Source organism: Prunus persica, chromosome G1 (assembly GCF_000346465.2).
Source record: "Prunus persica cultivar Lovell chromosome G1, Prunus_persica_NCBIv2, whole genome shotgun sequence".
Taxonomy (NCBI): domain Eukaryota; kingdom Viridiplantae; phylum Streptophyta; class Magnoliopsida; order Rosales; family Rosaceae; genus Prunus; species Prunus persica.
In genome coordinates, this window is record NC_034009.1 from 20,013,393 (window position 1) to 20,083,960 (window position 70,568).

Genomic DNA, 70,568 nt, shown 5'->3' on the forward strand with positions numbered 1-70,568 from the left:
TCCCTGTTCCTGTGGATGCTCCTGTCAAGGTGTGTGAGTTAATTGATTGAAATCATGGAGTTTGGAATTTGTTACCCATTGCTCATCTTATCTCCCAACATGAGCTTAATGCTATTACGCCTATCCGATCGGGGGGTCTGTTTGTGGTGACCGGCTGGTTTGGCTATGGGTCAAGTCCGGTAACTTTACTGTGAAGTCGGGCTATAATTGGATTGTGAATCAAAATATCAGGTGTCCCTTGGCTAATGCTCAATCTTCACATACCATTTCTCTTGATACTTGGAAGATCATTTGGGAGTCCAAAACCCTTCCGAAAGTAAAACAGTTTCTTTGGCGAGCGGTCTCTAATATTCTCCCTTCCTTCTTAAATCTCTATAAGCGTAGGTTGTCCTCTTTGCATTTATGTCCTATTTGTTTGGAGAGTCCTGAATCAATTGAACATATGCTGGTCCTTTGTCCTTGGACAGCGTGTGTTTGGTTTGGAATTGCAATTGGCTATCGCGTGGATTTGCAAAATTTTACTTCTTTGGATAGATGGTTGGGCAGTCTCTTGAGAGGGGAGAGTATGTTTTCACTGAATTCTAGGTGGATTTTGTCGGTTGTTGCTTTCACTTGTTGGCATATTTGGGAGGCTCGATGTAAATTTGTTTACAATGATATCCCAATTGTGCCTGCAGCTACTAGATCTCGTGCTTGTTTGGCTGTGTCGGAATTTTGGAATGTTACCAAGAAGCCAGTTCTTGGGTCAGTGGGTATGCCTATTCAGATTTCTTCTCCTCATCCTTCTCATTGGCTACCCCCCATTTCTTCTTATGTTAAGATTAATACTGATGGTTCTTGGAAGTCTGGTTCTGCTATGGTTGGAGTTGGAGTTATTATTCGGAAGATTGCTGGTTCTTGTATTGGGGGTCTTGCTGCTCAGGTGCCTGCCCAATCTCCACTTATGGCTGAAGTTTTGGCCCTGAAACATGGTCTTTTGAGAGCTAAAGAGTTGAATTTGGTTAATGTTGTGGTGGAATCTGATTCTCAAGTGGCTATTAATTCTGTTTTGAGGGATGTTTCTTCCTCTAATTGGGAGTTGTATCCTATCCTTAAGGATATTAGGTTTCTTAAAGCCTCTTTCACAAATCTGAATTGGGCATGGGTGCCCCATGAAGCGAACCGGTCTGCGGATGCCGTTGCCTCGCTTGCCAGGAAGGGGATGTGCTTGGAGTCGTGGCTTGTGCGACCTCCATCCTCTCTAGTAAGGGTGGGCACGGTTCGGTTTGGACCGGTTTTGCTTCAAATTAGAACCGATCCGATACTATTCATCCGGTTTGGTTCGGTTCGGTTTTAATTAAAAAAAATTCAAAAACTGTCCGGTTCGGTTTGTTCCGGTTTCGGTTCGGTTTTGAACCGGATTATAAAAATTATTTTTTAAATTATTTTTTAATACAATTCTCAACTGAAATATTATTTTTTTACTTGAAAATTAACAAATTATTCAATTTCATATAAAAAATAAATATTAAAGTGAGAAAAGAGAGATATTTTGACATTGAACTTGGATAAATATTAGGTTTTTTTTTAGTGAAATTAAAAATATAGCATGAAATATAAATATATATTGAAATGATATATTTTTTTAGTTTCACCGGTTCGGTTCGGCCCGGTTCGGTTTTTGAAGACATGGAACCGGATCCGAAACCAGTCCAAACCGGTCCGATTCGGTTTTTGACTTTTTGGTCAATTCGGTTTTTTTCGAGTTTGGTTCGGTGTGGTTCGGTTTGGATTTCCGGTTTGCCGGTTTGAGTGCCCACCCCTACTCTCTAGTTCATATTTTATCTCAGGATGGTCATCCTTGCCCTCCGCCTGGTGCTTAATCTTTTGTTGTGTGGTTTTTCGTTTGTTTTGTTCTTTTGGCTTGTTTTTAGTTCTTTAGTTTGGTGTGCTTGTTCTGTTTGTTTGGTTGGGTTTGGCTCCCCTTTGGGCCTTTGCCGGTTGGCTTTTATGATATCTTTGTTGACCAAAAAAAAAAACGTATATTATTGATGGTGCTCTCCTGCACACCATTTTAAGAAGTTAAGGTGTGTTCAAATATACTAAAGTTTATTTACGAACACAGTGATGTTATTTGTACTACATTTATTCACTTTGTTGACTACTTTAATAGGGTGGGCCTTATCAATGTATTTGGAGCCTATTTGCATTAGAGAGGTGGTCAACAATGTGTTCAGTAATTGTAATAAACATAGCACCACTTTTACGACAAAGATGATTTAAATGGAGAGAAACATTTGCAATGTTTAATTTTAAAATTTACCTCATTTGGTAAGTAGGAAGAAGATAGGAAATTATAAATAGTTATCTCATCGGTCATCAACTAAACAAAGCTTAATTAAATACCTCTGGAACTTGGTGGCCTACTTTCTCTGCCTTCTGGGCATATTATTTTTAGTCTTTCTGAAAGTTTTTCATATGAAGGAATTAGAACTTAAATTATAACATCACATATCTTGTATTTAGAAAGAGAAAAAGTACTAAAAATACATGTGGTTTAGTCAGTCAGATATATGGAAGAAGATGAACAAAGTAAAAAAAAAAACTCACCTATGACTCTGTGGTTCACTGCTTGATGTTTGGGGCTCATCTTTTAGACTGAGTGAAGATAATGGTTTTGAAAGAACCTGCACAGGATCAGCCTCAGCCTCATGGGAGCTGCTCAAATCCACCGGCATTCTAATTGGGACAACTGCGTCTCTGTCGCAATTGAGAAACAATGGATGATTTAAGCCATGCTAGCACAAATGTACTGTTATATTAAACTTGAACATTTGTCAAATCCCTATATACATACCCATCAACACATCTGAGCAGGCAAAGGTTCATCTGAGCGGTTGTATAGCTACGAAACATGTTCTCAAGCCGCTTATCAAGTTCGGGAGTATCAGAAACTGGAAGAACATCCCAAATCTTCAAAACCTGGACATAATCTGAATTCTCCTGGAGAACATCTACAGACCAAATGAGATTCAGCAGCCCTTTAACTTTGTACTTCTGTAACACTTGAGCACAAGTCCCATGGCCTATAGTTCTTTTATTCTTGCGAGATTGGCGCCAACCATTGGCGAGCTTTGTTAATAAGGAAACCACTTCCCGATGGATCTCAGTGTCCTTAATCTTTTGTATGGAATTCTGAAATTCATTGGTGAAGCAAACCTATACAGGAAGAAGATTGATTTAATGCTACAAAACATAAAATCTGAACTCAAATATCCTAAGCACCAAGCCACTAAAAGTTTAATGTGGACTAAAAGAACGAATTCGCCTTTAAAGAGGCATGTTGTCCCATTCAAAGGAAATTTGTGCACTCTATAAGCTTTGATTGATAATGTTAGGTGCAACAGAACACTATATATTGGAGGCATGCAGAACAGCAGTCCAATGTAATTCGAACGAAAAGGAAACGTAGCAGCGCACCTTCCATTTGGCATTTTTGAACAGCAGAGAGTCAGAATTAAGTGGAATATGAACTTGGCCAAGCTCCATGAGGGCAACTGCAATGGCCTGAGCCAAGTTCTTTTCCTCATCAGCATTATAAAAACATTTGCGTTTCTTTGCGTCAAGAATTAGCTTCTTCCAAATAGAGTTACTTCTAATCAAAGTTGCTTCGTTCCCCAAAATCCAAAGACAGTGCCTACAGACACAAAGAAACAAATCAACTTCCTCAGAAGCACCAAAAATTCAGACAGTATAAGCTACTACATGTACAACCGCAATGTGACAGAAGCACCTTGCACGCGTTAGCATCACGTTTGCTCTTTGAAGATTGGAAATGAAACCAACATATCCTTCCTCGTTACATCTGACTGTGGAGATAATTATCACATCATCTTCACCACCTTGGAATCCATCAACAGATTGCACACTTACAGAGAATCCATCAGTGCCAGAAACTTCACTGTATTCTGTGACTCTCTCTTGAATTGCATTAACTTGAGCTTTGTAAGGTGATATTACCCCAACACTAACCTTCTTTTTTGTTCGAATAAATTCTGCGGTGCATAAAAAAAGTTACAGAAAAAACCTTCCAAGCATCACAATCATAAATGAAGCAGTTAAGAACCTCTACAGTAGATTACAGTAAAAATTACCTCTGTATAGGCTTGCAACAATCTCACAGACCACAGCAACCTCAACCATATTTTTCCGACTATGGCCGCGATCAAATTCTTCTTGTCCATTGGCTACATCTATAAAGGAATAGCATCCGTACATTTTTCCCGAAAGAAAGCACTTCTCATAGCTTCCTTGCTTGACATTTGGACCGTCTAATATCTGGTTGTTGTAAAACTCCCTTTTTGGGAATAAGCTGATTGATGGATGCATTCTATACTGGACATTGAGAAGGTGCCTCTCATGTCCCAACAGTAGAAGTCTTCCGAACAAACTTCTTCCAAAACCAGCCTTCTCGGAGATCTGAAAGTGCATTGTTCAAAATTCACATAAAACATAAAAGCTTTACAAACTTTTTAAACTATACGACACAAAGGACAAAATGAAACCTTGCTTATAACCACAGCAGGGAGTTGCCTCTCATCTCCTATGAGAACAGCATGGCGAAGACCCGGTAGTTGCAAAGGAATTGCTGATTCACATTCTTTAAGCTGAGCAGCTTCCTCAATCACTAACAAATCCAGGGGTGCCTTTTCCTCTGTCTGCAATTTAGCAGAGCTTGACACGGTGCAAAATATTAAGGAAGCATTTGCCAAGCAGAATTTCCTTATTTTCTCCAAATTTTTCAAATTAGGAACACAAAATTTACGAAGCCACCTCAGTTTACGAAGAAAATCTTTTAGAACTAATTGTGACCTCTCATTAGCAAAACCAACCTCACGCAGTAAAGATTTAAGAGAATTGAGCAAATCCAGAGCTCCAATCATGTCAGTCACAACCTCTAGTGAAATGCAAGAAGTTGGTAAGTGAGTGTACAAATTTACCATGCAAAACTCCACATGCTCACCGACTGAATTAAGTTTTTCCTTCACAAACTCCTCAAAGGTCTGAAAATCATTCTCATCATCCCTTGTTGAGTACTTTTGCTGTGGATCCTCAAGCAAACCTATCATTGACTCCAACCAATGTTTCCATCCAGTCCCAGGGTTAAAACACTGGGCCAGAATTTCAATACGATAATCAAGAAATACCTCAACAAGGTCATCATAATTATCGATCTTCATTCGCTCCCCATTCCCAAATAGAATTATATCTCCAAGTCCATACTTTCCATAATCAAGAGACTGATTAATCAATCCCAGGAGTCTCGCTGTCACTTCTAACAAGGCGACATTCGTTGGAGCACATGTTAGTGTTCTGCACTTCAACTTCGAGAGGGCAAGGAGTGACATAGCAACTGTCTTGGTTTTTCCAGTCCCAGGAGGACCCCATATTAGTTTGATGGTATTTTGGTGAGTACATTTACTCAAATTGATACAGTTCAAAACTGTAGCTTCTTGGGAATCATTTAGATCAGAGCCCATTGAGGGCCATCTATTTGAAACGGCAGCAGAGCATTTTTCCTTAGAAAAGCAAATTGAACAAGAATTCCCACCCTGTAAGAAAGAAACATAAATGCATTGTTCGAAGCTTTGCGAATCAATTAGCAACTAAACATATCAAACCATGCACTAAGAGTAGATCATCCTTATTCTGAAAACATAGAACAAGGCCTAATTAATGTGCGGGCATGATGTTAAAGAAAAGAAAAAAAAAAATTACCTGTGATGAATTGGGTTGCACTTGCAGCACATTCTTAATTATATTTGTGTTTGCCTTTTCTGAGATCAAAGCTTTCCATATGCGAACATTTGTTGTCATGTTGATCAGAAAGACAGCAAAAAGTTTTCGTCCTCCTCCTCTACTTATAGGCTTTGATGAGCGTATAAAGAGCCTATTATCTCTGCCTGGACGAACATACGCAATGAGATATGAATCTCTCAGCCTGTTCAAATGATCACTGCATGTTGGTCTAATATCAGTCAAGGCAATAAGATCTCCAGTCTGCGGCTCATAATTTTCGGCTTCTCCACTGCCCCTTATTATAATAACATAAGAAAAGTCCTTGGCATTTTTATGACGCTTAGGTGTAACAGCCAGAATTTCACGAGTAGGTGCCTGTGGCAGAGTCTCCATGCTTGAGAGTAAATCAGCATGTGTTTCCTCAACAAGCGAAGGAATGAACGTTTTCATGTAACTCTTCACAGTCGAAAATGTATCAGGAATTTCCGTCACCTGTAGTAATTACAATTTACAAACATCAAAGCAAAATTAACAGGCATGCATAACTCATCACATTGTAATTACTACATGACGAGATACGAAGAAGAGCAGACAAACCTGGTTTTTGTATAGATTTATGTTGAGAACATCCTCCATAGACCAGGAGAAGACCAAATCGATTAAGCCACTGTCAGCAACTCCCTCCTTTTCCACACTAGTCTCTTGATGATCCATAGCTGCTTACTGATTTTCTGATATTCGCAACGAATTCTTTGTAAGTGGAAGCTCAAGTCAATTGCTTAGCACCGAAGCAGAGCAGAGCAGCGAAAGAGAGCTTCCCACCAGCTGCATTTCATGTTTTCTTTTGCTTTGCAATAACAAATTGATACCCAAGCAACGAATAAAGGGCTAAGCTAAGTATAAAGTAACAACTTGTAATAATTAAAATTCATGTTAAAATAGAAAAAATGGAAGGAAAATAAGAGTGGTCTCGGTTCGACCTCATAAAGTTTAGACTATTGTGTGAATTATAAAAAAAAGAAAAAAAGAAATAAACATTATAAACATTTCTTTGAGAGGAAGAAAACAAACGGGTACAAGAACATTGGAAGTGCCTTTTCTTTTTATAAAGTGACAGCTTTTTCTTTTCTTTTTTTTCTTTTTTATTTGGTTAAGGGACGATTCAATAAAAGCACCACGGCAGAGGCCCAAAGGGGAGCCAAAACCCACCAACAAAACAGACAAGCCAACATGGAACCAGAAAAACTAAAACAAGAGGGGGGAAAAAAATTAAAAATTCCCAAGACATAGACAAGCCAAATAAAAAGACCATAATCCAACAAGGACAATGGAGCAAGGAACAGACCAAAGCAAAATTAACTCCAGAAAAGTAATTAGAAGAAAACGAAGATGAAAAATATAAGCCAAAGGATGTTTCCATTCATACACAAGCCAGAGTCCACTGTCCTACCTTTATTCAATACAAATTTGTATCTAATGCGAACAGAATTCAATGGATTGTAATTAATTTATAATTCAAAAGAGTTCGGCGATTTAACAGCTATAACCGTGTTCATATAAATGCAAATTCGTATTTTAAACTATTTATATGTAAGGAAAAATAAGTACATCCTTACTATAGAAAGTCTATATGTACTCATCCCTGTCAATTCCTTCTATTTGTTGGGGGTAATTATAAAGAAGAATGTTTGACTTGGTTCATAAATAAAATGCTGGAATAAGGCTCAAATTCAAGATATTGAATTAGTGTTGTTAATTTTCCATTGTTGCCATAATTGGTCATCCTTCTGATGCCAATTTTTTTTTTCCGGTTCTTCTTATCCACATTGTAGGGGTTTGAAGTTGGAATCTCTTATAACATTCGGAAGAGAATTATGCTGATCGTAATGGTTTTGAAATCAATAGTGATGCATATAGATCTATTTACTCAACAAGTGAATTTAAAAGTGCAAAAAGTGAAGTTTGATGCAATGCAATGGTTCATGCTAAGTATTTTAAATATGAGATAGTTTCGTATGATATCTAATTTCTTGGGATTAACCTGATTCTTGAATCTTTTTTGGTTTTTTTTTCGTGGGTGTTTTGATTGAAATGGTCTTTCAATTATTGCTCGAGTTTTATTTTGGTACACAAACTAAATTTTTCATTTCAGTAGTCTTTCAACTCTCTATTTAGTATCAAAACCGTCCCACCCATGAATTGATGCTGCTACATGGACAGGGACACCTGCGATGTTTCTTCAGAATGCCCCACCCATGAATTTCTTTCCATTTCTGGAAAATTCAAGGAATGTGCCAACAACTCTTAGAGACTTTAAATCCATGGATTTGTTCCCTCAACAAGATGGGTTTGGCTCCTCTGTTCCCATAGAAGAGGTTTCGTAGATCCATTTTCTGTAAATTTAAAGGCATTGTTGCAGCAAATAATTTTGTTCAGTTTATTGCACATGGACAAGTAGGAAGTTATATATAGCTAGGTCTGTTATAACTTGTATGTGAAGTATTTTCTTAGGCTCATTATGGCTTGTTCATCATGTGTCAAGAAATCTTCCCCAGGAGAGCCTCAAAAGGCACAAATGACCATATTCTATGGCGGACAAGTAATAGTGTTCAATATAATAATTGACAGAGAGAGGAATTGGGTGAGTTGCAGGGACGGACAGACTTTTAAGGTAGGACCATTTTGATAGTTGGGAGACCATGTCAATCAAAAACCCTTTTATTTATTTATTTTTTTTCATAGCCTGATTCTTGTTTCTAACGTAATACATGCACCTGAAGTTAAGTGGTTTGATTAGAAGCAGTTATCCATATTCTAATCCTCTCTTCTAATCCTAAACCGTAAACCCCAAACCATAATACATGCCAACGTTATTATTTATTATTTAGGATTCTATTATTATTATGATAATTTTATTTTATGTATTGATTTTTACTTTACTCGAAATGACAAATTTACCCTTATCATAACGGAAAATTGGATGAAATTCGAGAAACGTAAAGGGCAAGGGTTAAATTGGTTGTTTTAATGAGTTTGAGTGCTGAATTGGCTGGTTTTTAAGTTTGTGGGGTTGAGTTCGATTAGCATGATAATTCATGGGATAAAACTTTACTCCCAATTTTATTAGGTCATATTTGGGTTTTCCTGTTTATAATTTAGTTAAATATTATGGATGCTGGATATTTATTGGGCAATATGCTGATATAATCACTTTTCACAAGTGGTATTCTGAAATAATCAGGTTACAAATTGTGTTCTGATATAATCACTTTTGAACGTGAAATGACCAAACTGCCCTCCATATAAAAGCACATGTAGCAACCCGTTGCCACCCCTTTTCTGAAAGGGAACTTGTCTGAACTCAGCTCAACTCTCTCTCCTCTGTGTTGGAAGGTTGGCAAAAATTGGGGGAACTCCAGGTTGCGAGACATGTTCCCACTGAGCAATCCAGTTCGCAACCCATCCATCGTCATAACCCAGATGTCCTCAAATTTGGGACCCTAGTTTGGGCGCAGCGAAGCCGGAAGGCACGGCCTCCATTGTTGACCTCCAGATCGAGCTGACTGCTGCGATTCCACAGAGAAGGGAAAGTGGCGACTTCCGGTGTCGTTGTGAACGGATGTGAGTTGTGATATTGGTTTGGCAGTGTATGTGTATTATGAAATCGTTCAGCCCCTTTTCACCACAGAGGGCATAAAAGCTTAAATTTTCAGTTTGCACTTGTTGTGATATGTTGAAATTCATAGTTTGTGATATTATCTGCAGTGGGAGCTGTCTGGTGAACTTGAATTTTGTTTAAAATTGACCGAATGCGTGTATAATGTAGTGCAATGTGTTTGATAATGGTGAAAATAACAGCACACAGAAAAATCATATGTTAACTTTGTCTGGCCTAAAAATTTGTAAATACGGCTAGTGTTAGGCTCAATTTAGATGCTAATGTGGGGAATTTATTGGCATTCTGGGTTTGTTTTGGTAAGAAGTATAGTTTGTGTGTTTTGGTTTCGAATTTGGTAATTGAGCTTGTACTACATTATACGCTTTCTATCACAACCTGATCCTTTTGTTGAAGGCGTTTACATTTGTGCAAAAGACTTGGAGGGTTAGAGGGTTCATATTTCTGCCATTGTATGTGTATGTTAGTTTGTTAATAACTTGGAACCCACAGATATGTACAAAATCAGAAAAAAAAAACAAAAAGGAATAAAAGTTAATTGTTGAAGCAGCTACAATTTGAGTTTGAAGATTTGAGGATTTAGAAGATGATATGTGTAGTGGAATGATTGTTGTGCATGTTTTTATTCATCTATTTTGTATTTTTTAGTGTTATGAATCGGTGTAGTAATTATTTATGTTTTTTGCAGAAATGGATACAGTTGGAATTTTGGTATGCTACAATGGAAGTTGGGTTAAGAAGGATAACATTTAGAGTTATGAAGGTGGGGAGGCTAAAGGCATAATAGTGTCACGGAACGTAACGTTTTTCGAACTTGTTGAACGCATTTATAAGATCATGGATGCAGAGCCCACGAAATATAGTGTCACATTGAAGTATTCAGTTCCTGTATCCGCATCTGTCAGTAAGCAGATAAGGGTTGAAGACAATGATGATGTTCAATATTTTCTCAAGTACAACACAGATGTTATGGCCTCTAAAGTAACCCCTTTAGTAGCAAGCTCGAAAAATATCGAAGGTCATGGTATTGAAGGGTGCAATGGCATTGTAAGCGTTGAGAGTAGCAATGCTCCTGCTACCTTTGTTGTGGAACGAAGAAATGTGGCAATTGCGCACAATGAAACTGAAAATGGTGGGAATGGTTTTAATTGGAGTGATTGGGTTGAAGAAGTTCATTTTGAAAGCGGTGAAAACATAGTTGCTGATTTGTATCAACCTAGCAATGAAGAGGAACCGTACTCTGCACCAATTGTGCATCCTCATGAGGACAGCAGTGCGGAACCCTCCACTGTGCAGTGTAGACAGGTGCAATCTGAACCTCCCCGGCAATCAAGTTCGAGTGAAATGCATACAATTCGGGTTGATTCGAAGCATGGTGAGAGTGTGGAATATATTGGTTATGGTGGAGGCCTTTCGTGCATAAATTGGGAAGCAAATTTGAAGGTTGGCCGAGTTTATCCAAATAAGATTGCCCTTTTAAAAACCATCAGTTTAGCAGCAATTAGAGGCCACTTTCGGTTCAGAACAGTCCAATCTGGGAAGCGTCGGTTTTGTGTTCGCTGTTGGCAGGTGCCTTGCCCTTGGAAACTTCGGGCATATAAGGTTGGATTACATGAGTTTAAGGTTGTTAAATACGATCCACTTCATGAATGTGATCTGAGGTTTGTAAGTAGTCACCATCCTCAAGCTACGGCCGAATTGGTGTCTGACTGTGTTAAATGGAGATTTCAGGATTCGCGCAGCATTTATACTGCAGCTGATATAAAGACAGATGTGAAAAAAAAATTTGGTGTCAGCATAAGCTACTCTACAGCTTAGAGAAGCCGAGAGTTAGCTTTCAAAACAATGAGAGGGTCTGCAGAAGAGTCGTATTCCCTTCTCCCTTCCTATTGTTATGAGTTGGAGCGTACAAATCCGGGAACTTTGACATACATTCAGACTGATGCAGCCGACCACTTCTTATATTTTTTTATGTCAATTGGTGCATGCATACGAGGATTTAAGTCGTCAATGCGGCCCGTGATTGCTGTTGATGCTACCCATTTGAAGTGCAAGTATAAAGGTGTTTTGTTTGTTGCGACCGCATTTGACGGAAATCTCAACATATATCCTGTTGCCTTTGGGATTGGAGATTTGGAGACCGATGCAGCATGGGAGTGGTTTTTGAGAAAATTACATTGTGCAATTGGTGATTGCTCGAATCTTGTTGTCATATCTGATCGCAATGTTAGCATACAACATGGGTTGCGTAGAGTTTTTCCTGGGGCAAGCCATGGTATTTGCTTTTATCACTTGAAGGGCAATATGAAAGCCTCATTTCACTTGAAGCAACGGGATCCGATATTGGGGTATTTTATAAGGGCAGCGAAGTCTTATCGTCTAGCGGAGTTCAATCGTCACTTCTCGATGATAAACAATGAGCGAGTGCGAACTTATCTACTACGTGCAGGCGTTCAGAAGTGGTCTCGGGCCCACTGTGATGGACGACGCTATAATGTGATGACAACGAATATTGTGGAGTCCATTAATTCAGTTCTTCGTTTTGCAAGGATGCTTCCGGTCCTACACTTGATCGATGAAATCACAACTTTACTTCTCACTTGGTTTAGTTAACGTCGAGATTTAGCAATGAAATGTCATTCTACATTGTGCCCTGATTTGGGTGAACAGAAGTTAAGGAAGAGGTTAGACGCTGCGTCAAGGATGAATGTGGTCAAAATCAATGATGTTGAGTATAATGTTCTGGATGGTGATTTGAACGGTCTGGTGCACTTGGCAAACTGTAGTTGTACGTGCAGGAAGTTTGACTTGGAGCAACTCCCGTGCAAGCATGCTATTGCGGTATGTCGGCACTTGAATTTGAACCCCTACTCCTTTGCCTCTTCTTATTATACACGAGCTACATGGGCAGCGGCATATGCTGAATCTATTTATCCTGTACCACCTAAAGGCACATGGGTTATTCCCGAACATTTGAACAATGTCAACATGCTTCCTCCTGTTTGTAAGGTTATGCCGGGCCGTCGCAAAATGCAAAGAGTACCTTCCAAAGGAGAGGACTCCCGGCAAAAAAAATGCTCAAGGTGTGGTGTCAAGGGCCACTACCGAAATACATGCAAACAATCTGTCCCTCTTAAGAACTGAAGTGTCTAATTGCGCATATTGTACAGTTGTTCAGTTTGTACCTCAGTTGTCATCAACTGTGAAGTTCATGAATAGGTTCGGTGATGCTGCATACATGGAAGTCCGTCAATTAAACGGTCATGTGAAGCATATGGAACAAGGTAACAAGTTCCTTGCAATGAGAGCCTATTATTAGTAGCAATTTGTGAACATACAGTTCCACCTGTTTTATGGAAACCAGCTGTTATTTAACAGTGTTCCACTGGCCAATGTGTCTTACAGATTAGCATTTCTATTAGTTTGTGATGTACCTTTTATTTTCATTTAAATTGTATTCGATTTGCTGTTGTGAAATGTGATTGTAGTCACGTTCGCATCACTTGGTTTCCTTTCCTACACAACGTTATGTCCTGTCTTTATATGCACCGTATTGGTATTGTATTGTACCTTTGTTGCCATCGTATTGGTATTGTATTGTACCTTTGTTGCACGGCTATTGGTAGTGTAATGAAAACGGTTTCTGTCCCAAATGAAAGGGCCTAGAAGGCTAACTAAAATGTAATTATTTGGGAAACTATCCATGCAGCTACACATGGTGAACACATCACTACTATCGTTATATGGACTTTTCAAATAGTTAATTATTCACTTCATGTCACACACACAGAGGAACAAACCCTTCCCCATTGGTGTGTGATTAGTGCCTATGGACTCTGGTACCTGTAACTTTTCCAATCCAACCTGTTTTGCAAAATAACAAAGTCAGTTATTAGTGTTCTATATTGTTGGTCACAGTGTCCGTGGTTTGTATCCAATTGCCTTAAGGTATCAATACATGTCCCATATTTCCATGGATATTCCGCGCGTCATAACCATCGATCTGTCCGAAACCCTCCATATACACGACCATTGCTAGAGTCACTGTTTATAATTACTCAGATGTAGAGGCTATAATATGAGGTGTATATCCATAAAGCAGCAATAAAACCGTACTATAAGCACAATACGATTACAATATGTGTCAATAATTATACAATACAACCACAATATACATCCTTAATGCTTGTAATATGAGGCCAATAAACGTTTAATAAGCACACCTCCACATTACAGTACTTCATATTTATACAAACTAAGTAATTTCCCACTCAACGGTGAGAATAAGAGGAAGGCGTAAACAAGGCACCACATTCAAACAAAAGCCACCAAATACATACAAAATGATTCCACCCGTACTTACCCTGACCCGGCTACAGAAACCCTTCCACAAAATCACCATGTTTACAGGTCCATGAATAGATCCAATTCTTTGGTCTTCTTCCTCGCTGCATGCACAAGGCTATGATCAGCCATTCCCTGGCCACCCTTATTCAGCACCTGCCAGACACCACCAACATCTATTTCGCTCCAATTGTAGTCTGGTGACACGACGGAAGCATAATCCCGGAACATCTCAAACCCATTGTTAAAACATTCAACCAGTTTATGGTTAAATTCTTCAGATTCAGTGAATTTTTGGACAGCATCTTTCTTTGTTTCTTCCAATTGTAACGTCAAGGAGGCTAACTTCGCGCTTCGACTTTGGGCTTTCATTGTTTGCTTAACTTCTCTAGCAAATGCTTTGTTCAGCTTGTTCGTCAAGTTGCCCATCACCTGGCCATGAATATCGCATTTGGTTTCCCACCAATCCGTTGCCGTACACAAATATTGGAGGTGATGCTTCACTTCAGCTATTTTCTTTAGCGGATCAATGTTGTCTGCCTCACTTCCGGATGACGTGGGATCGTTATTTGGAGTCCCAGGTGGAGATGGGAAAGGGACATGCCATGGCTGGTCTCCTGGGTAACTAACAACCTCGTTTGGAGGGATTACGTCTGACATCTTCAACTTCAAATGGGGATAATGCATACATGCACCCTGAAAAACAGTTAACGTTACAAAATCAATCTGGAGCTTCCTTTTCGTTACCAACAATAGGGTGAGCTTTAGTACAGCTTTCGTGTCTGATATATATGGAATTGAATGAGTAGGTTAGACCCTCTTATATAGACGAAGTTGTCTGTTTTATATTGCTTTCAATGACTACATTACAAAATCAGTCTTCAGTTATTACTCCTCTCTGTCACTGACAGCATTGTAATATGCCCATTACAGTCGGACCAAATACGAAAATACACACCTGTCAACGTTGGAATAATCGGCCGTACCAATATACACACCTGAACAACAGTGACTACACAAATTACACACAATCTTCATCACAATTCTATACTATATTAATATTGAAGGTGCTGCCATATGAATAACTCCCTTAGTAGCAAGTTCCCCATTAACTCATTTTACCAACTGTACAGACTTGTTCATAAATTACAAAGTATCCCCTACAAATGACGACAATAGGCAAGTCCATCTAAAAACAAAATAATACCACCAAATCAGTCATATACAGTCCCATCTTCCGAAATTTAAAGGCGAATAAAACGTCTGGTGGGATGAATACACCTACAAATATTTGCACATGGTACAAAATAAGAGTTAGGAATTCACCGTTATATACAAAAATGGAACTCATATCAAGGAAAACATGCACCCTGAAAAAGGAAATTGGAAACACAAATACTTTCATGGTCCATTTTTGTAATTGGCCAATTCATTGTCAAATTACCGTACTCATATATTTGGGACAATTTATAGTTTTGGTACATGAGGGAAATTGGGGAAAGAGGACAAAATGAATAAATTGCAAATTCAACAAGGGTCCCATACAACAACCACCAACCAATGGTAAACAATAGTTATATACAGCTGTTATTATGCACAGCCCAAGTCAAATGTGTTGCCCAACAACTCCCGCCAATAACTCCCGCCTAAAATTGGACCCAACAACTGCCGCCAATAACTCCCGCCTCTTCAGCACAGTCATTTACTCCTGGTCATTAATACCTCCCACTATTTAATTGTAACCCAGCTGCATCCACCCAACATTTCCATCACACTTACTCTGTCAAACCCCCTGCCTGCGCAACTATTTCACCTACATCACAATGAATGGCAGTTTGGTCAAACTAATGGCCACACCAACCCACAGTAAATACCCAACACCCATGGACCCCAACCCCACACCAAACCCAACCATTGCCATTACTAAAGGAGGGGACACTGAAACACCTGGCAAAGCAGCAACAGAAGACACTGAAGACTGGGTCCATGGACTGCAGCAATGTCGAGCCAATACCATGTTCTGGAAAAATCTCCATGCAGACATAGTTAGCAAAATTAAAGAGGGCCAAGCTAGGTGGGGTGTCATAAAAAAGCGCACAATTCGGGCGCGTTATCAAGCCCGGATGCATCTCCTACATATGAAGGCTGTCAGAGCTAGACTTGAAAATGCCCCTGCCAGTGCAGTTATTGCATTCAAAGAATCAGACGAAATGGCTCAGCTGAAGCAACAACAACTGGAATCCGGCTTCGAACTATTTAGGAAGTTTGCACAAATTGTGGATGTAGAAGGAAAGTGGGACATCACTGTGGGAGGGGTCATGAACTTAATGGGTCGCGGTCGCCGCATTTGACGGGTATGCAACTCGAAATTCAGCCACAGCCAGAGGGTTTGCCTTGTAATATTACCATGGCTACTATTGGGGACAAACCCAGTACAGTGGAATTTTTGACGTGCCCTGTTTTTGTAATATATACGTATGAGGTGCCCTTTTTTTTTATTTCGTTTGTTTTCTGTTGGGGAAAGGGGGCCTCGTTGGTACATATGTATAATGTAAGCCGCAGGTGCCGTCTTTGTTAAGATTGTATTCTGTAAGTTTGAGGTCACCTCTTTGTAAATTTTGTCTTGTGTAAGTTTCACCTGGATTGTTATTTTATTTTGTATGCTGCCAGGTTGAGGTGGCCTTCGTATTATATGTACGTTTCAGGTGCCTTTCTTTTGTGTTGTATGCAGGAACTTTGATAACTGCAGTTGATGTAGTTTGGCTGCATTCATTTCATATTCGATATAACGTAATTACCTTCCACATAGTTCAGATTTGTAGACTTGTTCAATGACATTGCAAAACCAATACGCAAGACAGTATAAAAAATGTTATAATAGCTGTACCAATTTCACATAATGCTGAGGTTACATTGGAATGCCAATATAACACCAATATCGGGCATTATAAAACCAATACAAATCAATAGCGATACAATAAAGTTACAATACGATACCAATATAGTGCCACTGTCCTACCAATACGTCATTCATCAACCAATATACAGACAACTAAGAATGGCATGTACTGTATATGCAAGTGTATACCATGCCGTATTTGTCATAAACTAAGGCTATGAATAACATTGGGCCCAATCTATACTTACTGTTGGCAATGGTAAATATTGGAAATTTTTTTTGTTCCTTTTTAAAAACACCCCATTAACTCCAGGTATCATGTTTGTGCACTCACACCATGTTACTGAAACATTGTGCACATGCAAGTGTAACCCTTTGAATTTGGGATGACCCTCTTCAGCACCCTAAATATCGCACAACGTGAACAACAATTCATACCCTCAAAAACAAGAAGATGAGTAGGAGGAGCCTCCGTCCCGGTGAGGGTGAGTCAGTGACGTCTCGGTTGCCCGGTCAAGACGCGACTTCAAGATCTCGCTGGGAAATGGAAGCTGCGAGTTCAGTGTGTTCACGGCTGTGCTACTGTGGGAACGTTGTCAAAACGCATACATCGTGGACGGTTTCTCATCCTGGAAGGAGGTTTCAAGTATGTGCAAGGGTAAGTTTAATAAACGTGTAAGTTTTAGCTGACATTTGGGAATTGTCTGTATTCCAAATCTGATGCTGGCTGTCTTTGTTTGAAAACATTGCTTCCATTTCTGCAGAGGAATGGATGTACATTTTGGGAATGGGCTGACCCAGAGATGTGTGACAGATCGAAGCACATCATTCCAGGCTTACTTAGGAAAATAAACCGCTTGGAAGAAGAACAAAACGCTGGAAAAGGAAAGATGAAAAACCCATGGTTTTGGGTCTCTGTTTTCTTGGTTGGAATGGTCATTTATTTGTTGTTTTCCAAATGTAATAGGACTCCTGGTCATCTACAGTTGGCAGGTTAAAGTTGGTTAGGTTATAGATGTAATGGAACAGGTTTTATTTAATATAAATCAGTGATGGCAGAGATGGTCGTTTTCTATTGGTTTCATCTTGGTTTGAAAAGGCAAACACAAAAGGCATAGCCAATAACCCCAGGCTCAGGTATTTTGGTATCAACTCTTATGCAGCCTCAATCGTCAGACCAATTATTCCACGTAAACATGAGAAATAACTAAATATTTGACGGTGAGGGACCTCCCAAAACTACAACTCAATGACGTGAAACAATAGAATATTTGAGCTTGTAATTGGCCCAGCCGAGCGTTAATGATAATGTTTGTGCTAACGAACCCCGACATTTCCGTCCGGATCGGATTTCAAAAATGCATATACAAAACAAAGTATTCAACCTAACTAAACTAAACTAAACAGTCGACAATGCACTGTCGTCTCATGTTTACAGGTCCATGACATAGCCACCCAATATATACTTTCAACTGTCACGAAAATGAACACCCTAATATATTGCCAAATGAGAGTCGAATATTTCGCTATAGTGGCGATAAAATAATGGAAAAAGCTACAATGTGGGTGGCCCCAAAAAATTGCATTTCGCTGCAACTTGTGCCAAATTATGGATTTACAGGAATTTGTTAAGCACAGAATGTCAACAATTAGTTCTAACAAAGGAAAGTGAATACAGCCCTTCTACCATGGAAGACAAGTAGAGTTGAATTCCGTTACATAAATGAACACCCTGCAACCTACTACAAAATCACCCCACTTTATTGCGTGGTGAGCAAAATGTCAAAAATTGTGCCATGTTACGCAAAAACTGATACTAAGTTTCAAGATTCACAATACGACAAAACATCCTGCAACTTCTTTCACATACATGTACAGAATCTGAGATGTCAATATGGGTATGAAGCTGGAAGGACCACCTGCAGAAGGAGGACATATGTGCCACTTCAGCATTCATATAAAGGGAAAATGAGATGTCATAAGACATGTTCAATTTGAAGAAGTAATTGTTTGAACCTTTCATAAAGAACATGAAACAAGTTTTGGATTACACACAGTCGGAGTTCAGAACATATGACATACGTGAATCAGATGCCAGTTGCGAAACATTGACATTACCATCTATAGTGTTCAAATCCCCAATACCCTAAACTTTGATGAACAAAAGTAGCCATTTTTAGTAATCACAGTTGGACAAGTTCCCAACATAATGTAAGACATTTTTAAATGAACACTGACATCACAGGTGAGTACGTACGACGTAACTACAATGAAGTAAATAACAACGCAATTCCAAAGGCAGTAGTTAACAATAAAGCAGCAATGAGGTCAGATTAGGACTTTTACCTCATACATAGGCCTCCCCCCTGAAAGCCTCGATTGCAAGCTTCAATCGGTAGTAGCCAAACTTGGATGGGTCAATGGTATGTAAAGGAATGCCGGCACTAAGGTACTCGATATATTTGACTGTCATAATGCCACATGAAGTACTGTCCACCCGAGCAGTAGACAAGTTAGAAGTGCACTTATTGATAACATCCGAGTATAGTGATTTAAAAGAACACAGCTTACCCATCACTTTGTTGAGGAACATCGGAAATTCTGCAAATTGTGAATGGGTTAAAGTTTGACATGTCAGTCCCCTTTCTCTTCACCGCTTCAACCTCCGATTTCTCATAAAACCTCATTTCATGCAGCACCTTTGCAAGCGTATGGGTAATAGGCTCCATGAATCGGACAAGCATACTGTTGGAGGTAAAATCAGAATACGAGTCATAGACAGTGACAGTATGTCGCACAAAGTCGACTTCTACTACCACCCAATGGGACTGTCGAACATTATACGGGAGATAGACCTTGCGCACTTTCGTCCATGCTTGCGCATACCCATGTTGCCATGACCCATTGACAAAGTGGTGTACATTTTTGAGGTAGTTAGGGGGAGGGTCAACAGTCCTTGCAGCATATTGTTTCCTCGTGACTCGTTTCCCACTTGGCATTGCAAACGGCTGTAAAAATTGCTGCAACCAAGTGTGAAAGACACGTTACATAAACCCAAACCAAAGCACCAAAAGGAGAGACCTACATGACTCCTACCAATGCAAGAACTGCAGTGACACATAATATAGATACAAAAATACCTGCAGACAAAACTCGGCGGTTGTCCACTCCCTTCCAAATAGTTGCGGATGAGAGAGTTGTCTTTTGCGTATTAGAAACATGGCCATGTCAAGGTGCTGCTATTTCAGAACACAACAACCGCGTCAATATCACAACAAATGACACATAGTCAATGTCATCAAATAAGAGATTGCTCGAAATAAAGCCGGGTTCAAATTGTTACCCTCGAGCTCATCCATGCAGTTTCATCTAACAGTTTGTAAAAAAAATCTGCCCCAACTTCAAATGGTTCGAGCTCCAGCTCCACACTACAAAAACAACACTTGTAAAGGTAAATTGAAATATAATAGACAAGTGGAACACCTTGTATAATATGACAATGACACACACATGTATAGTATAGCTGCGTATAAATTGTTTGCATACATCAAAAAACAAGTATATTGGTTTTGCCAAGATACAAATCCTAACCTGATGTCAGTTTTCCAAGCCCTGCAAAGTTGTATGATAGCCTTCACATCGTCCATGGCCACGGGTTTTGTTGGATCAAAACGGGGCTGAGGTGTCTGTGCATGCAAATCAGTAACCTTCCTCTTTTTCCTGGAGGGATCGGTGAATGGACTCAACAATGGTGTCGCAGCCCGCTTAAGTCTGCACCCTTTGCCTTCAGCATCTGGTTTCCGAACCGTGGCAGTAGCCTCGTTGTCCCCTTCATCACCAACCAGACTTATGTTACATTTCATGGGAGGCCTGACCTTGCATCCCACCCCCTCAATTTCTGTCTTCTTCCAATCCTCTAACAAATGTAACATCGTTTTTACAAATAATTCTATACCCATTCCCATCTTCCGGAGTAGGAAGGAGGGCATCTTCAACACTAGGAAGCTTCACATCTTCAGAGGTAGGAACCTTGTGAGGTTGTTGGTCCACTTGCCTCTCACGAACTGAAGTTTCAATTTCAGTGTCTATGACTTCCATGGCTGGGAAGGGTTCCACTCCATCAGCAGGGACTTCTGCTTCCCTTGCAGCCCCTTCTTGATCTGAGGCTGGAAAGCCTTCCACTCCATCACCACAGACTGCTGCTTCCATTTCACCCCGTTCTGTATGCATGCCTGGGAAGGCTTCTACTCCATCAGCTGGAACTTGAGTGTCCATTTTAGGTGCTGCTGTAGTCGGACTAGTAGGTTCATTTAAGGGTGACAATTCATTCTGCCCTCCTTCATTCATCTGAGCAGTACAGACTTCCTCATGGCCTTCTCCACCATAATTTTTTTTTAACTCCTCCATCTCCAACTTCAAATAATGTTCGACTTCAGCAATTTTTAGGGTCAAATCCCGAATAGCCTTTTTATTTCTGTCACACTTGTTCTCATGCTTCAAACAGTTCTTCTGTACAATAGCTTTCAAGTCACGAACTCTGTTCCTGAGCCCCTGATTTGAACTACGTAGCTTAGCCAACTGATCCTTAGTGCTGCGTAATTGATGCTTCAAAATGCGAACGTCATTAACAGACCCTTTGGCCTGCATACATTCATGAATGCAACAGTTAGAAAGCTTACAAAAAACCAGGAAACTATTTCCACTTCAATCCTATCGTATTCGCTATATTTTCACAACATTGGAAAAAGGTCATGCTCACCTTAGAAGAGGAGGGAAGGGTGGCTGTTTCCTCAACATCCGCGTCTTTTTCTTCACTAGAAGTGCCGGTTTTTTCTTCGGCCTCATCCCCAAATAATTCAACCATTTCTTCTTCGTTGTCATCATCACCCCAACTCCAGTAAGGTTGTTGCTTCTCAATATCTGTTGGCCGGAGAAGTTGCACATCAACCTCCGATTGAAACACATAAAAAAAATCAGTGAACTTTGTAATTTTTCCTAATCATAACATCACTAATACAAACAGATCTAACCTCAAAGTTTTCAAAAACCTGACTCATAACCTCCCGAAAACGGGCCACCGTGTTGCTCCTCCAATGTAATATTCGAGGGATGTGCCTATTGTCTTCATGGACCGTGAAATGCAATGCTTCCAATGCTGGGAACACTTCAAAAGCCCAAATCTGTTCACAACAATGAAACATCAATATCTGTAAATGTATATACATCAAATAGTTAATTGCTGGATATGTGTTCACCTGAAGAGCGAAGCCAAACCCCCTTATGATGTACTCTCTTGGTCTACCACTTCGCATTCTTGTCTGCACTCTCTTTCCACTTTGTTTGGGCATTTTTCTTTTTTGGGGCACTTTGACTCGTTGGTATTCAGCACAAACTGCCCTCAACAGTGAAGCATTTGTCATTGCATATGACACTGCGCCCCATGGATACTTGTCAAACTCCTCTAGGTCTTCAGCCAACTTCAAATAGCGCATGTCAATAAGCACATGCTTTTCAGTACCCAATAGAACAAAATTGGCAAAATAGACCATTCCAAGCTTTAACGCATCCTCATCATCTGTGCACTCGATGAAGGCGGTGTGTAGGTCCGAAAGGGTGGCAGGTTTATTGCTGCTGAAGTATTTTCGCTTCAACGAGCAATTTTCATTTGTCGCCTTCGGCATGAAAGGGAGCTTTCTAAACCTTAGCCCCGTGATGAGGCAAAATTGTTGGGCTGTGAATTGTATCAACTTGTTACCCACAATGAATTTTATCCCGTTCACCTGTGTAACTGTCTTAGGATCAGCCTTCCTCATCAACAGGCCGTGGACAATTTGTGAATTCCACTTCAGGTCCTCTATCAGTAATAGATGACCAAAACAACTTCCCTCGAACCTCTGTAACTGCTGCGTATTGAACTTCGCCTTTATTGTTGTAATGGCGGTCCTTGTGTGTGAAAGGGCAAATGGCTTTCCTTCGTACTTCTCATCCTCAGGAATCATAAGCTTTGCTTTACAAGCCATTCTCAAGTTCCCTGCACAACAACATCATACATATGGATCATTGGTTACCCATATTTCATACGTACATTACTCAAACTAATACTTTCAACCCATTTTGATATATGTATATACATATGACAAAACCATAAATGTTTTTAAGCCTCTTTTCTACTCTCCAACTCTCTCCACACTCTCCTCTTATCTACATTCCCTTCTGCCAAATGTACATCCCATTCCATCAAAAAACCAAATACCACCCAAGTCTGAAAACAATTTCATCAACCACGGATCCACTTCATACAGGGTTTGGGCGAAATGGCTACAAGAATTACTCCAAATGCATCAATGCCTACTAAAATCTACTCATATGCAATACAGTACCACACATGGAACATCAGTATTCACAGTTATGGACTCTGTGTGCAAACTAGACACGTCAAAATGTTACTGCAACTGCAACTGCTAAACCTAGATGGATGAACATGCAATTTCTAAACAGATACTGAAGCCCCATAAAATACCATTTTCAGACATATATCACAAGCTGCAAGCAAGGAATAACAACACAATTTAGCAGGTTTTATACCACAGGGAACAGAAAATTTCCACGCCAACTAACTTTAGTATTTCAAAATCACATAATTAACCATTAACACTGGAAGGGTGCAAAATATGCTACTACGTGCTGAAACACCAATGATACCAACAAATTTACTTGTGCATTATTACTCAACACCTAATTCAGGGCCTACTGAGGTAATGGTGTGTTATAATGGAATAGCCCTTGCCACCAGAATAATTTCCCACACTAAATATGACTCATAAAATGGAAGTGAAAATAAGCATCACAAACAAACCAATCCTATATGACAAATAGCAATTTGAGGCACTGCATCGTCCATAGAGCAAAATCAATACACCAATACAAGTTTCATCCCAGCATGATCTACTTCACAGTTAAATTACATTATTATTGCAATCTCTCTAATTACTAAACTTCACAAATTCAGTCAGAGGTTAGTGAAATTATCCTTCTCAAATGATAACCATACAAAAACACAAACTAGTCAATAACAAATACAAAACCTACCTTAGAATCACTCCTTCTCTGCACAGAACCGAATTCGAAATCCCAGCAACACCTACAGTAAATCGCGACTTTTGTCCTAACCGACTCTCACAGGATTGAGAAGGAGGAGGACGTTTGTGAACAAAGTCCTAACCGAAACCAAAATTTAGGGTTTTTTTAGGCCCTGAAGGAGCAGAGAAGAAGAGAACGACGTCGATTCAAGACTCGAACTTAGAGGGAACTGAGACATCGTTTAAGGGAGAGAGCATTTAACGATTAAACCCTCTCTCTCACCGTCAAGAGCCCCCTCACCAAACCCTAACATTGACTGCAGAGAGAGAACGACAGAGTGCTGCTTAGGTTTTCGTGACAGAGGGAGAAATAGAGTGGTGGTGGTCGATGGACACAGAAACCGCCGAGAGAGGAAGAGAACCGTGACTGACCGCTGAGAAAGGGAGAGAAGCCAGGTGCGTTAGGTCGCCAATCAAAGGCCAATAACTCCCCAATACATGTGCTTTTATATGGAAGGCAGTTTGGTCATTTCACGTTCAAAAGTGATTATATCAGAACACAATTTGTAACCTGATTATTTCAAAATACCACTTGTGAAAAGTGATTATATCAGCATATTTCCCATATTTATTTTGCAGTACGCGAATGGGAATGGGAATGTAAGTAGCAGAAAAGAATGCTCAGTTGGCAGGGCCACTTGTGAATGTGAAGCATGAGGATGGTGATGACTGATGAACAATTGCAAGTAGGCGTTACTTTTCCTTTCTATTATGTTTATATGCTTATATAATTTTATAAATGCTCTCTGCTTAGATGTGTTTGTGGGTGAGAAATACCCATTGTTCTAAATGTTCAGCCACTCAAAAGGAGTGAGGCTTGGGATCTATTTTGCATGAAAGCTCTCTCTAGCTGTTCAAATAGATTTTACCCACCAGAGCTTTGAATTCAAAGCCAGGGATCTTGCTGGAAAACACTAGGCATTGTAGCTTTGGGTGCTCTCATGTCAACCAAAAATTGGCTAAGCTTCAATGATTTACCCAATCATCTTAAGCTCGGTTGCATTTTTCCATAAGATTATTTGATTCAGTGTAAAAACGCTTATTCGACTTTGGATAGCAGAGGGGTTTGTGGAACAAGTTAGAGGGGCTAAGGGAGTGTTTGGAGCTGTCACATGAGCAAGGACTTCCCTCTCCTTTTACATATTGTTCCCCTCATTCAGGAACGGAGAGTTTTAGCTGACGAAAATCGAAACTTTGGCACCTGTTAGATTGAATTAGTTTGAATTGGTCAGTGTTGAGTATCTAACGCAAAATAATTGGCAACGAGTGGTCATCCAAGGTTGTCCAAGGCTCGAAATTCACTATGTGAGATTTTATATTCTCGACAACGGTTGGTGGACATTGTTCTAGCTCTGGTGCCAGTTCTCTTGGGTTTTGAACCAAAATTGATAGAAACTAGAGCCTTAAACACCTTATAACAAGGGGAAGGACCCATGGATGCGTGATATAAAGTAATATAATTGGTTCTTCATTCATATAGTTCAGAAATTGTTTGATCAAGTAATCAAAGATGAACATATTTCAACTTTCTCTATATCAGGTAATGGCTAAAACTTTGATATATATGACATCTCACGGATGTACAACACCTTCTAATTCTTCTGTTGTTGTTGCTGCTGCTGCTATGCTGCACACCGTTTTCAAAAGTTGTGTTAAAATATACCAAAGTTTATTTATGAAAAGATGGCTTAAATGGAGAAGCATTTCTATGTTATCTGGTAAGTAGGAAACTAAGCAAAGCTTGATTACCTCCTCAACCCGGTGTCCTTCTTTCTCCACCTTGTGGACATGTTACTCTTTCTGATAATAATTTATATGAAAGAATCAGTACTTAATTGCAACAATCAATGAGCCCAAATTAGAGAATTGTGTTCATTTACATATCTTGTATTTAGAAAGAGAGTGAAAATCTTGAGCCTAACATACCACCTAGTTTCTAACAAAACATGTAGTCATATGGAAGACGTACAGAGTAAACACTCACCCACTACTTGATGTTTGTGGCTCATCTGTTAGACTGAGTGAAGATAACGGTTTTGAAAGAATCTCCACAGGATCAGCCTCACGGGAAGAACTGCTTGAATCTACCGGGGATCTCATCGGAACAACTTTGTCTCTGTACCAATTGAGAAACAATGGATGGATGATTCAAGCCATGTCTATAGAAACCTTTTAATCAGCACAAATGTACTGTTCTATTCTATACAAGTTTAACTTTTGCTAAATTTCTATATGTACACAATGAATAAATTCACAAGAAAAATTAAAAGTGAGTGCATACGTACCCCTCAACACATCTGAGCAGGCAGAGGTTCATCTTATCAGCTGTATAACTACGAAAAATGATCTGAAGCCGCTCCTCAAATTCGGGAGTATCAGAAACTGGAAGAACATCCCAAATCTTCATAACCTGGACGTAATCTGAGTTCTCCTCGAGAACATCTACAGACCAAATGAGATTCAGCTGCCCTTTCACTTTATACTTCTCTAACAGCTGACCACAAGCCCCCCCATGAACTATAACTCCTTTATCCTTGCAGGATTGGCGCCAACCGTCAGAGAGCTTTGTTAATAAGGAAACCACTTCTCGACAGATGTCAGTGTCTTTAATCTTTTCCATGGAATTCTGAAATTTTTTGGTGAAATAAACCTATACAGGAAGAAGATTGATTAATGCTAATACTAATATACGAAGAATAAATGCTGCAAAACACAGAATCTAAAGGCAGAACGAATTCGCCTTTAAAAAGGCATGTTCCCCTATTCAGCTCTCCCTGGATAATTTATACATGTAACAAAGGAGATTTGTGAAGTCTATAAAGCCTTGATAATTTAGGTGCCATGTCGAACTCGAACGAAAGGGAAATGTAGCAGCATACCTTCCATTTGGCGTTTTTGAACAGCAGAGAATCAGCATTAAGTAGAATATGCAGTTGGCAAAGCTCCATGAGGGCTGCTGCAATGGCCTGAGCCAAGTCCTTGTCCTCATGAGCATTATAGAAACATTTGCGTTTCTTTGCATCAAGAATTAGCTTCTTCCAAATAGAGTTACTGCTAATCAAAGTCGCTTCGTTCCCCAAAATCCAAAGACAGTACCTAACAGACATAAAACAATTGATGAAGTTCATCAAAAACCATAAAAAATTCAGACACTAAATCCAAGCTGCTGCATGTAAAACCCCTAATATGACAGAAGTACCTTGCACGCGTTAGCATCACGTTTGCTCTTTGAACATTGGAGACGAAACCTACATATCCTTTCTCGTTACATCTGACAGTGGAGATAATTATCACATCATCTTCACCACCTTGAAAGCCGTCAACAGTTCGCACACTTACGGAGAAGTCAGTGCCAGAAACTTCACTGTATTCTCCGACTCTCTCTTGAATTGCATTAACTTGAGCTTTGTAAGGTGATATTACTCCAATACTAACCTTCTTCTTTGTTCGAGTAAATTCTGTGGTCCATTAAAAAAAAAAGTTACAAAAAAGCTAAGAACATCTACACTAGCTTACAGCAAAACTTACCTCTGTAAAGGCTTGAAACAATCTCACAGACCACAGCAACCTCAGCCATATTTTTTGGACTATGCCAGCGATCGAATTCTTCTTTTCCATTGACTATATCTATAAAGGAGTAGGATCCATACATTTTTCCTGAAAGAAAAGACCTCTCATAGCTTCTTTGCTTGACATTTGGACCATCTGATATCCGGTTCTTGTAAAACTCCCCTTTTGGGAATAAGCTGATTGATGGATGCATTCTGTACTGGACATTGAGAAGGTGCTTCTTATGTCCCAACTGTACAAGTCTTCCGAACAAACTTCTTCCAAAACCAGCCTTCTCAGAAATCTGAAAGTTGCATTGCTCAAAATTCACATAAACATAAAAGCTTTTCAAAATTTGAAAACTAAACAGCACAAGGGATAAAATGAAACCTTGCTTTTAACCATAGCAGGGAGTTGCTTCTCATCTCCTACGAGAATAGCATGGCGAAGACCAGGTAGTTGCAAAGGAATTGCTGATTCACATTCTTTCAGCTGAGCAGCTTCATCAATCACTAGCAATTCTAGAGGTCTCATTCTCTCTCTGTTCAATTTAGCAGAGCTTGATGCGGTGCAAAATATTAAACAAGCATTTGCCAAGCACAATGTCCTTATTTTCTTCAAATCATTCAAAGCAGGAACAGAAAATTCACGAAGCGACATCAGTGTATGAACACAGTCTTTTAGAACTAATTGTGACCTTTCATTAGCAAAACCAACATCCTGCAGTAAAGCTTTAAGAGAACTGAGCAAATCCGAAGCGCTAATCATGGCCTTCACAACCTCCAGTGAAATGCAAGAAGTTGGTAAGTGGGTGTACAAATTTACCATGCAAATCTTCAGACCCTTACCAATTGAACTAAGTTTTTCCTTCACAAACTCCTCTAAGGTCAGAAAATCATCCTCATCGTCCTTTGTTGAGTTTTTATCATTGATGATTGCGGTCATTACCTCTCTCTTCATCGTTGTCAAAAGATTATTGCTATCTTTGCCATCCTCATCGCATCTTCTTTCCCTTATTTCTTTCAAATACAACAAGTACTTTTCCTGTGGATCCTCAAGCAAATCTATCATTGATTCCAACCAATGTTTCCATCCAGTCCAAGGGTTAAAACATTCGGCCAGAATTTCAATACGATAATCAAGAAATACCTCAACAAGGTCATCATAATTATCAATCTTCATTCGCTCCCCATTCCCAAATAGAATTATATCTCCAAGTCCATACTTTCCACAACCAAGAGACTGATTAACCAATCCCAACAGTCGCGCTGCCACTTCTAACACAGCGATATTCGTTGGAGCACATGTTAGTGTTCTGCACTTCAACTTCAAGAGGGAAAAAAGTGACATAGCAACTGTCTTGGTTTTTCCAGTCCCAGGAGGACCCCATATTAGTTTTATGGTATTTTGGTGAGTACATTTACTCAAACTGATACAGTTCAAAACTGCAGCTTCTTGGGAATCATTTAGATCAGAGCCCATTGAGGGCCATCTATTTGAAAGGGCAGCAGAGAAATTTTCTTTTAAAAGGCAAATTGAACAAGAATTCCCAACCTGTAAGAAAGAAACATAAACCTGTTGTTCGGGGCTTTGGGAATCAATTAGCAACTAAGCATGGCCAGCAATGCAATCAGAGTAGATCATCCTTGTTTCGAAAACATGAAGAAGGCCTAATGAATGTGCATGCATGATGTTAAAGTAAAGATAGAGTCAAGAAGAAAAAAATTACATGTGATGAATTGGGTTGCACTTGCAGCACATTCTTTGTTAAATTTGTGTTGGCCCCTTCTGAGTTCAAAGCTCTCCATAGGCGAACATTTGTCATCATGTTGATTAGATAGACAGCAAGAAGTTTTTTTCCTCCTTCTTTATTGATAGGCTTTGATGAGAGTATTGAGAGGTTATTATCTCTGCCTCGAAGAACATACGCAATGAGATATGAATCTCTGGGCTTGTTCAAATCGTCGGTGCATTTTGGTCTGATATCAGTCAAGGCAACAAGATCTCCAGCCTGCGGCTCATATGATCCTGCGGCTTCTCCCCTGCCCTTCATTATAATATCATAAAACAAGTCCTTGGGAGGTTTATGACCCTTAGAAGTTTTAACAGCCAGAATTTCACAGGTAGGTGCCTGTGACAGAGTCATCATGCTTGAGAGTAAATCAGCATGTGTTTCCTCAACAAGTGAAGGAATGAACGATTTCATGTAACTAGTCACCGTCGAAAATGTCTCAGGAATTTTCATCACCTGTAAGTTGACACAACCAAAGCTTAATCGACATGCATAACTCATCCCATTGTAGCTAGTTTTCTAATTAAGCATTGCTCAGAAAACATGATGACATGACAGAAATTAAGCATTGGTCAGAAAACAAACCTGTTTTTTGTAAAGATTTTTTTTGAGAACATCCTTCATAGACCAAGAGAAGACCGAATCGATTAAGCTTCTACCGGCAACGCCCAACTTTTTCACATTACTCTCTTGATGATCCATAGCTGCTTACTGATCTTTTGATATCCGCAATGACTACTTTGTAAGTTGTGGAATTTCAAGTCAAGTGCAAGTCAATTACTTAGAGTAAGATCATTTTCTTTTAAAGTATATATATAGTAAATTACTTAGCACGGAAGCAGAGCATGGCTTGCCACTTGGTCAAAACAAGTCCACAAGGGTACAGTGAAAGAGAACTTCCCAGCAGCTGCATATTTCCTTTTGCTGTGCATCAACAACTTGGTGGCCAAGTACTTCTGCGATAAGGACTAAACTAAGAGGAAAGTAACAACTTGTAATGATTTATGTTTTACAAAAAAATGGAAGGAAAATAAGGATTAAATATTATGCAAATTTATTTTTATAGGAAGAAAACAAACAGGTACAAGAATTTTGGAATATTGAATATAATATATAGAAGACCAAGAAGGCAACAGCTTCAAGTGCTTTTTCTTTTTTTGACCCAAAAAAAAAGTGCTTTTTTCTTTTATTAAAGTCACAGTTCTGTTACGTGGGAAGTGAGAAATCAAAATTCACTCCAGAAAGGTAAAAAGAAAAAAATGAAGACGGAAAATATAAAAAGCAGTTTAGTTAAGCCTAAAGGCCAACAGAGATTGTTTCAATGCATTACAAATTTGTGTCTAATGAGAACAGAATTCAATAGATTGTTATTAATCTTAATTCGTAGAGTCGGCGATCTAACAGCTACAATCGTGTTAACTCAATTTTGTGGCCATAAATTCCAACATAATTTCAAATAAATTTCATGTTTCCTTTGCCTGCAATAAATTCTTCTGGTCGGCTTAATTTCCATGGAACTGGCAAAATTTAGATTGAAATGGACCATCAACTAAACAAAATTTCTACCACGAAATAAACCCGCTAGTCTCGGATAACTAGTACACGAAGTAATCGATACCAAAATAGCAAACTTAGATAAGGAAAATGGTGATGTTGAGCACTCTTAAAAGATTCTGCGGTCCAAAATCAGAACAAAAAAATATAAGATTAATCTTAAGCCTTGTCAGCCTTGGAGGCAGTGGCAGCAGCTTGTCCTCTAAGTCTTCCTGTTCTCCTTGCAGCAATAAGACCGACCTTCTGGCCAGGAGGAGCATCACGCCTGACTGTACTTGCATGTCCAATGTGCTGGTGGTTACCTCCTCCGTGAGGATGCTCAACTGGGTTCATAGCCACACCACGAACCTTAGGCCAGCAGTTCCTCTTCACTCTGAATTTGTGGTATGCATTACCAGCCTTGAGCATTGGCTTTTCAGTCCTACCGCCGCCAGCAACCTGCCCAATCATTGCCCTGCAACCACTTGGCACAATCTTCTTCGCACCAGAAGGAAGCTTGATCCTGTTAAGAACATGTAAACAGACAGAATGAGTTAGTCCCTCACCGTGTTATTTAAAAGTAACGCAGCAAGCATGTCACACCAATACCATCCATTATTTGTACAAACACAACTAACATAAAACCTTAAGATAATCAATGCATAACATTTCAAGTAAAAGACCTTGACCAAGAAAACAGAGAAGCTAATGACAAGCTAAACTGAAAAGTACATTCAGTAATGGATGTCAAAAATCGAATGATCAAATCGGATTAGTATAAACCAAAGCCTGCACAGGTAGAAAGTGAAGACAAGAATATAAAGCAATCATAATCTCAATATAAGAAAAAGCACATAACACACACTTGCAATAAAATGAAACGTTGGTTGAGACCCAAAACTACTAAAATTCAAATATAATCCAACCCAAGTCAAAACTCTTACTACTAATTATATTGGTTCATAGCCACACCACTAATTCAACAAAATCCAAGAAACAAAACACTAGCTACTTAAGACTGCAAGTCTGTAAATGAACATACCCAAGTGGGAATTTTCAATAAAAATGTCATATTTCATGCTTCATTATTGAAAGCAAACTACATTTCATCAAATACGATGTAATTATTAATTAATGTTCTTAGGATATAATTATCAAACGAAAACAGAAGGATGATAGAGAGAGAGAGAGACCTGGAGGTATCGTTATCAGGGTTGTGGCTGATAACAACAGCGTAATCACCAGAAGCCCTAGCAAGGACTCCACGGTCACCAACATGGTGCTCGACGTTGCAGACGACAGCTCCCTCCGGGATCGATCTGAGAGGCAACACATTGCCCACGACCAGATTGGCCTTCTTCCCACAGTAGATGAACTGGCCAGTGTAGATGCCCTCAGCGGCGACGAAGAGCTCGTTCTGCTTTTTGTATCGGAAAGGATGGCGGAAGCTGACTCGGGCGAGCGGGGCTCCGCGACCCGGGTCGTGGATTATCTCGGTGACGACGCCCTTGAGGTAGCCGTTGCGCTCGCCGAAGTCGAGACTGCGGAACCGGGCTGGACCCTTGCGGTGGTGGGTGTGGGACTTGAAGACCGACCCCGCACCTTTACGCTGAGCTCTGATGACTCTACCCATGGCGGCTTCCCGCTGAAATGTCTCTCTTCTCTGCTAGCTGTAGCGGCCCCCAAATGTTGCTTCGCAAGTGAACCCTAGAACTCACAAATTTATAGCATTTGGATATGGCCCAATATGTGTTAGAGTCCAGAACAAATTGGGCCTAATTTTTATAATTCGAAACCCAACTTAAGAGGTAAAATGAGAGGATTTAAATTTAGTCCTAGTGTCATCTGCCGTTTTGCCCCTTATATTGTACTGTACCTTAATTATCAATTTACTCTTCATACATTTTTTTCAGGTAAATTAAGGACTTAAACTGTATAGTTAGTGAGGTATAGCTCAGTTGGTTGAGTTCTTCCACCTTCATCTATGTGGGAAAATGTTCAAAACCCACAAGCACCTAATAAATATTTGTATAAATCCCCCTCTCGTAATCACTTGTAATAAAAATAAAAATAAAGGGTTAATGACCTAAATGGTCCCCCAACTATTGCTCTAGTATCATTTTGGTCAACCAACTAAAATTTTCATTTCAAACGTCCTTAAACTTTTTATTTTGTGCCAAGATGATCCATCCGTGACAGATTTCGTGACTTCTAATCACGCGATAGCCACGTGACTGAGTTTTGAAGGATATATGTGACTTTTTGAGAAGCTCTGTCGAAGGGTATGACTGAAATGGTCCCTCAACTATTGCTCCAGTATCATTTTGGTCCACCAACTAAAATTTTCATTTGAACCGTCCTTCCACTTTTTTTTTTATTTGTATCAAGATGGTCCTATTGTTAAAGTCCGTCAATTTTATTGTTATTTATTTTTTTTATCTTCTTTTAAAAAAATTAATTAATTTAAACAATAGAGAAAAAATATATATTACTTTTTAAGTCTATGTCATAAAAAAAAATTAAATAAAATTAAATAAAAAAAAGCCATGTTGGTGGTGAGATTCAATTTTTTCAATTTTAAAATTAGGTACAAGTTCCTATAAGGGAGACTTTGGAAAAACCCAAAGGAGAGAGAAATTTTTTAAAAGAAGTCAAAATGGACAAAATTGCCCTTATTTATTTTTGGATTTCTTAATGAATCATTTACATTTGCATGTCTTTGATTTGAAAGTCGAGAGGTTTTTCTGTCTTTTTTGAAAAAGGTTTGGCTTTTTCCAAAAGTGAAAGTTTTTTTATGGCTAAAACCTAAATTTACTTTTCCTTTAATTTTTAATTATTGTTTACTCTTTTAAAAATTTGTTTATTTTTATTTTTTATATTTATGTGATTTTAATTCATTTAAACAATCGATAATTTTTTATTATTAATTGTTAGGTCAGTCTCACGGAAAAAAAAAAAAAAAAAAAGCCATGGGGCTAGTGAGATTCAAATTTTTTAAAACTTTCTAGGTTTTATAATAGTTTCCTTTAATTTTTAATTATATACTAGCCTCTTGTCACATGCTCACGCATATGCCAATTGGTTTTCTTTTTCTTTTTTATTTTATTTTTAGAATTAATAAAAGATAACAGGGTATTTATGTTCCATAAAAGTAGGACCTATTATCTTATTTTGTTTTTAATTTTAATTTTTTTTAAATTAAAAAATGTGAATTTACCATATTATCCTCATTTAATTAATAATTTCAATTTTTAATGTTTGAATTAACAAAGGGTATTTTCTGGTATTTTGAATGTTTCACCATTCTCTGCCTTTTGCTTTATATATATAGATTACTATTTTAATTCATAGATACATTTTTACTCCTCAATTTAATAATTAAATTGACAGATTTTAACAGTAGGACCATCTTGATACAAAAAACAAAGAGTTGAATGACAGTTCAAATGAAAATTTTAGTTGGTAGACCAAAATGATAATAGAGCAATAGTTGGGGGACCATTGGAATCAATAACCCTTTTAGAGGAGGATACTCACCTAAAAATACGGTTTTGTCCCTCGATTTCACGGAATAATATACACACTTTGACGGATGGACCATCTTGGTACAAAATAAAAAGTTTAAGGACGTTTGAAATGAAAATTTTAATTGGTGAACCAAAATGATACTGGAGCAATAGTTGGAGAACCATTTAGGTCATTAACCCATAAAAAAAAAAAAAACTTAAACTATATAAAATAGGCTGTGATTCCAATTTTCCTAAGTTTCAATTTTTGCTTGATATTTATTGATGCATGCTGCACGTCTTTGAGATATGGGTTTGTTTTGTCAATGGATTTAGGTAGTGGGTTTTTAGATTGCAGCAGCTTTGGTAGTATAATTGTTTGAAATAGGTTTCTTTATGTTGGGCAACTATAAAAATTGGGATCAGCTGCATGCTGGATTTACATTTCGGGTTAATGACCTAAATGGTCTTTTAATTATTGCTTCAGTATCATTTTGGTCCACCAACTAAAATTTTCATTTCAAACGTCCTTAAACTTTTATTTTGTACCAAGATGGTCCATTCGTCAAAGTCTGTGTATTATTCCGTGAAATCGAGGGACAAAACCGTATTTTTAGGTGAGTATCCTCCTCTAAAAGGGTTATTGATCACAATGGTCCCCTAACTATTGCTCCAGTATCATTTTGATCAACCAACTAAAATTTTATTTCAACTGTCTTTCAACTTCTTTTTTTTTTTCGGTATCAAGATGGTCCTACTGTGAAAGTCTGTCAATTTTATTGTTAAATTGAGGAGTAAAAATGTCTCTATGAATTAAAATAGTAATATATAATTAAAAATTAAAGGAAACTATTATAAAACCTAGAAAATTTTAAAATTTTTGAATCTCACTAGCCCTATGGCTTTTTTTTTCGTGAGACTGACCTAACAATTAATAATAAAAAATTCTCTATTGTTTAAATTAATTAAAATCACTTAAATAAAATAAATAATTTTTTTTTATAAGAGTAAATGACAGGACCCGACCCAATTTCCGCTTTGGAATTCGAGCCAAGTCCTGTGCGTGTCCGACACCTGGCGAATGTCGGGCACAAAAGACCTTTTTATCCCTCTCGTTTCAAATTCTTTTTACACTTTCCCTTAGACTTCTGCCGAAAATTCGGCAGAGTCTCCCTTGTATTTTGACCAAACCAAAAGTTTTCCACCTGTTAAACAATCAAATAAGTCCACACCAACTGCCAGAATATCTCAAATAACAGATCTCAACTCCAGTTTTTCAGTTTCAAATAGATATCAGAGCATTTTCTAGAGTTTTTCAGGGTTCTAAGGATTTTCCACAAAACTCTACCTTATTTGGTGGCGCGGAAGCTATGAACGGCCCGGTGGTGGATCCTGCGCACTTCTACAGCCTAGGGGCGAAAAACAGGTTAAAAACGTGAGTGGACAAAAATAAAGTTCTTAAAAACAAGCTAGAACATAATAACCCCCGTTTGAAATACATAGGGATATAAACCGCTAATTTGTCTCTATGTCAAAACAAGGTATTCAAATAAGCATGTAAAGCGTGTTAACGAATATACTCGTATACTGAACAAATATATAAGGATATAAATGCGCGAATATCAAAGAAACTGGTATAAAATAACTGAAAGTCATAATTGAATAAAAGAAAACTCAAAATCCTTTGAAAATACCACCTATTCCCTGTCATATCCGGCAATTCCCCTGGCAGGTCTCGGGCGACACGCAGTCTACCCGAACCGCAAACTGGCGAAATCAGGGGACTATGATCAGCCTGATCAGTCGGCAGGTCCTCGATGACACCAAGTCAGCTCGAGTCGCTCTGGCAGGATGCAGGGGACCGTAGTCAGCCTGATCCGCAATCCTGGCAGGTCTCGGGGACACAGAGTCAGCCGAGCCGCAACCCTGGCAGGTCTCGGGACACCAAGTCTGCCGAGCCGCAAATCCTGGCACTCACGGTCCGAGCGTCCCCGTAACTCGTGAGGCAAAGTCAAGTGCACTGACGTAAACTGAAATCGAACTGGATGTCCGTAGACATCGGTCCAACTCTGGGTAATCACCAAATAAAGGGTGAGTACATGGTGGTTCTAAAATAAACTATTTTTAGAAAAATCTAATAGCTCACTGCCTTTTTGTGAAACTGACATTTAACTGCTGTCTCTTCTGATAGAGTTCTCAAACTCTGCTTTTTATATTACTTGAGCTTCAGTAACTAAACAACACGTAAATCAAAGCATTGTACCGCTCACATCACGTTTGAAATAAATAGTTCATAAAACTTCTTCAAAATCAATAATCAAATTAACCCATATAAACTGACTTATAAAAGCTTATTTGTATAAAATCATTATAAAATCATTTAAGCAATCTCATTTATATAAATCATTTATATAACTCATGCATATAAAATCGTTTATGAAAGAAAGTCTACTCACTGATGGTCCGAGCTAATTGGACCCTTCGAAGGTCCCTCCTGCGGGTCGACTGGATCTCTGGGGCCTTACTCGATCGATTTGGTGGAGAATTGAAGGAGAAAATCGAGCTGGAAGTTTGAACACGAAATTCGGTAAAAATAGAGTTTTCCGGCGAGCTCTGGCCACGGAAACTCCGGCGAAGGGTCAGAAAATGACGGCGGTCGAGTGGTGGTTCGTTTGGTACCAACGGCGGAGATCGGCTCCAAGCGTGGTGGCCGTGACGACGATGAGAAGGGAGGAAGGTCGGCTGGCGCGGGCTGATCGGGAGGAGAGAGAGAGAAGAGAGAGAAATGAGGAGAGAGAAGGGAGGAAGGGATAAAAATCTGACTTTTTGACCAAATTACCATTTTGCCCTTCGCAGTATTTTGATCGTATTTTCTTCGTTACAAGTCCGATTCGGGTCTACTTCGTGTCTACGGACTCGTTTCGCCGTGCTCTTCGCAATGGCGTAAGCGGAATTGCCAAATTCTTTTCCGATCAAAAAGTCAACTTTTTCCCTATTAAATAATGCGAGGGCAAAATTGTCTTTTTGCTAGAAGATATTAATCCTACTTTTTAGATATTTTATTTCTTTTTAGATGTTTTGTTTTGGGTTATTACAGTAAACAATAATTAAAAATTAAAGGAAACTATTATTGGAACTTGTACCTAATTTTAAAATTGAAAAAATTGAATCTCACCACCAACATGGCTTTTTTATTTTTATGACATGGACTTAAAAAGTAATATATTTTTTTCTCTATTGTTTAAATTAATTAAAATTTTAAAAATAAGATAAATACAAAAATAAATAACAATAAAATTGACGGACTTTGATGATAGGACCATCTTGATACAAAAAGAAAAGAAAAGTGGAAGGACGGTTCAAATGAAAATTTTAGTTGGTGGACCAAAATGATACTGGAGTAATAGTTTAGGGACCTTTTCAATGAGACAGAGCTTCTCAAAAAGTCGCATATACCCTTCAAAACTCAGTCACGTGGCCATCGTGTGATCAGAAGTGACGGAATCTGTCACGGATGGACCATCTTGGTACAAAATAAAAAGTTTAAGGATGTTTGAAATGAAAATTTTAGTTGGTGGACCAAAATGATACTGGAGTAATAGTTGGGGGACCATTTAGGTCATTAACCCTTACATTTTTAATGAACCAAAATTTAGTGATTGGATATGCACTAACTTTTGAACTTGTTTATAATTGCTTTAAGTTCTTCAAAAAGAAAGGGTTTAGGGTCTCACAGGAAGAAAAATAGGACTTCACAAGAATAAAAGAGGATCCATGAATGAAGAACAACCACAATCAAGAATAGAAAGAACTTTCAACCCAAAAAAAAAACACCAACGGAAGCTATCAAGTAATAAAAAATGGTTCATATATTTCGATAATTGTTTCACTGAATTGCTGCATAAAGAAATTAAAGACCAACAGAAACATGCTTCTTCTACATCAGGTAAATTGCTCTGCTCCTGCTGCTGCACATACTGTTTGGTTAAGCTCTAGACGTGCTGCTGCAAGAGCCTGAGCCAAGTTCTTGTCATCGTCAGCATTATAGAAACAATCACGTTTCTTCGCATCAAGAATTAGCTTCTTCCAAATTGAGTTACTGTTTGTCAATGTGGCTTCGCCAAAGGCAATACCTACACCAACACAACCACAAAAAATTAACTTCATCAAAACTACCAATAATTCAGACAAAACATGTAATCTACAACATGAGGAAGCTACAATGTTACAGTAATACCTCGCACGAGTTAGCACCACATTTGCTCGTTGACAATCGGAGAGAAACCTACAGATCCATTCCATTTACATCTGACAGTGGAGATAATTATAACATCCTCTTCACCATCTTGGAATCCATCAACAGATTGCACACGTACAGAGAAATCTGTGCCAGAAACTTCACTGTAGTTTCTGACTCTCAATTGAGTTGCATTAACTTGAGCATTGTAAGGCGATATTACACCAACACTAACCTTTTTTGTTCGAGAAAATTATGCGGTGAAAAAGGAAAAGTCAAGAAAATTAAAAATTGAGCTAAAACCTTCTCAAGCAGGAGCAGCATATTTTTACAACAACTAGCTTAGGCCAGTAATTACCTTTGTAAAGGCTTGAAACAATCACATATACCAAAGCAACCTCTGTTGGAAATTGGCTCACATTAAGGATGCAGGTGTCGCAGGAGGCGACCAGTTGCAAGGTAGGAGCGACTGGTTGTTTTGAAGCAGCGTTGAAGAAGCTAGAAAATGGAGGAAGCAACCGGTCGCTAGGTAGGAGTGACCAGTCGATTTCAAGCAGATTGAAATGCGACCGGTTGCCAAGAACGTGCGACCGGTCGCCAGCTTTGCTGTGTTATTTTTTCCACGCGTTTTCAGGTTCTTTTCACATGTGTTTGTTCCCTACCTAACTTCATGTGCCTCCAAAGGCTTTTATGGTTTCTAGGAAGTTTGGCAAGGTGCTAGAAAAGCTAGAACACCATTTAATGATGTTTGTTGACTTGTATCAAAGGTTGTTAGACAAGGTGGCTAAAGTGTAATGACTATCTTTTGGCTTGTCTAACCTATGGTTTAGGTTGGGTGGCTGAAAGTGTGAATGTGAAGGAAGAGGAAGCTTCCTCCTAAGTCTAAAGGCCTGTTTATAAAAGGAAGATGATGCAAGGCAACCAAGTGTGGTTAAGTAGCTAGAAACTAGTGAGTCCAGGAAAAACCATCAAGGGAAGAAGAGAGAGAGCATGCAAGGCAACCAAGTGTGGTTAAGTAGCTAGAAACTAGTGATTCCAGGAAAAACCATCAAGGGAAGAAGAGAGAGAGCAATCAGCTCAAGTTAGGAGCTGAGTTGGAGTCTTGTAAGTCTAGACACCAAGGAGGGGAAACACCAAGTGTGAGAGAGTATTCACAAGTGCATCAAAGTGAGAGCAAGGAGTGAGAGAGAAAAGAGAGCTTGGGGAGAGAATAGAGTTCAAAGGGGTTTTTCTTAAGGTTGTAACTTATTCTTTCATTAGTGAATTTCTCAAGAGGCTCACCAAGAGGATGTAGGCAATTGCTGAACCTCTATAAATACTTGTGTCATTTTGTGCTTGGTTGTTTTCTGCAAGTGTGTGAGTGTGTGATTCATCCATCCTTGTGTTTGTCACAAAGTCCATCAACGACAAGATCATTAGGGAGAAAAGCCATAATTCACAACAAGTGGTATCAGAGCTGTGTTTGAGCTGCAAGTGCTAGTGTGTTGAAGATGGCAAGTGACAAGGAAGCTGAAGGTGGAAGCAGTTCTATGCAACGAAGGCAACCACAAGCTGTCAGCACGAAGGTGGTTGAAGCCTTTCACAGTGAAGGAGAACTTCACCTTATGGCAAAGAGACCAATCCTGCTTCTGATATTTTATTTTCAACTGATTTGCTTAGGAAAAATAGAGAACAAGTTTTATTTTTTGCAATCTCTGTTGATAAACGAGTAATTGTTGATGACCCTTCTTTTCTTTTTCTTTCTTTTAGCCTTTTTGGGTTGTTTATGTGTTTTGTCTGTTTGGGACAGTGTCTTACTGCCAGACAAGAAGTCTTATAAAGGATGGAGTAGCACGTGCTAGCTCGCAACTTATATATATGCCCCAATATATCAAAATTCAGTCATTTGTTTGCTTTGCATTATTTCTCTTTATTTTACTTCAGAATATTGGATTGTAATGTGTTGCTGTTGTTATTGCTGCTCCTTTCACTCTTGCAAATTGATATCCGGATATAATTTGACCCTTTCTTTATTTCACAGATTGGCTACCCCAAAAAAGCAAGAGGAGAGACACTTTCATGGTGTCATCACTTTGGAGGTATGAAAACCCCTCCAATGCCTCACCTCATCAAATTTAAGATTTTTAGTTATCTTACTCAACCAATTTTAATCATATTGTAGCATTTTATATTTTGTTGTCATCAGTTGTGCTTGCATAGAAGTTATTTAGAAGTAATATTTAGTGCCCTACAGAATAGAAGTAGAATATGCTTCGATGATGAGTTTTTTATTTTTCCCTTTTGAATTTTTTTTTTCTTTAAGGTTCTCAGGAAACATTTCACTTTATTTCTTGGTTTGGTGGGCTGGATTGATTATGAGTTTTGAATCGAATGTGCTAATTGTGCATATTGGTTTAATTAGGCTTGACATTAATATATGCATACTGTTTGATCGTTATAGAATCAAGTTAATTTATTTATAAAATAATAGATATTTGTAATTGTAAAGTTGTTTATACAAAATAAATTTATGTTGGTGTTATAAATATGAACAGCATTTCAGATACGTTAGGCTATAGATTGTGAGGTTCGTTTTCAGGTGCTGTATTGTTTGACTATTCTTAATTCTATAGTCGCCGTACTGTTGGTGTGCGTCCATTTTGCTTTAGTAGGCTATGGATGTAATAAAAATATTAATAATTGTCGCAATTGTTCTGCATTTGTTTTCAATTGGTTCAATAGATTGAGTTTATATTTTTGTCCATCATATTAATAGAATGTTTGATGTATCTAGAGTGTTGTTTGTTCTGTTTAATTTTTTAACTTAATTATGTCATAATAATTATTGTCGTTGCCCAAATTTTTCCATTTATATATACACTAACACTTGTTATTTTCCAAATTTACGCTAACAGTGTCAAAATGTCTGAAAGAATGAGAAAGAATTTAAGTCACTTGCACAGTAGAGCCATCAAGACCTAGATCCCCCTTTCAACAGACATCAAAGTAGAGGAACCCCTTTCCACCACCCAATACCATATATATAAACACTTATTCAAACTCTTTTGAATAATAAACGGCTGAAAACTGCTCATATTTTGATGTTTTTATAGCTGCTTAATTTATTAAAATATGTCCAATATTTTCAAATAACAAGCAGCATATAAAACATGTTAGTTTATTTTTTGTAATTTAAGCTTGCTAAACTAAGCATGATCCTACTATTTAGATCTCCATAGTTATATAAATGGTATCATCTTCCTCACATATTTTCACGACTTTATACACATTTCCTTATAATTTCAAAACCCGCAGCATCGCGGGAACCAGTGTCCATCTAAATTTGAGTCAATACTAAGAGCAAATTCATAATTTCAAAGGAAAAAAACACCACCTTATTAACCAACTATTGAGAGAGATGCTCCTCATTCTCTCTAAAATTTCTCTCTTCCGCTGACATTCGGGGCAGCTTCTCTGGCACCTCTCGTATGACTTCTCGCTCTCCTCTATTTTATTCTCTTTCTATTTTCGAATACCCCTTCTCCCATGAAATTTCTGATATTGGCCAAAACCTCCTCCACTTTTCCCTCTACATCTCATGTCCCTCTCTTTTTCAGCCATTATATCTCCCTCATCCTTTTTCCCCTCATCCCACCACACCTTCATGCACCTGTCCTTATCCCTTCTCCTCCCACCAAATCTCAAACTCTAAAGTCCTCTTTCCCTAGGATTCACTGGGTCGACTACTGGTCTGCTGCAACTGCTTCATTTCTACAACCCATTATTAGATCTAAGACTTTAATCTGCATCTTTGGGCTATGTGGGCTCTGTAACTCAACGATAAATTTTGACCACTATTTCTCTGGATCTTGGTGTTGTGGCGGCAGCGACATATCGAGCGGAGGCGGCAGTGGCTGCTTCGTTTGTGTAGGGCTTGATTTTAGGGTTTTTGTAATTTGGGCGCTTTTTGTTGTTTTGGGCCTGCGCTATTGGGCTTTTCTTTTGTTATTACTCAGGCCTAGATTTTCATTTGTTGACTCATGTATTTGGGCTTTTTGTAACTTTATTTGGTAATGAATTTTTCATTTCCTTCAACCCAAAAAAAATAAAATAAAATAAAAATAGACCTTATCAAATAGAGTAAAAAAAACAATTTTAATCACTAGGTTAGGGTTTAGGGACGATTTTGGTCACTGTGATTCTTATTTTCTTATTTTCGTCACCACAATCAAGTCCAATGCCTCAATCCCATCAGTTTCACTAATTAAAAAAGATGAAATATTAAATTAAAAATAATTACCTTAAATGCGAATTTAATATTTAAAATGAACTTTTAAATAGGACTTCACAAGAATAAAAGAGGACCCATGAATCAAGAACAGCCACAATTTAAAAAGAACTTCTTTCGAGTTTCTACCCAAAAAAACAACGCCAATAGAAGCTATCAAGTAATTAAAATGGTTCATATATTTCGATAATTGTTTCACTGAATTGCCGCATCAAGAAATTAAAGGCAAACAGAAACATGCTTCTTCTACATCAGGTAAATTGGCAATGGCTACAACTTTCCAACATACAGCTAAAACAGCTTGCCTCCTGCTCCTGCTGCTGCTGCTGCTGCACACACTGTCTTTTGAAGTTCAAAATTGTTAGCATTCACCAAAGTCTGTTTTATGAAAAGATTGCTCAAATGTAATGTTGTAAGTAAGAAGAACATATAGGAAATTGTACCATTAAATAAGCAACATTAACTACCATCTTGGCCTCGATCCAGTGCCCTTGGTTCCACTCATTCTTGACATAAAATTATTTCTGATAATAATAATTAATATGAAATAATTAGTACTTAAATTAAAGCAATCCATGAACACAAATTAGAGAAATGGTGATTATCACTACATATTTTGTGTTGTAGAAGAGAGGAAGTGAAAGCTGGATATCCCACCAGGCTTAAAATGTTTTCGACCAAATGCATGCAACATACCTAAAAGATGAACTTGATGATGGCCTATCTCTCAGACTGAGTGAAGAAAATGGTTTTGAAAGGAACTCCGTTGGATCAGCTTCGTCGCAGCTGCTCGAATCTGCTGGCCATCTATTTGGAACAACAGTGACCCTGATCACCATGGAAGCAATAATGAGTTATTTAAGCTAAATCCACTGAAGTAGGTACTATGAAACTGAGTTTTTTGCCAACCTGTGAGGAATAAAAGTTGAAAAAAAGAATTTCCAAGGACAATTTACATACCCATCAAAACATCTGAGTTTGCAACGGTTCATCTTTTCGACGGTGTAATTCCCAAAGACGATGTCAAGGCGCTCTGTAAGTTTAGGAATATCAGAAAGTGGGACAATGTCCCAAATCTTCATAACCTGGACAAAATCTGAGTTCTGCTTGTGAATTTCTACGCTCCAAATGAGATACAGCAGCTCATTGACTTCATACGTCTCTAGCAATTCAGCAGAAGTCCTCGCATGGCCTATAATCACTTTATCATTCTGAGATTGGCGCCAACCATTAGAAAGCTTTTTTATTAAAGAAATTACGTCCTGTCGAATCTCAGTGTCTTTAATTTCTGCTATTGAATTCCTAAATTCCTTGGCGAACCAAACCTATATCGGAAAAAGACTGATTATTGCTAATGAACACATATGCAAATACGTTGATGATTACAAAAAAGGAAAACCAGAAGTAGCAGCATACCTTCCATTTTGCATTTTTGAACAGCATAGAATCAGCATCAAGCAGAGTATGTAGTTGGTTATGCTCTACAAGGGCTGCTGCAATAGCCTGAGCTAAGTTATTGTCCTCATCAGCATTATAGAAACAATCGCGTTTCTTCGCATCAAGAATTAGATTCTTCCAAATTGAGTTACTGTTAGTCAATGTCCCTTCATTCCCCAATATCCAAAGGCAATACCTACACCAACACAACCACAAAAAATTAACTTAATCAAAACTACCAATAATTCAGACAAAACATCTAATCTACAACATGAGCAAGCTACGATGTAACATGCAGTAATACCTGGCACGAGTTAGAACCACATTTGCTCGCTGACGATTGGAGAGGAAACCTACAGATCCATTCCCATTACATCTGACAGTGGAGATAATTATCACATCCTCTTCACCACCTTGGAATCCATCAACAGATCGCACACTTACAGAGAAATCTGTGCCAGAAACTTCACTGTAGTTTCTGACTCTCAATTGAATTGCATTAACTTGAGCCTTGTAAGGTGATATTACCCCAATACTAACCTTCTTCTTTGTTCGAGTAAATTCTGTGGCGAAGAAGGAAAAGTTAAGAAAACTACAGAGTAGTAGGCATCATGTACCAAGCTAAAACCTTCTCAAGCAGCATATTCTTAAAACAACTAAGAACATCAACTAGCTAAGGACAGTAATTACCTTTGTAAAGGCATGAAACTATCTTATATACAACAGCAACCTCAACCATGTTTTTCAGACTATGCCCGCGATCAAATTCTTCTTTTCCATTGGCTACATTTATAAAGGAGTATGGCCCGTACATTCTGCCCTCAATGAAGGACTTCTCATAGCTTACTTCACTGACATTCGGACCATCTAGTATCTGATTGTTATAGAACTCCTGTTTCGGAAACCTGCTGATCAATGGATGCATCCTATACTGGACATTAAGAAGGAGCTTCTCGTGGCCTAACAGTACAAGTCTTTCGAACAAACTTCTTCCAAATTCAGCATTCTCGGAGAGCTAACAAGTTCATTTGCTAAGATGTTAATATATTTATGTGTGTGTGCGTGTGTATAAGCTTCTCATTATTTAAAAAACTAAAGAAAACAAAGGGTAAAAAGAAAACCTTGCTTTTAACCATAGCAGGGAGTTGCATCTCATCTCCTATGAGAATAGCATGGCGAAGACCAGGTAGTTGTAAGGGAATTGCTGATTCACATTCTTTCAGCTGAGCTGCTTCATCAACCACTAACATTTCCAGAGGTGCCATTCCTTCAGTGTGCAATTTTGCAGAGCTTGACGCAGTACAAAATATTAAACAAGCATTTGCCAAGCACAAATTTCTTATTGTTTGTCCATCATTTGAATTTGGAACAGAAAATTCACGAAGCGACTTAAGAATTTGTGCGCAATCTTTTTGAAGTGTTTGTAACCTTTCATTGGCAACACCGTCCCGATGCAATATAGATATAATCAACTTAAGCAAATCCGAAACTCTAATCATATCCTTCACCACCTCAAGTGAAATGCAAGATGTTGGCAAGTGGGTGTACAAGTTTACCATACAAGTTTTCAGATGCTCACTAACGTCATCAAATTTTTTCTTCACAAACTCCTCAAACGTCAAAAGATCACTCTCATTGTCACTTGCTTGGCTGCTATTATCAGTTTCTTCATCGTCCTCATCATTCTTTTTGTGCTGTTCCCTCTTTTCCTTTAAATACAAGGAATAGAGTTGCTCTGGATCCTCAAGTAAACCTATCATGGATTCTAAACAATGTTTCCAACCAGACAAAGGGGCAAGACACTCGGACAGAATACTAATACGACTATCAAGAAATACCTCAAAAAGGTCATTATAATTATCGATGTTCATCCGCTCCAGATTCCCAAATAGAATTATATTTCCTAGTCCATACTTTCCATATTCAAGAGTCTGATTAACCAACCTCAAGAGTCGTGCCGTAACTTCTAACACGGCAATATTGGTTGGTGCACATGTTAGTGTTCTGCACTTCAACTTAAAGAGGACAAAGAGTGTCGTACCGACTGTCTTGGTTTTTCCAGTTCCAGGAGGACCCCATATTAGTTTTACAGCATTATGGTGATGACACTTACTCAAACTGATACAGTTTAAAACTGCAGCCTTTTGGGAATCATTTAGATCAGAGCACACTGTGGGCCATTTTGTAGAAAGGTCAGGGGAGCACATGTCTGCGGAAAAACAGATTGCGCAAGAATTCTCCCCCTGTAAGTAACAAACATGAAATGGATTAGTGAGGGATAGACTATTTGCTTTAAATTTAAGGATAAGAGTACAGAAAAATACATCTGATGAATTGGGTTGCACTTGCAGCACATTCTTAATGATATTGGTGTTTGTCTCTTCTGAGTTCAACGCTTTCCATACACGAACATTTGTGGTCATGTTCGTCAGATACACAGCAAACAGTGTTTCACTCTTGCTCTTTATTTGCTTGTATCCTTCCCCACTGATAGGCTTTGATGAGAGTATCTGGAGATTGTCTGAGCTATCTTTCGATCCGAGAACATATGCAATAAGATAGAAATTTTTAGGCCTGTTCAAATCATCAATGCATTTTGGTCTAATATTTGTCAAGGCAAAGATATCTCCAACCACTGGCTCATATTTTCCTGCATTGCTTTCTGTCGCAATCATCTTCCTAACTGTAATTTCATAAAACAAGTCTTTGGGAGGCCTAAGATGCTTAGAAGTTTCAACAGTCAGAATCTCACAAATAGGTGCTTGCGAAATTGCCGTAACGTTTGAGAGTAAATCAGCATGTGTTTCTTCAATAAGTGAAGGAATGAATGACTTCATGTAACGCGCCACTGTCGAAAATGTCTCTGGAATTTTGGTCACCTGCAAAAGTGAATAATGTGAAATTTATATAACTCAAAGAAAAAAGAAAATTAACAAATGAGCTGAAAGGAAAGTTGACAACACTAGCTAGCTAGATATGCATAATGAGGAGATAAATAACTGGACACAAAACCTGGTGTTTGTAAAGATCTCTGAAGAGAACATTCCTAAGAGACCAAGAGAAGACCAAGTCGATTAAGCTTCTACCTGCAATTTCGAAAGGCTTCTTCACCTCATTGTCCTCATGATCCATAATTATTACTACTAACTCAACTGAAAATTCCCCAACTTTTTCTGATATATAAAATGCAGTGGCTTCTGTGGATATATATCACTCTCTCTATTATATTCAACTCCACTTGCTTAGCACTGAAGCAAGAGGAGGATTCAAAACAAGTTTACAATCAACAGTAAAAGATGGTGGCCAGCAATATGTACTTAAAGTGAGTTTATCAGCAGAAAAAGGACTTGGAAAGAAAGAAAATAAAGGCAGCTACCTCTAGGCGAATTTAATAATTACTTGGCTCTGAAACAATTTTTTGTTGCTAAACAAGCAATAGGATTGAATGGCATGGCACCTTATAATAATTACTTAGCTCTTCGATTTCCTGTCCAAGTTGTAGAAATGAAAAATTAATGCATGTAAAAACGTAAACATCCAAAGGGACGTTTTTTATTTTCGAAAATAAGCATGTAAAATTAATGCATGGCACCTTATAATAATTACTTGGCTCTGAAACAATTTTTTGTTGCTAAACAAGCAATAGGATTGAATGGCATGGCACCTTATAATAATTACTTAGCTCTTCGATTTCCTGTCCAAGTTGTAGAAATGAAAAATTCATGCATGTAAAAATGTAAACATCCAAAGGGACGTTTTTTATTTTCGAAAATAAGTTATAGTATATTATTGAAGAACAAACAAAAGTACAAAGCAACTATGTGTTGAATATGGGTAAATTTTCTCAAGCGATTAAATACAACCACATGTTGAATTGATCTTGAGAAAATCACACAAAACTCAAATAATGACTAAATCCCCAATTCAGCAATTAGAAACACAACCCAAAAAAGGGACGTTTTTATTAAATAGGAAAATTATACGTCTTTTTCTTTGAAAATCAAAATATCCCTCAGGAAAAGTAGTAGGAAGAAAATGAAAGTCAAAGATATAATAAAGACGTGTTGAGTTAATAATTGTTACAAGACTTGAAAAGACCAAAAGACAATTACAAGATATAAAATGAGATAGACAGCTTCATATTCATGTCGCTGCCTGTATTGGTAAGACCAACAGACGTCTTTGACCTTAATTTCACTTTTCACACTAGTTTTTAAAATCATTAGTAAATAAATTGTAAATGATCCACTACTGTAATAGTTTGGAATATTTACTTCTTCAAGTAAGGTCCTGGATTCGAATATTAGAATCCGTGTTGTATGTGTGAGTTTAATATGCTATCGCCCCTTTCCATAAGAAAGGTCCTCAAAAAAAAAAAAAAAAGGTAAATAAATAAGTAGGTTGTTAAATTGGAAAATGATCGGTTGCGACTGGCCATTTTAGGCTTTGTTGATATCAAATTTTCCTAGCTGGTGCATATCAAATGATGATTTTTGGTCACCTAGGCGAGGTATATCACGTGGCCATATTATTGTACTCTACAATAATTTTTCGAGCTACTGCGCTGCGCTGAGGATTGAGCTATATATTTGTTTAAAGTAAAAAAAGTGAAGGAAAAAAAATTAAATCTTTGTAATCTGTACATATAATATTAAATTTCTTTTTTGGTAATTAATAGTAGGGATTGGCATTCAAACTGGTAACTCGGTCAAACCGCCCAAATCAAACCGATGGTTTAGGTTGGTTCGGTTTTTTTTCAATCTTTTTTTGGTCATCGGCTTGAATCCAAACCAAACTGAAATATATAGTTCGGTATACGGTTTTCAATATTCAAAACCACAGTTTAATCAAACCGAACCGATGGTATTAAAAAAATATTATATATAGTATTATTATAAGAAATATATATATATAATAATACATAATTTCAATCTTTTCTTTTTATTCTCTCTCCATCTCTCTGTTTGTCTTGTCTCCATTAGTCCCCCCTTCTCTATTTTTTTTTTCTCCTTCTTCTTATGTATGTCTTCACTCCCTCTTCTTTTTTTTTCTTCTTTTTTCCCCTTCTTCTTCTTCTCCTCCATCTCTCCCTCTTTTTTTTCTTCTCCTCTCCATCTCTCCCTCTCTCCATCACTTTTATTTATTCTCTCTCTCTCTCTCTCTCTCTCTCTCTCTCTCTCTCTCTCTCTCTCTCTCTCAGAAAGCCAAAAAAGCAAACCGAACCAAACCAATCCATCAAGTTTGGTTAACCAAAGTGGTCGGTTTTCATCAATTATGGTTTGGTTTCGGTTTCCAAAATAGCCAAACCGAGGCCTACAGTTTGGTGTTCGAGTTGAGCCCAAAACCGAATCAACCCAGACCAAACCCACTCCTAATTAATAGTACAAGGTTAAGTTAACTTTCAATTATTTAGTTGCATTAATTAAAGAGTGATGCTACTTCCCCAGTTACATTTGATTGGTAATTGGAAATTGACGACGACATTTGAATCCTTTTACCCAAAAAATCTATCGCAAATCGTTCTCTCTTTTTTCTTTTTCTTTTTTGCCAAACAATGAGAGAATATTATTAAAGACGAATTAGTAAGGTTTACATCATTAGCAAGAATATCAAATATCCACTCAAGCCATAATTCATCCCAATTTAGATACCGCCAACTCTGGACACAAAGGCCGCAATTTTATGCTCTGCCTTGTTACAAATTAGTAATGGCTAGTACATATATTAACTAGATTTTTTTTTTTAACAGAGAAAAAAATAAAAAATAAAAAGGCTAGTTGCTATGGAAAAAAAAGAAGGAAAAAGAGTAAAGGCTAGTTTATACTAATTGAATATAACATAAAAAGTAAAAAGTAATGTTGTCCATGTAAGAGAGAGGCTTTAGAGTTATTATGGTAGGGCAGCTTATTGAAATGAATTTCTTTTCAGAGTTCATTTTATTTACCTTTGAAATGAATTGTTGATTCTTGAAATGAACTATTGATCTCTAAAATGAGTTGAACGTTACCACTGCAAGTCAAAAGTTCAATTTATTGAAATAAAATTGAAATGACCCTCACTATTGCGGATGCTCTAAAAATAAAGTTTTATATACGAGGGGCTTCTAACTCAAGTTGTAAGATCATTTAATCTTGCACACAAGGTTTTACGTTTGATTCCTCCAACTCTAATATCGTTGGTATAAAATAAATAGAGTCTTGTAGACTTCTGAGTCAACATGTTGGTTCCTTTACTTCCTTCTTTATCATTGACAGTCCATTTAATATTGGCGGATTGTGTTTAATGTAGACATCTTGCTGCCAACTGTAAGAAGGTTTATTATATTAAACCCATTAAAGTGATCTTCTAATCAACTTAGGATTACAAAGACTTATTGTTTATTAGGAGCTCAAAACCTATCTCGATTAGGCAAGCCTGTAAACAGTGTTCAATAAGGACAATGAAGGCTTAAGGGTTCCTAGTTCTACAAGGATTGGAATGGATTAATCCTATAGCATGAAGGACATCTCTAAGTGTTTCTTGATGGGCAAGACACTTAGAGAGATGCATATAAATAGAAGGCTCCCTCCTAGATCCGATACACACAACGCAGCTAAACAGAAATTCACCCATCAGAGTTATAGCTATAAGGATCGGATTCTCAGGAGAAGAACTTCTATACCTTGCGCTGCCAATCTGTTCCAGCATCATCCAATCTGCGCCAGCACCATGTCAGACTCAGGTTAGTGTTAAACATGTTATGGCTTTAGAGAACTTACATGTGGTATCAGAGCTTAAGTTATATCATGTTCTACCTAACAAAACTCGTGCAGGAAATTGAGAAAATAACTGACAGCTTTTAAGTTATAAAGTATGAACATGATAACAGTATAAAGTATGTGCTTTATCATGTTCTTGACGATTTCTACAGATCATCGCTTACAGTTCTTGTGTAGTGATTGAGTGAGCCAAAGCGACTCAACCATTGCATGATCACTGTATTCAAAGTATTATGATCAGAATTTGCACCATGATGCAAAACATGTCGAAAGGCTTTCTGTCCAAAGATGTCAGCAGTTTGATGTGTCTTGTATCATGGTGGATCGACATGGGACATGGATAGATATGGATTAGTGAAAGGTTTTCTTCTGTCTAAAGATGTAGAAGATCTTTTGTTCAGGAAATTCATATCTATTCGTTTTCCAGTGTCAATAAGCATGCTTGAATCACTGTCCAAAGATGTGATTAAGTATGTTTGATTAAAGTTCTGGGGAAAGTTATATATATAAAGTGCTTATCTTGTTTTAAACATGTACAGTCAATCATAACTCAATTCGAACTCTCACTGGCTCAAATTATAAGAAATGGAGAGAAGATGTGGAAATTGCTCTTGGACTTCTGGATTATGAGATGGTTCTTACTGATGAAGCTCTATCAGTACCTGCGAATGATGCATCTGCTGAGACTAAGGCTAAATATGCAAAGTGGATTAAGGCCAACAAAATGGCAATTCTGATCATGAGGAGGTCTATTTCAGAAGAGGTCAGAGGCAGTATTATTGAAACTGAGAGTGCTAAGCTATTCATGGAAGCTATTGCAGAAAACTTCCAAGGATCCAAGAAAGCTGAAATTGGCACACTCATGAGCCAGCTGACAGATATGAAATACAATGGAGAAGGCTGCATAAGAACTCATATTCTGAACATGGTTGAGATAGGAAACAAGTTGAAGGCTCTAAAAGTCAATGTGGATGAAACCATGATGGTGCACTTTGCCATTAACTCTCTACCTAGTATTTTTAGACAACTGAAAACTACTTATATTGCTCAGAAGGAGATATGGTCAGTTGCTGATTTGATAGGTATATGTGTGCAGGAAGAGCAAAGTATAAGAAAAGACAAAGGCAAAGATCAAGTGTGTTTTGTGCAGGATACTAAGTTTAAACAAAAGGAATGGACCAAAAACAAGAACACAGATAAGCAGCAAAAGAAAGATGAGTCTGCAAAGGGCACGGGTCCAGTAGGTTTGAAGTGTTTCTTCTGCAAGAAATTTGGACATTTAAAGAGAGATTGCAGAAGATACAAGCGCTGGTTGGACAAACAAAAGGGAAAAGGTAAGCATGAAAATGTCTCTGTGATTTATGAATCTAATACAGTTGAAGTTTTATCTAATTCATGGTGGTTAGACAGTGGTGCAACAGTTCATGTGACTAACTCTTTGCAGGGATTCAAAACAAAGAGGGTGCCAAACAAGGATGACTTGAAGGTGTTCGTGGGAAATGGAGAAAGAGTTAGAGTAGATTTTGTTGGTTTAGCTAGTCTTGAGTTGGAGTCAGGTTTTATTTTGGAATTAGTTGATGTCGTTTATGTTCCTTCTATGACAAGGAATCTGTTATCAGTTAGCAAGCTTGTAAAATCAAACTTACAGTTTGAGTTTGATGAGTCTGGTTTCTCCATTTTCAGAAATAAAAGTTTTATTGGTAATGGATTATTGATAGATGGAATGTTTCGTTTGAACTGCAAATTACCAAATCAAAGTACAGAGATGATAAATGTGTTAAGTTCAAAACAGCCTTGTAATACAGAATCTTTCACAATATGGCATAAGAGACTTGGACATGTCTCGAAAGAAAGAATGAATCTCCTAAGCAAAGAATCAATTCTCCCACCACTTAATCACCATGAACAAGATAAAACATGCATTGAATGTGCAAAAGGAAAGCTAACAAATCTCAGAAAGAAAGGGGCAATAAGAAGTGAGAAACTACTTGAGATAATACACACAGATATCTGCGGACCTTTTTCAGTTGATACACATGATGGTTTCAAGTATTTTATTACTTTTACAGATGATTTTTCAAGATATGGATATGTGTATCTGATAACAGAAAAATCCAAAGCATTGGAAATGTTTAAAATCTACAAGGCAGAAGTGGAAAACCAGCTGGATTCTAAGATAAAAGTTGTAAGATCGGATAGGGGTGGAGAGTTCTATGGCAAGTTCACAGAAAAAGGAAGAAATCCAGGACCTTTTGCAAACTTCCTACAGCAAGAGGGCATTGTTGCACAATATACAAATCCTGGAACACCACAGCAGAATGGTGTTTCAGAAAGGAGAAATAGAACCTTAATAGAGATGGTGAGAAGCATGATGTGTTGTGCAAAGCTTCCTACTTTTCTATGGGGAGAAGCTTTAAAAACTGCAAACTACCTTGCCAACAGAATTCCCACCAAAGCTACAAACATGATACCCTACGAAACCTGGTGTAAAAGAAAACCTAGCTTGGCTCATCTAAGGACCTGGGGATGCAAGGCAGAGGCAAAGCTGTACAATCCTATGCAGAAGAAGCTTGATTCCAAAACAGTGAGCTGCTTCTTCATAGGATATCCAGATAGGACAAAAGGTTATAGGTTTTATTGTCCTAAAAATAACACTAGATTTGTGGAAACACAGAGAGCAATTTTTATTGAAGAAGAAGAGGTAGGATTAGATGAAGTAGATTTTGATTTTGATGAAGTTTTGGAAACTAAGGAAACTGCAGATGAAAACCAAACAAGAGAAGTCACTATCTTACCTTTTGATGCCTTGGAAGAAAACCGAGCCTCACCAATGGATGCAGAAAGGAATAATGAGGAAGGACAAGTGACTGAACATCAGCAAACTGCAGTAGAAGAAATGCAGACAGATCAGCCAGTACAGGCTCCAGATTTACAGCTCAGGAGATCACAGAGACCTAAAAGGCCAGCCTTGTCAAATGACTACTTTGTTTACCTGCAAGAATCAGAGCATGACATCAATACTGAGGAAGACCCTGCAACTTTCAAGCAGGCCATGGAAAGTGACAAAAGTTCACAGTGGTCTGCAGCCATGGAATATGAACTAGAATCAATGAGCAAAAATGGGGTATGGAAACTAGTCAATTTGCCACTAGGATGCAAACCTATAGGATGTAAGTGGGTTTATAAAACCAAAAGGAATGCACAAGGACAGATAGACAGGTATAAGGCCAGATTAGTGGCAAAAGGTTACACACAAGAAGAGGGAGTTGATTACAATGAAACTTTTTCTCCTGTATCAACTAAAGATTCATTCAGAGTCATAATGGCTTTGGTTGCTCATTTTGATCTGCATCTTCATCAGATGGACGTTAAGACAGCTTTCCTAAATGGAGAACTGATTGAAGAAATATATATGAAACAGCCGGATGGTTTTGCCTCAAAAGGGGAAGAGAATTTAGTGTGCAAGCTGCAGAAATCAATACATGGTCTAAAACAGGCATCAAGACAATGGTATCTCAAGTTTGATGAAGTTGTTAAGTCCCAAGGCTTCATTGATAATCCATTGGATGAATGCATCTATATGAAATTCAATGGAAGGAATTTCATCTTCATGCTGCTATATGTGGATGACATTCTGCTAGCAAGTAGCAATCTGTCCATGTTGCATGACACTAAAAGGATGTTGTCAGATCATTTTGATATGAGTGATTTGGGAGAGGCAAACTATGTTCTTGGAATAGAAATCAGCAGGGACAGAGAAAGGAAAATGATCGGCTTATGTCAGAAGGCATATATTGAGAAAGTGCTTAGAAGGTTCAACATGGGAAACTGTACAGGATGTGATGTTCCCTTCTCAAAAGGAGATAAATTGAGCAGTGAACAATCTCCTAAAAATGAGCAAGAGAGACTGGAGATGAAGGACAAGCCCTATGCATCACTAGTAGGAAGCTTGATGTATGCACAAGTCTGCACTAGACCAGACTTGGCATTCTGCATAAGTGTTCTTGGCAGATTTCAGTCTAATCCAGGCCAAGCACATTGGATTGCAGGCAAGAAAGTATTAAGGTATTTGCAGAGAACTAAAGAGTACAAATTGGTCTATAGAAAGGTTGAAAATTTGCAGCTGGAAGGATATGCAGATGCAGACTTTGCAGGATGCCAGGATACTAAGAAATGCACATCAGGAGTTGTTTTTTTATTTGCAGGTGCTGCAGTGGCATGGAAGAGCATGAAACAGCAGTATGTGTCAACCTCCACTATGCAAGCAGAATTCTTAGCAGTTTATGAAGCTACTTCAATGGCAATGTGGCTTAAAAATTTTATGTCCATGCTAAGGATTGTGGATTCAATACAGAGACCAATTCAGTTATGGAATGACAATACTGCAGCAGTGTATTTTGCACAAGGAAATAAGAGATCAAGTGGAATGAGGCATTTGCATTTAAAGTTCTTATCTGCAAAGGAAAAGATTCGAGATGGAGAGACTGCTCTAAGTCACATTGGCACAGATTTTATGATTGCAGATCCTTTGAATAAAGGGTTGCCTAATCATGTTTTTCACAGGCATGTGGCAAGCATGGGATTGCAGTTCAGTTTTGATGCCTAAAGTTAGTGGGAGTCAGTGGGAGCTAGAGTTCTTGCAGTTATGTTTTAGTTCTGATTTTGTTAACTAGTTTTATCTAGACAGTTTTATTTTGCAGACTTAATTGAATTACTTTTATATAATGTTCTGCATTTGCTATTTATGGATGACAAATAGAATAAAGGCCAAACTGTAATCATGTCAGCATTATGTTTACAGTTTGAATCTATGAATGAGTCATTAAAGATTGTTAAAAGACCTTGGTAGTCTTGAAGGGTGGGCAAAGAACTGTTTAGTTTGTCACACTTATAGTAAAACTAAAACAGTTTCTTGTTTTTCAATCCAGTTGGAAGCCTTATGTGTTTTGCAGATTCATGTATGTGATTATAAAAGTCTTGGATGTTATATATCCATGTACTTCGATAGTCCTTTATGAATTTTTCAAAATGACAGTGGCTTGATAAAAGGAACAAGAGAATTTTGAGTTCCACATGGCCATTAAGTAATGAACAATAAGTCTAAATTGATTATTTGATCAAGTGGGAGAATGTAAGAAGGTTTATTACATTAAACCCATTAAAGTGATCTTCTAATCAACTTAGGATTACAAAGACTTATTGTTTATTAGGAACTCAAAACCTATCTCGATTAGGCAAGCCTGTAAACAGTGTTCAATAAGGACAATGAAGGCTTAAGGGTTCCTAGTTCTACAAGGATTGGAATGGATTAATCCTATAGCATGAAGGACATCTCTAAGTGTTTCTTGATGGGCAAGACACTTAGAGAGATGCATATAAATAGAAGGCTCCCTCCTAGATCCGATACACACAACACAGCTAAACAGAAATTCACCCATCAGAGTTATAGCTATAAGGATCGGATTCTCAGGAGAAGAACTTCTATACCTTGCGCTGCCAATCTGTTCCAGCATCATCCGATCTGCGCCAGCACCATGTCAGACTCAGGTTAGTGTTAAACATGTTATGGCTTTAGAGAACTTACACCAACTGCCCATGTTATGCAGAAGTCACCGGTTTCACACGATGGTTTGACATCAGATTACTCTACGTCACTAGATGCAGTCCTATTTCATTCATTTTCGTTTCCAAAACAAATATATATTTCTAACTCTTTTCTTCTTCTTTTTTCTTAGGTTGAAGTCAATACATGTGTAACACCTGAACTGAAAATTCCACAAATTGAATTAATTTGTTTCTGGGCAGATCCGAGAATCCGAATTGAATACTTGTACAGTAGAGGGACCAATCCAAGGCCAAATCTTTGATATTCTTCTATATGCGTACAATAATATATTACACATAACACATGATGATCATGCAAAGGTTCAAAGCCACCAGCAAGCTTATTTTGCCACACCTTTTCAACACATCAACCATTTTCAAAAAGGCCTTGTCTTGGAACCCTTTCACCCCGTTCACCGTCCTCCTGGCTTGGCTTTGATACAAAATGAGCAGCTTGTACAAGAACTCTCACCTTGTAAGAAACAAATACAAAATGGATTAGTGAGGTATGTGAAAAATTGTCACATAATAGCTTGACAGGTAAAACAAACATAACTGGATTATTGAGGGATAGATTATTATCCAATCAAAGAAGATTTTTATTAAAAATATGAGAAAAATATTTAGTCAGTTTCCAATTTTTATTTCTTTGTTTTCACCTTTCTTGTTATTGCACTATTGAGTGCAAAAACACCTTATTGTTATCACATCACTGTTAAGGCTTGTTTGATAGGGATGACTAGACTAGCAATGCTTATTTTCTATGCGCATTCAAGGCATAATATAGATATGTTTGTTAATCAAATTTTTTCTTCACAAACTCCTCAAACGTCAAAAGATCACTCTCATCATCACTTGTTGAGCTGAAATTGTGCCTACCCTTTAACTTTTCGTTAATTATAAAGGTAAAATTGTCATTTTTCAAGGTACAATACTAAAAACAGTAAAGAAAATGTAAAAACAAAATAATAATAATAATAATAATAATAATTTTAAAAAACAAAAAATAGCTTCGATGAACCAAGAAAGAAGAAGAAACAAGAGAACCATTACAATTTGATGGAAGTGAATGTCATGCTCCGAATTTTCAACAACAGATAACATACTAAGTTATTACAAACAAATTGATCCGGGACGTGAAGCTCAGAACCTTCAACAAATGTACAAAGATTTTTTTTTTCATAATATAATACCACATGTTCCGAACCACAATGTCAATACCTACATAATCATCCGAGTCAAATATTACATTACAACATATATAATAGATTGAACAATCAACATATTACATATTCTACTCCTCAAACCTTATTACACACAGTGGAAATCTAAACACACCAACACTGTCAAACCAAACTGTGTACACTGCAAGTACACCTTTTGCTTTGTGCTCCTTACGAAGTCATGAGTTCCTATTCCCTACATGATTAGCCCTTACACCGTCAAGTAGCGTACCAGGTTCACCAAAGAACTAACCTGATAAACTTTTTAAAGCTCGTATGAGTAAACCACAACCAATAGTATAAATATGTCAATTACATATAATATACAACACACATGCACTTTCATTAGCATACATCAATCCTTGTATACCAAGGTAATCATAATCAATAATTTCATCTCAATCACAATTCTTCTGATTTATAAAAATTACTCGGTCCTCAGCTGACCCAAAATCTGTTTCAAATCCGTTAGAAACATAACCCATAAATGTCACTCTTGGACAACGATGTGAGAATGCACTCAACTCTCTCAACACACGAACACTAAAATAAGTCCACACACAATAGTGCATGTTCACAAATCTGCGCCGAAACCAAGTAACTATGTGTTACCCTCATCATGAACATCCGCTATGGCGATAATTAGAGCTCTAACTGTTTTGGGGCCTTCCACCCTGGGGCTGCAATCCCTAATTACTTTCCACGGTCAACCACCTGAAGGTTATCTTCCAATTGAAGGAGTTAGTGCATTCTCACATCCATCCTTCAAATCAATATGCCTTTCCACATCAAATATTGTTTTCTATATCAAATCAAATACATCCATCACAACAATATATATATATATATATCAGTCCCGATCTCTTGGACCACAGGAGTCCAAGAAATTGTGGTCACCTACCGTTGGATATTAATCCAATGATTCACTAACTCCAATGATCCAATGATAACACACTAGCTAGCTAGATATGCATAATGAGGAGATAAAAAACTGGAAAAGAGAACCTGGTGTTTGTGAAGATCTCTGTCGAGAACAGTCCTAAGAGACCAAGAGAAGACCAAGTCGATTAAGCTTCTACCTGCAATCTCAAAAGGCTTCTTCACCTTATTCATAATTATTACTACTTACTCAACTGAAAATTCCCCAACTACTGATATATAAAATGCGGTGGCTTCTGTGGATATATATCACTCTCTCTTTCATATTCAACTTCTGATATATAAAAGGAAAATGCTAGGGAGACCAACTTTAGATACCAACTTGTGTACCAACTCTCTAATAGAGTGTGGAACCCATTATATTGGTGGGCTCCACCTCTATTAAAGAGTTGGTACACAAGTTGGTATCTAAAGTTGGAAATAAAGAAAATAAAGGAAGCTACCCCTAGGCGAAGTTAATAATTACTTAGCTCTTCGATTTCCTGTCCAAGTTGTAGAAATGCAAAATTAATGCATATAAAAACATCCAAAGGGACATTTTTTATTTTCGAAACTAAGCAATAGTATATTATCGATGAACAAACAAAAATACAAAGTAACTATGTGTCGAATATAGATAAATCTTTTCAAAGGACCAAACACAATCGCATGTTGAATTAAACTTGAGAGAATTACACACAATCCAAACTCTGACTAAATTCCCAATTCAACAACCAGAAACTCAACCCAAAAAGGGACTTTTTCTTTGAAAATAAAAAATATCCCTCATGAAAAGTCGGAAGAAAACGACAGAGACAGCTTCATATTCATGTTGCTGCCTGCATTGGTAAGACCAACAGACGTCTTTTACCTTAATTTCACATTTTACACTAGTTTTGAAACAATAAATAAATAAATAAATGAGAAGGTAGTTAAACTGGAAAATGATCAGCTGTGACGGGCATTTTAGGCTTGCTTTGTTCATATCAAATTTTCCTAGCTGGTGCGTATCAAATGATGATTTTTGAACACTTACACGAGTTATATCACATGGTCATACTATTGTACTTTACGATAATTTTTCGAGCCATTGAGCCAAGGATTGTGCTATATATTTGTTTAAAGTAAAAATATTGAAGAAAAAACAAATTAAATCCTTGTAATCTGTACATACAATATTAAGGGGTCGTTTGGTACAGGGAATTGTCATGGACTGGATTAAATATTGGTATTGTCTTGGATTGACTTAGTCTGGCATAAGCTGGATAACACTTGTACAGCGTTTGGTGTATGTTTGATTTGACTAGGACTTTTTTTTTATTTTTTATATGCTTTTCTTCTCTCTCCATTTGTTTCTTCCTCTTTGCATCTCTTTTTTTCTTTTTTGGACAAACCTCTATGCATCTCTTTCTTCTTCTTCCCCTCTACATCTCTTTCATTTCATCTTCTTCTTCTCCATTTTCACTCCTCTTCTTCTGTCTACTTTTCTTTTCTTTTCTTTTTTCAAAAATTCTCTCATCTTCTCCCTTTTTTTCTAAAATTCTCTCCTCTTCTTCTCCATTTTCTTTCTTCTTCTCTATTTTTTCGAAAAATTTATCTCATCTCTTCTTCTCAATTCTCTCTCCTCTTCTCTCTTTTGTTTTTCGGAAATTTTATGTTCTCTCCTCCTCCTCTTCTATTCTGTCTTCTCCTTCTTGGGTGGCTGTGGTTGGTGGTCGTGGCGGGTGGTCGTGTTTGGTGGTTGTGGCTGCCGCTTGGTGGGACGTTGATTGTGGGGCGATTGGGTGTGGTTGCTAGTTGCTTGGGTCGTCAGGACTGTTAGTCCCTCCTCTCTAGATAGGTTTCACTAAGAACACCTAAAGAGGTATTTTTGGTGGGCCCAGTATTAGTTAATCTCACTTAAAATTAGAACCAAAGTGAAACAAACATGGGATAAAACTTTAACCAAGCCAATCCAAGTTTGCACCGTATAACAAACATGCCATAAATTTCTTTTTCGGTAATTAATAGTACAGAGTTAAGTTAACTTTCAATTATTCAGTTGCATTAATTAACGAGTGATGCTACTTCCCCACTTACATCTTATTGGTAATTGGAAATTGACGACGACAATTGAATACTTTTACTAAAAATATCTATCGCAAATATTCTCTTGTTGGAAACAAGACATCTTCCTCAAAATTACTTTTCTTTTTTAGAAAAAATAAATTACTTTTCATCTAGTGCCTTCAAAGTGTACACCATTTTGGATTTACATAGGGGCTTGGTCGGGTCGAATCGAAATCAGGGAATTCAAATTCTAATAAATAAAAAATCGGAATAAAAATTCTATTCTCATTGCTATTAAAAAAAATTTGGAATTTCAATATTCATTCTACTTCAGAAAACTCAGAAGTTTTGGAAATTTTCAAAAACTAATTCAAATTTTTAAACATACCCAACCATTTGAAGGATTAAATTGACTTAAAATTGAAAACTCATGCGATAAGCTTGGAAAAGTATTATATGTTGGTGCTTATATATTGTTGTCCTTTTATGGAATAACTTGTATATATATGTCTATTTGGTGATCAAATTATATTTAGTTCAACATGAAATTAGTAATTGTAATATATTTTGGAATGAATGATGCTAAACGAATCCTAAAATTAACTAAGTACATCATATCACCAAATTATTTATTGAATTACTAATTTACCCTAATATAAAACGACCAAAAATGATATATTTAATTATGAAACAAATATAATTTTAATAAGTACACCCTACTCAACATATTCAATCATAATCAAACGTAGAGAAGTTTTCGTATTGCTTGGTGCCCACGAACAATGCAGCCACTGGCGGACCCAGAATTTTTTAGTGGAGGTGCAATATTGACTAAGTATGAAAAATGATTTTTCGGAAGAATCATTTTCTCAAGATAATTTTTGGCGGCTTTTATTCCTTATAAATCAAATAAAAAAACTTGATTTTATGGGATTTTAGTATGAAGTGTATATTGACTTAATGAGCCATCATTTTTAGCCTAAATTGTGTTTTGCACTAAAACTGAATTTTCATAGTTTGATTTGGTGGGAATTTGATTTTTTAGTATTTTTATGAATCCAAATGGGGGGTACTTCCTTATTTACATTGTAAACTTAAGTAAATTGAGTAATATAAAAATAAATAAAAGTAAAAGGACAAAGACATTTACTTAAATGTTGAAAATGGAAATAAGGTAATCTATACACCAGTTGAATAAAGGGGCAATTTGAAGCACCTATAATGATTTTTCCAGCGAGGGGAGGTGCAGTGCACCTCCTTGCGCCTTATTAGGTCCGCCCCTGAATGCAGCGAGCATGAACAGAGAAGCAAAGAGATGTCGTTAAATGTTTGAAGTTACTGCATTGAACTTGAATTGATTCTTGCGTTGAATGCTCCATTGGGAGTGTACACCTAGGGGAAAATGCCTATTTATGGTCAATGACTGGCATGCAGGCCTTGTGCCATTATAAGTAGTTTCAACTAATTAATTGGTTAGTTATATAGTTTTCTTTCTTAATTCTTTTGCTAAATGTTTCCTACTTTCTTTATTTTCCTTTTTTCGAGTAAAATTAGTGATGATGGAGTTCTGATCATTATATGTCCTTTGATTCAGACTTTTGGCTGTCAAGTATGAGTATCGTCCGTTGTAATTCGTAACCTTGCACATCAAGTTGATGTTTTTTCTTTCTTTTCCTGATACCAATCTTCATTCATATGTCCCATCTAATATAAAAACGTGGTTATTTTTAAAGTAATTTTACTTAGAACTCATAAAACTTTCATAAGATGATCAAACATATTTGGTGAGCAACAAGTTCAATCTATTAAAAAAGAAATTTGGGACATGTCCTGTCAATTGAGGAATAGATTAGACTATTATCCAAAATCAAAGAAGATTTTTATTAAAAATATGAAGACTCTAGTTATCGTGGACAAATTATTCACACACAAAAAAAAAAAAAAAAAGTCAGTTTCCAATTCTTATTTTGTTGTTTTCACCTTTCTTGTTATTGCACTACTAAGTGCAAAAACACCTTATTGTTATCACATAAGTGTTAGGGCTTGTTTGATAGGGAGGACTAGAATAGACTGGACTAGACTAGCAAAATGTCTATATTTTATGTGCATTCAAGGCATAATATGGATATGTTGCCTAAGTTGGAGGAAGAATGGAGACTATCTATAAGAGGTTTGATAACTAAAACGTATCCCCCCTAATTCCCTTGAAATGGTGAGATTATGAGGGATAAGTTTTAGTCATAACCTTTTATGAATAGTCCACCTTCATCCTTCAAATTAGACAACAATATCCATATTATGCCTTAATTGCACATAAAATGTAGGCCTTTTGCTAATCTAGTACGGTGTGGTCTAGTCCTTCCTAATAAACAAGACCTTTTAGAGTCCAAAAAATGTCATGCAATCGAATATCATATGATGCATGCACAAGCACGACACACAGTGATAATGGATATGCCATGCCGCAAGCCCACGCAAATACAAGGAAAAGAAAACTATTTATACAGACAAGTCCATTCCTAAGTTCACGACCAAAATTTATTCGTGCTTAGGTATATATGAGTTATGCTATTTACTCGTAGTTTGCTTCTACATTTGTGCATCCACCCATTTGTCAAAAACACAAGCCAAATGACCATAATCTCCCATTTGAACTGCTCCTATATAACGTTACAATGATTTTCACTCCCTCACTCCATTCTCATTCATTACTGATCGCCTCTTTGTTAAGGCACATACTTGACATCTTGTGTTTCTTGTGACACTGGCCCAGCAAGACCACAACAAGATTTCTGTGCGGTTGAGTTTCCCTTGAAGTATCCTGGGCTTGGCTCCCCATTCTGAACCCTCGCGGTAAGTGCTCTTCGTGGATTGTCTCGCAAAGGCCCACACCACCTAAATCACCCCAACAATAACAAAGACTATCGAGTACAGAAAAAAAACCATTTTACCACTACAACACAACGGAAGTTGCCTAGGACTAACACACTTTATTGCTACTGCACAATGGAGGCTGCCAAGTGTAGAAGCACTTTACTCTTACACCACAACGGTGGTTGCTTAGTGCATAAACCCAAAATCGAGAGTGAGCTGGTCCAAACATGATCCAACACTAACGCATAACCAAGGAGCGCAACAATTCACCCATAATAGAGAGAGAGAGAGAGAGAGAGAGAGAGAGAGAGAGAGAGGGTATTGGAAATTGGATACTACCGTGTAACTTAAAATGTTGTCAAGCACCCATTAGTAATTGCCTTTGTAACTTCAAATGTTGTCAAGATACAATGGTACATAGGAAGAGAGGATTATTATTGTTTAGATTTGAAATTTGGAGGGTGGAAAAATAGTGGAAGTAGCAACACTATAATTAAAAAGAACATTATTTGCCATCAGAATTCAGAACACACGCAAAGAGACAGATAAAACATTCTATAGCAAACCCAAAACCACAACCATAACATTCGCAGAATAACAATGTCATGAGAAACGGTGCTTAAATCCATCTTTCGGTACTCAAACATCAAAGAGTCACCATCACTTCGTACAATAAGAGTTGGCTGCCAGCCATAGGCATTAATATAAGGAACAAATCGTGTTGCAAAAGATACTTGGATTCACTCAAATATCAACAAGTTTCACTCCTTCAGTGCTCAACCAGTTCTCATGATGATATGAACTCCGCTATCTGTATCCACAATGTCGCTCATCTCCCCAACCTTGAGAGCAAATGTCGCTTCTTCAAACGGCTTCTGCATCTGGCCCTTGCCAAAAGGACCTGCAGCAATAGTATGACATGCATCTCAGCAATAATTTAAATCTTATTTGAGGAATAAGATCATGGTAATACAGACCTTATGTAGGGCCTATTCTCTTTCCAGCAAGATAATTTACATGACTAGCAACGATAGATGAGAAGGAAAATATCACAAGTAAAACTCATCAACATGTTACTTAACAGTAGTTAGACAATACGTACGTAATAACACAAAGAAATTTTCATTTTTAATCCATAACTAATCAGGTGGAAGTCATTCTTTTGCAAAGTTGGGTAATTCCAACGACTTGCACAGATTTTTTGTGTGAAAGGCACAAGGCTTTTGGTGGAGGGAAAAAGGCAGGGGTGTTGCAGAACTGGGAGGTGATGGCTACTTTTTGGGTGTTGTACTTTGAAGAATTTTAAAAAATTTGAAGACCATAAGAGGAGAGAGAAATTTTTTATGGGATAAACTGATAACGTAATGTTTTAAATGTTACTTTGGGCATTGGCCTATTTGGAGCTTTGGTCCATCTTTGGCTATCTTAGGGTTTGGAAAGCTGTTCTTACCAAGATTTTTCACTGTTGATAGCTAAAGGTTTATTGCATTAGCTGTTTGGTTTGTAGTGAACACCTTGTCCACAAGAATTGTAATTATTTTGGTCCACCAAACTAAGTTTCCTCTCAAATAAAAAAATCAAAAGCTCATATTTCAGATAATATACTGCAGTCTGTAACTAAACAGTTTTGTGCACGTTTTCTGTTTGGATTTCCCACATTTTAATGCCTTTATTGGGATAATTTATAATGACAAAACACAATTGTAAACCTAAACCATAATTTTGAACTTTCTGAAAGTTAGGTGCTAACCAAGATCACCGCCGCGTTTGGCAGAGCTACAATCAGAGTAGCGAGAGGCGAGGTCATCAAACTTGGCCTTGCCGGAAATGATGTCATCATGGAGGGCCTTCAGTTGAGAGACTGCAGAGTCTCGGGTGGTGTTCTTGATGATGGCACCTTCTGGATCCTTCCATGAGGCCTTTCTTCTGGAACCTTGGTGCTTGATCAGTATGTGGGATGCCCTCACCTGATTCCCCGCCGACGAGGACATTTTTGTCTTTTTGCTCTTGTTGGTGGCTTGACTTTTCTCTTTATCCTTGTTCGTACGATCTGCCGCCCAGATAGAAGAAGCTGCTTTCTTTCGCTTACGATCGGACGAATCTATCTTTACAGCTCAGACACAGGGCTTAGATAATGCTTGCTTGTCTGTATTCTGCAGAATGACATTTTAGCAGGAAGTATTAGTTTCTTATAATATTTCAAATAAACTTTCATTTTCTCATGGATATTAAACTAAATTGAAAGCATACATTATACATAGAAGGGTTTAATATAGTCATTTCCCCACAAAAATTCAAATTGGTAGCAATCAGAGCTCAGATACTAGTGCCAAAATTATGTTTAATTCTCTGTAGTGTACAAAAACATTTTACCTGTAATGATTTTCACTTGGCCCCCATAAAAACTGAAATTGATAGATATCAAGAAAACGAAAAACAATGCTGCAATCTATCCTTAACCCGCCCCTTTAATTTAACATCATCCCATGAATACGAAAACAAAATGAAAAGATATATTGAGAGGCTCAATAAAATTCAATTTCCACCAAAACTAATAAAGTTGATAGTTGTCAGAGCTCAGACACCAAATTAAAGATAATGTTCTCTTCTCTGTAATGTACAAAGACACTTTGCTTGGTATAATTTTCATCTTCCAACCAATAGATATCAAGAAAACAAAAACAATGTTGTAATTTATCCTTAACCCTCCCATTTAAAAAGGAGATTACCATAGTTTTGTCATTGTTCCTCACTTTTATGTTAACAGTATAAAGCCTCACTCATACAATACAAGATAAGATTTAAACCTCTCAATACTAAAGCTACTAGTCGAAACAAAAAAATTTAACAACGAAAAAAAAATGTTTAAACTAAAACACTGATCAGCAACTTCACCAATTTTAGGACGTTTCCATTCATAATTCAAAATTACTATAAATAAATAAAAAAAAGCTTCAAAATCTATTGGACTACAACAAAAATATCCTAATATGGGCAACAAAAACACCAGCATACAATTAATTTATAACAAAAAAAGAAAATATTAAAGCTATTATGCTTTATACCCAGCCACCAAATCACCAGTAATTGCACAAAGTTAGGAAATTTCATGAATCGGAAAACTAGAAGAACAAAAAGTCACGAAATCTGAAGCTTGCCTGCACACCTGCAACAAAGATATCCAACGGCGGCTGAAGAGTGGAAGATCGGAGATATGAGTGAAGGATTGGGCTATCAGGTAGGTAGTGGATGACGACTCGAAGAGATCGAGCTTCGATAGAAACCCTCAATGGCGGATGAAGAGCATGAGATGAGATGAGCGACTGAAAACAACGGGTGTGTTCAAGTGCGACTTTGTCCGAGGCAGGCTCAAGGGTTTACAATTTTTTATTTTTTATTTATTCTCTCGTGCTGACTCGCCGACTTGGGTGTTTTTTGCTTTTGCTTTTGGTTGTTGTTTGTCCACACATCTTCTGACACGTGTGCCCTACCTTACCTTTCGATTGACCAAAATTACAATGACAAATTCTACTTCACTTGGGAAAATGCTTACTCCTTAGAGCATTTCCACCGGTTGCCTCTTAGAGCATTTCCACCAGTTGCCTCTTGCCATGGTAAGATGAGTCCTAGGGCAGTCACTATTCACGTGAATAGTGGCTGCCCTAGCTCCCTCCAGCAAAATGTGTTTCCAGCAGTTGGGGGCTTGCCATGGCAAATACTATTCATTTTTTTGTTTTTTTTCACAACTTTGTTTACTTAAACAATTAATTTGAATAATATTTTCGGATAATATTTTTTATGCTTTGGTTGTGGTTTGTTTATTTTTTTTATGCTTTGGTTGTGGTTTGTTTTTTATGTATGGAATGTTTTGAATAAAAAGGATTTTTGTTGAATATTTTATATATTGACTAAAAGAAAAGCAATACAACTAATAATAAAATAAAATACATGAACTAAACAAAAAAAAAATACAATGAAATCAAAGGCAAGTAAACTAAGACATGAAAGGCAAACAAACTATTTTAATGGTTTCTATCATTTAACCAATCCGTGTTGCTAGGTCCATCGTCATGAAAAAGTCTTCGTCTCATAACATCCCTTCGTTCTAGCTTCCAAAATTGTTTTGTTTCAGGGGACATATAGCTTGTATCCATGGCCATGGTTTCCCGATCTTTTTTTTCAATGTTTTGTTCGCGTACATACTCCCTTTCTTTGCGTACATACTCCCTTTCTTTTGCATATTCTACTTGAATAGCCATATCGTGCTCTTGTTGTCTCAAGTCCATTTCAATTCTCATGGCTTGGTGCTTTGAAAGTTCCTCCAAAAATTGAGATGCATTCTTGCTAGAATTACCCCCTCTCTTCGCCTTCGCCGCCTTCCTCCCAATAGGCCTTGGCTCATTTTCAATGGGTGAGTCTAGATTCATCGGGGAATCCATAGGTGAATCCGATGCCGGCGTCTCATGAAGTGGAGTCTCGTTCAAGACTACCGTTGGACCGGTTGGAATAATTTGGAATCTCTTACAAGTCTTCACCACCTCCCAACAATGGGTATGGTTGAAACTTTTTTTCCCTTGCCCCGTAGCACCAAACCACATTTGAGCTTGCATAATCTATAAAAAAAAATTAAATGGAAATGCAAGAAACTTTAAAAAATATTGGCAATGCAACATGTAAAAAAAAAAACTAATGCAAATTCAATAAATTAAAAAAAAAATGCAACATGTATAAAAAAAAAAAACTAGAGACATATTAACAAAATATATAAATTGCAAGAAACATTTAAATAAAAATTAATATGACATAGAAATTAATAGAAGGAAAATGACAAATAATTTACCTCACTGCTAAGGTTTTCTCCGCTTCGATGCTTGTCCATCGCTTTTGCTAAGGCATTTCTCCATTTCGCCAACTCTTTATTAAGAACTTTGCACCTACTAGATAATGTCATTTCTGTACGTGTAGAACCAATTGCCCTTTCACAAAATGCTTGATGAATTTTTTTCCACATATGAGAAAATTTCATCTCATTGCCCGTTACGGGACAATGACTAACTTGGACCCAAGCCTCACACAAGCTAACATCTTCCATCAAGCTCCATGCCCCTCCATGTTCATTAGAAGAACCCATAATATGATAGAAAACAAATACAACTTCAAAGTGAAAAAATATTGAATAGAAAGTAAATAAATTTTGAGGAGAAAGTGAATAATAGTAGAAGGAGAAGAAAATATATGAGGATTTGGTGTTAAAAGTGAAGAGTATTGGTTGGTATTTATACACAAAAAATTCAGTAATTTTTGTGTATTTTTTTAAAAAAAATTCGATTTTTTTTCAATTTTTTATTGCAGAAAAATTGGCTGCCGTTGGATTGAAGAAAAAATTCGAATCGGAGCGACCAGAGGCTGCCACGTGTCAAGTAGCCGTTGGCGGCTACTGTAGCGGTGAATTCGAAATTTTTTTTAATGTTGGCGCGTGCAATGCACGTGCCAACGGTAAAAAAAATTTGAATCCGGAAGGGCTGACGCCACGCTGGCGTCAGCAATGACGTCATCCACCTCGGGCCCGAGCTCGGGCCGAAATCGCCTTCGGGCCTGCTCTGTCTGGTGGACCCCACGCTCGCCCGGGCTGCTTCCTTCTCTGCTGGACCTCCGTTTTTTGCCCAAACCCCCCCCCCCCAGCCCGAGTCCAGCTCCTACTGCTGGACTTGCTCTTACCATGGCAAGATTAGCCCTAAGGTAGGCACTATTCTCGTGAATAGTGTCTGCCCTAGCCCTCTCCAGCAAAATGTGTTTCCAGTAATTGGGGCTTGCCATGGCAAATACTATTCATTTTTTTGTTTTTTTCACAACTTTGTTTACTTAAACAATTAATTTGGATAATATTTTCGGATAAGATTTTTGGGTTCCTACGTGTCAATACTATTCATATCGGATAAGATTTTCGGTTTCAAATTTCAGATACATTTCAAAATTCAAATTTTAGATAAATTCAAAATGTCAAATTTCATATACATTTCGAAATTCAAATTTCAGATAAATTTGAATTTTGAAATTTCATTTGAATTTCAAATTTCAGATAAGATTTTCACCCTCTAAGATTGCGCCGCGTGTCATATGTGTACATTTTTCTATAAAATCAGAGGTTCAGCTCATACCTCCCACACCAGTTCTTCTCTACATTTCCATTTCTCAAATTTTAGATTTCATTCTCCATTCTCAATGGCAGACATGGAAGAGGTTTTGGAGAGGCAAGAGCGAGAAACTAGAGAAAGAATGCGTAGACGAGCTGCAAGCAAAAGGGCGCAGAGAGAACTAGATGAGCAACTTGGCATAGCAGTTGCTTTGCTGGAGGAAGAAAAGCAGGCTCGCCGTGGTTCACGAGAAGGCCGTCGTCCAAATGTGGACAGACATAGACATTCCCGGGGTAAGAATCTTATGGAAGATTATTTTATCCCACAATCTCTGTACTCTGATGTTCATTTTCGAGGGAAATATAGAATGCAACCCCATTTGTTCAATAAAATCATGCATGATATTTGCAATTATGATGAATATTTTGTTCAAAAGAGAAATTGTGCTGGAAATTTGGGACTTCTTCCAGAGCAGAAGTTCACAGCTGTGATACGAATGTTGGCGTATGGGTCATCTGCTGATCAGGTGGATGAGATTGATCGGATGGGGAAGTCCACTGTTTTGGAGAGCTTGGTGCGATTTTATGATGCAGTGGAAACTCTGTACACCAGAGACTACCTCCGCAGACCTACGCCCAGGGACCTGCAAAGGCTTCTCCAAAAAGCTGAGTCTCGAGGATTCCCTGGCATGATTGGTAGCATTGACTGCATGCACTGGCAGTGGAAAAATTGTCCAACTGCTTGGTAAGGGGACTACGGAAATAGAAAAAGGCAGAAAAGTATCATCCTGGAAGCAGTTGCTGGTTTTGATATATGGGTTTGGCACGCCTTCTTCGGAGTTGCCGGATCTC

The 70,568-nt window shown here is 37.7% G+C and overlaps 6 protein-coding genes and 3 long non-coding RNA genes across 12 annotated transcripts in view; 1 reads left to right on the forward strand and 8 right to left on the reverse strand.

The window, feature by feature from the left end:
• LOC18793590 (helicase SEN1) overlaps positions 1–7,048 on the reverse strand; it is a 13,687-nt gene extending 6,639 nt beyond the window's left edge. The window contains exons 1-9 of one of the 2 annotated variants that reach the window (XM_020555673.1): positions 6,376–7,048; positions 5,758–6,270; positions 4,545–5,591; positions 4,134–4,458; positions 3,773–4,034; positions 3,460–3,676; positions 2,837–3,198; positions 2,590–2,739; positions 2,386–2,442 (exon numbers count right to left, since the gene is read on the reverse strand). In XM_020555673.1, coding sequence (XP_020411262.1) covers positions 2,403–2,442; positions 2,590–2,739; positions 2,837–3,198; positions 3,460–3,676; positions 3,773–4,034; positions 4,134–4,458; positions 4,545–5,591; positions 5,758–6,270; positions 6,376–6,492 — 3,033 coding nt within the window. In that variant the 5' untranslated portion in view covers positions 6,493–7,048 and the 3' untranslated portion in view covers positions 2,386–2,402. Of the gene's footprint in view, positions 1–2,209; positions 2,443–2,589; positions 2,740–2,836; positions 3,199–3,459; positions 3,677–3,772; positions 4,035–4,133; positions 4,459–4,544; positions 5,592–5,757; positions 6,271–6,375 lie in introns of those variants that run through there. The other variant, XM_007227085.2, reaches the window with a different exon arrangement.
• LOC109946700 lies at positions 11,300–12,773 on the forward strand. The gene is made up of 3 exons (XM_020555305.1): positions 11,300–12,013; positions 12,125–12,458; positions 12,625–12,773. The coding sequence occupies exons 1-3, from the start codon at positions 11,300–11,302 to the stop codon at positions 12,771–12,773; spliced, it is 1,197 nt and encodes a 398-aa protein (XP_020410894.1).
• LOC109946768 lies at positions 18,520–19,501 on the reverse strand. 2 transcript variants are annotated; one of them, XR_002269837.1, is made up of 3 exons: positions 19,269–19,501; positions 19,044–19,186; positions 18,520–18,616 (listed from the first exon to the last, which is right to left on the reverse strand). It is a non-coding gene; the product is annotated as an uncharacterized LOC109946768 (long non-coding RNA). The 2 variants fall into 2 exon arrangements; XR_002269838.1 differs by lacking the exon at positions 18,520–18,616 and adding an exon at positions 18,791–18,848.
• Positions 19,651–20,122, reverse strand: LOC109946769. Its single transcript, XR_002269839.1, has 3 exons — positions 20,041–20,122; positions 19,838–19,933; positions 19,651–19,717 (listed from the first exon to the last, which is right to left on the reverse strand). It is a non-coding gene; the product is annotated as an uncharacterized LOC109946769 (long non-coding RNA).
• On the reverse strand, positions 24,454–29,950 carry LOC18793489 (uncharacterized ATP-dependent helicase C29A10.10c). The gene is made up of 10 exons (XM_007224924.2): positions 29,763–29,950; positions 29,115–29,633; positions 27,776–28,939; positions 27,365–27,689; positions 27,036–27,294; positions 26,716–26,932; positions 26,122–26,486; positions 25,821–25,952; positions 25,586–25,636; positions 24,454–25,463 (listed from the first exon to the last, which is right to left on the reverse strand). The coding sequence occupies exons 1-10, from the start codon at positions 29,877–29,879 to the stop codon at positions 25,409–25,411; spliced, it is 3,204 nt and encodes a 1,067-aa protein (XP_007224986.2). The 5' UTR covers positions 29,880–29,950; the 3' UTR covers positions 24,454–25,408.
• LOC18791391 (60S ribosomal protein L8-3) lies at positions 30,686–32,418 on the reverse strand. The gene is made up of 2 exons (XM_007225750.2): positions 31,904–32,418; positions 30,686–31,233 (listed from the first exon to the last, which is right to left on the reverse strand). Exons 1-2 carry the CDS (start codon positions 32,341–32,343, stop codon positions 30,891–30,893), a joined length of 783 nt encoding a protein of 260 aa, XP_007225812.1. The 5' UTR covers positions 32,344–32,418; the 3' UTR covers positions 30,686–30,890.
• LOC109946577 lies at positions 37,942–39,062 on the reverse strand. The gene is made up of 3 exons (XR_002269697.1): positions 38,812–39,062; positions 38,454–38,688; positions 37,942–38,349 (listed from the first exon to the last, which is right to left on the reverse strand). It is a non-coding gene; the product is annotated as an uncharacterized LOC109946577 (long non-coding RNA).
• On the reverse strand, positions 40,182–47,289 carry LOC18789834 (probable helicase senataxin). The gene is made up of 10 exons (XM_020555308.1): positions 47,170–47,289; positions 46,482–47,036; positions 45,279–46,400; positions 44,848–45,172; positions 44,462–44,720; positions 44,137–44,353; positions 43,681–44,045; positions 43,417–43,548; positions 43,164–43,244; positions 40,182–43,062 (listed from the first exon to the last, which is right to left on the reverse strand). Exons 1-9 carry the CDS (start codon positions 47,287–47,289, stop codon positions 43,184–43,186), a joined length of 3,156 nt encoding a protein of 1,051 aa, XP_020410897.1. The 3' UTR covers positions 40,182–43,062; positions 43,164–43,183.
• Positions 64,057–66,976, reverse strand: LOC18793642 (peptidyl-prolyl cis-trans isomerase Pin1). 2 transcript variants are annotated; one of them, XM_007225772.2, is made up of 3 exons: positions 66,750–66,976; positions 65,334–65,736; positions 64,057–64,484 (listed from the first exon to the last, which is right to left on the reverse strand). In XM_007225772.2, exons 2-3 carry the CDS (start codon positions 65,572–65,574, stop codon positions 64,360–64,362), a joined length of 366 nt encoding a protein of 121 aa, XP_007225834.1. In that variant the 5' UTR covers positions 65,575–65,736; positions 66,750–66,976; the 3' UTR covers positions 64,057–64,359. The 2 variants fall into 2 exon arrangements, with proteins under 2 accessions (XP_007225834.1, XP_007225835.1); XM_007225773.2 differs by having other exon boundaries at positions 66,742–66,976.

Excerpts from the sequence above, each read along its gene's own strand:
- LOC18789834 (XM_020555308.1), bottom strand. The coding sequence starts at position 47,289 with ATGGATCATGAGGACAATGAGGTGAAGAAGCCTTTCGAAATTGCAGGT. Across the intron at positions 44,721-44,847 it reads AGTTTCATGCCTTTACAAAG|AATTTACTCGAACAAAGAAG; the intron begins GTAATTACTGTC and ends TCTTCGCCACAG. Across the intron at positions 43,549-43,680 it reads AAACTCAGATGTTTTGATGG|GGTCACTGTTGTTCCAAATA; the intron begins GTATGTAAATTG and ends CATGGTGATCAG.
- LOC18793489 (XM_007224924.2), bottom strand. The coding sequence starts at position 29,879 with ATGGATCATCAAGAGAGTAATGTGAAAAAGTTGGGCGTTGCCGGTAGA. Across the intron at positions 26,487-26,715 it reads TCAAAAACGCCAAATGGAAG|GTTTATTTCACCAAAAAATT; the intron begins GTATGCTGCTAC and ends CTTCCTGTATAG. Across the intron at positions 25,637-25,820 it reads CCACAAACATCAAGTAGTGG|AAAGAGTAACATGTCCACAA; the intron begins GTGAGTGTTTAC and ends AATTATTATCAG.
- LOC109946700 (XM_020555305.1), top strand. The coding sequence starts at position 11,300 with ATGAGAGGGTCTGCAGAAGAGTCGTATTCCCTTCTCCCTTCCTATTGT. Across the intron at positions 12,014-12,124 it reads GTTTTGCAAGGATGCTTCCG|AAGTTAAGGAAGAGGTTAGA; the intron begins GTCCTACACTTG and ends TTGGGTGAACAG. Across the intron at positions 12,459-12,624 it reads CAACATGCTTCCTCCTGTTT|TTGTTCAGTTTGTACCTCAG; the intron begins GTAAGGTTATGC and ends CATATTGTACAG.
- LOC18793642 (XM_007225772.2), bottom strand. The coding sequence starts at position 65,574 with ATGTCCTCGTCGGCGGGGAATCAGGTGAGGGCATCCCACATACTGATC. Across the intron at positions 64,485-65,333 it reads CAAACGCGGCGGTGATCTTG|GTCCTTTTGGCAAGGGCCAG; the intron begins GTTAGCACCTAA and ends CTATTGCTGCAG.
- LOC18791391 (XM_007225750.2), bottom strand. The coding sequence starts at position 32,343 with ATGGGTAGAGTCATCAGAGCTCAGCGTAAAGGTGCGGGGTCGGTCTTC. Across the intron at positions 31,234-31,903 it reads CCTGATAACGATACCTCCAG|GATCAAGCTTCCTTCTGGTG; the intron begins GTCTCTCTCTCT and ends TGTTCTTAACAG.